Here is a 72,089-nt window from a genome sequence, read left to right as displayed (position 1 = left end):
ATGATTGGAGGGCGGATGATCAACATACCAATTTGCAGCCCTCTAGCCTCAGTAGTTTTTAAGATCTGGGGGCGGACAGAGAAAAGTGTGGACGGACAGATAAAGTCGGCACAATAGTTTTCTTTTACAGAAAACTAAAAGGGTACTTATTGAGGTACAGTTACCATAACAGAAGCGGCCTCGGAATAATGAGGAGTTCCTCGTTGATAGCTCCATCATCATAGTCACCATTATTCATCGTCGTCATCATCATTGTAATCATTCCTCGTTGATAGCATCATCATCACAATCATTATACATCGTAATCATCACTATCCATCGTCATCATCGTAATCATTCATCGGTGATAGCATCATCATCACAGTCATCATCATTGTAATCACACCTCGTTGATAGCATCATCATCACAGTCATTATCCATCGTCATCATCGTAATCATACCTCGTTGATAGCATCATCATCACAATCATTATCCATCGTCATCATCGTAGTAATCATCACTATCCATCGTCATCATCGTAACCATACCTTGGTGATAGCATCATCATCATCATCACTATCATCATCATCATCATCGTAATCATACCTCGTTGATAGTATCATCATCACAATCATTATCCATCGTCATCATCGTAACCATGCATGGTTGATAGCATCATCATCACAATCATTATACATCGTAATCATCACTATCCAATGTCATCATCGTAATCATTCCTCGGTGATAGCATCATCATCACAGTCATCATCATTGTAATCACACCTCGTTGATAGCATCATCATCACAGTCATTATCCATCGTCATCATCGTAATCATACCTCGTTGATAGCATCATCATCACAATCATTATCCATCGTCATCATATTCATCATCATTACACTCGTACTTCCCACCGCCATCAACCTCTTCGTGACAGCCTGAAAATGAAATTTCGCGCAAAACATCGATGGATAAGGGTCACGTGACTTGCGCATTTATAAAGGGACCCATCGTTAATGAAAACCGCCACCTCGCCTCTTGTTAATTGCTGCTTGTTAGGACCGGGAACAACTAAACTGCATGACACTCGAGGTTTGCAGGAATATATATATATATATATATATATATATATATATATATATATATATATATATATATATATATATATATATATATATATGTGTGTGTGTGTGTGTGTGTGTATTTATATATCATTTTTTATTTCATTTTTTATTTTATTTTTCCCCCGGATGTTTGGAAAGAAATGATAAACTTTTGTTTTGTGAATATATTTTATATCATTTTTTTTATTTCATTTATTATTTTATTTTTTCGCCCGGATGTTTGAAACGAAATGATCAACTTGTATTTTGTGAATATATTTTGTATCATTTTTTTATTTCTTTTTTTTTTCCGGATGTTTAAAAAGAAATTATAAACTTTTGTTTTGTGAATAATATAGGCTTTCATTTTATATCATTTTTTTTTTTTTTGGCCCGGATGTTTGAAAAGAAATTATAAATGTTTTGTTTGTGAACATATATCATTTTATATTACTTTTTATTTCATTTTTATTTTGCCCGAATGTTTGAAAAGAAATGAAAAAATATTTTGTTTTGTAAATATATATCATTTCATAACATTTTTTAATTATTTTATTAAACGATTTTATGTAAATATATATCATTTCATAACATTTTTTATTTCTTTTTCTTTGGCTGGGTGTTTGAAAAGAAATTATAAATATTTTGTTTTGTTATTTTCCTCTTTTTTGTCACTTGTATACATCCTGTTCTGTACAAACTTCCTCCACAAGTGTCAGATCCTATCCTCTTGTTCCCTAGGAAAGTGTACGATACACTTTGTTAATAATAAAAGTGTCTTGTATTATTGAATACTTGTCGTATTGTATAAGAAATCTCATGTTTGTCTCTACAATATCACGAATTTTATACTGTGAAAAAAACAAATCTCTTTTTCTGTTTGATTTAGGCATAACAAAATTCTTTCCGTAATGCATTCTTCCAGGATTTCAAGGTCGACGTAATATTTTACTGGAAAATTATTTGGAGAATTCTGAATCATTTCTTTATCAGTAATAGAGGATGCGAATTGTACCAGACGAATTATTTTTTGTCTACCCTACATATATTTACTTTTGCGTTTCAAGGCAATTTACGCCTGAAATGGTTCATCTGGACGTGTACAATTTAACCCAAATTGGCCCCGTCTAGTTCCACCACCTGATTTCGGTCAAAATAGGGAAAAATCCTGCTGTGTCGAGTTTGCATCGTTGTTTTCGTTCATCGTTATGTGCCAAGGACAGCTGTGGGAATGTCTGTATTGTTAACTGTGGCTATTGCTGTGGAAGCTATTGCCTTGAGAGTCCACATATTTTTGTTTTTATAAATGAATTTGTGATTGCTTACCGGCGTGACAAACCGTGTCCCCGTAGGTGGGTAGTGCCGCCAGTGCACCTCATGTGGTGTACTGTAGGCATTACTTAAGGGTCATTTATTTCTTGATAGGAATTCATTTCTCGTCATAATGGGTCTTTGTGGCGTTCCTTCGGCCCCCAGTAGGTTCTTAGCTGCAACCTCTCTTTCAAAGCTCAGTGGTCTGGTTAAACTAAGATATTCCTCTTACTGTACGTCCGTTCATATTCTCTTCCGTCTGACTTTCCACCTCTAACAGCTGTTTCATAGTGCAACTGCTTTGAGGTTTTCCTCCTGTTACACCTTTCAAACCTTCTTACTGTCAATTTCCCTTTCAGCGCTGAATAACCTCGTAGGTCCAGCGCTTTGTCTTTGGCCTAAATGTGTAGGGTCAGAGTTTTAACACGTATGTGTATGTGTATGTTTATGTGTGTCTGTGTGTGTGTAAATACAAACAAATATATGTATGTATATATATATATATATATATATATATATATATATATATATATATATATATATATATATATATATATATATATATATATATATATATATATATATATAAATATATGGTTTTGCCATCCTTGTATTTACAAATTGCTTTTACCAAAATACTGTACATTTTTGTTGCATAAACCAGAGTCAGAAGTCAGTCTGTGTAATACAGAGCTTTCAGCAGGTGACAGTAATTCAAAGGGCGGACATTTTCATAATCGTTTATTATTATTATTAAATTTGCATACATACATGTGGTTACATTATTATTATTATTATTATTATTATTATTATTATTATTATTATTATTATTATTATTAGATGAAACCTATTCACACGGAACTTGAAATTCAATCTTCCAAAGAATGTTGGTTTCAACCTCCCACCTCAGCAATAACTGATCATGATTTTTACATCGCCCTGGGGAAGACGCGAACTCGCGACATCTGAGTGGCAACCTACGACACGAACCACTAAATACCAGCTTTCACACGCACTCAGAATTGGATACATAAATGAGGAGGTCGACCGTTGGTTCCCTTACGGGCCGAAATAAAAAAAAGAGTTCTGTTCCTGCTATAGCCTAATTGGGTCACAATTCCATTAAGTGTTTGCTTATGACATAATGTTGATTTAATGGAACTCCATCACCAGCCATCATGATTGAGTTGATTAGCGAGCTCTGGGGGCGGCGCCCCCTCCTCCACCCCACCCCCCCCCCCCCATGCATAATTGACCTCTGCTCCGCCCGTTCGCTCCTGCCAAATTGCCATTCATGACGTGTTGCGACAGCTCTGTTAATGCCATCCGCGCGCTCCGCTTGATGAATATAGTTTGTGTCTTGCGCACGCCGCGTGCTAATGGAATTCTGACCCTCCCCACCCCCACCCAACCCCTTTCCTGGTTGGGCGATGTGGAGGGTAGGAGAGTGTGCGAAATCCCCGAACGGCGCGATGTGTTGTATTGTATTCCACTGTTATGCCGTATTTTAGGAGGAAGTATAGGCTGGGAGTAATTGTTTTCGGTTGGAGTTCCGTGGAATGAATACAGGAGACGGCGTCTTCCTCTTCCCGGCGCTTGGCGAGAGAATTCGTAGGGCGCGAGTGGTCCATTCCCGTCCATGGCGACTGTTAGATTACTGCTGTATTGTAACTGCAGCTGGCTTCTTCCCTATACCGAGAATAATGTCGTTTAGGAATTCGATCCTGGGTTAGCACTGCGTTCTTTTGTGTGGTGGTTGAAAGCTAATTGAATTTCCCGGAAGCCCCCTGGTCTCAGTCAAGCTGAACACTGGGCAAGAGCCTGTGCTGGCATGCGGCACGGTAAATCTACCAGCGGCAACAGTTCAAGAGCTTAAGTTGTTTAACAAAATTCATTGTTAATTAAAAGAGAGAAAGAGAGAGAGAGATTCAGCACATATCCTGCTTTGGCTAGCCGTTTATTGCTTTTTAACAGAGGTGTTAATACTGCTTTTGCGAGAGAGAGAGAGAGAGAGAGAGAGAGAGAGAGAGAGAGAGAGAGAGATTCAGTACATAACCTAGTCTGGCAAGCCGTTCATTGCTTTGTATTAGAAGCGGTAGTACGGTTTGTGAGAGAAAGAGAGAGAGAGAGAGATCCAGTACATAGCCTATAGTCAGGCTAGCCGCTCGTTGCTTAATGTGTTTTTGCTCGAACGTTCATGAACTCGTGGAACCATTTTTCGTGGCATCAATTTTGGGGGAAAAAAAGTTTGCCTTTGACATCTACCGGAAGTGTTATTTCGCCTCTCTCTCTCTCTCTCTCTCTCTCTCTCTCTCTCTCTCTCTCTCTCTCTCTCTCAAAAGTAGCATTTACGCCTCTATTAGAAAGCAATGAATGGTTAGACAGGTTATGGCATGTATTGGATCTCTCTCTCTCTCTCTCTCTCTCTCTCTCTCAAAAGCCCCTCTGTTAGAAAGCAATGATTAATTCGACAGGTTAAGGTATGTGTTGGATCTCTCTCTCTCTCTCTCTCTCTCTCTCTCTCTCTCTCTCTCTCTCTCTCTCTCTCTCTCTCTCTCAAAGGCCCTATTAAATCCTCTATTAGAAAGCAATTAATGGTTAGACAGGTTATGGTCTGTATTGGATCTCTCTCTCTCTCTCTCTCTCTCTCTCTGTTTTGTGAAATTGTGCGTGAGTGTCACGCGCACGAACCCGTATAACGATGTGTCCGGCATTTTGTCAATCCTTCCCTCTTACGTAAAATGAATTTTCCCAAAATGAAAAGGTTATAATGCTTATTAAGATATAATGGCATATGGTTTTAAAAATTTGCATGACCACCCAATTTTAAGGATTATATTTGAATATTCAGGCTTTGTTCACTTTTCTTACTCTGTAAATCTAAAAAAGTGGTGCATCTCATTTACAGAATTAATCACTATTTTATTCTTCTTGGCCTCTGATATGAAAGTTACCCACTTTCAGGATTCCCTTTTGTGTGTGTGTGTGTATGTGTGTGTGTGTGTCAAAGCAAGTGGTTTCAAAATATGCACATTTATCCTTTGACTGACTGAAGAGGAAAGGATGCGGTTATATTAATTTTCAAGAATCTCAGGAAACGTTTTCTTCATTTTCAAAGACTGAAGAATTTTAACTGCTACAGTGGGATACTCTATCCTTTCCTTTTTGCTTCCTGAATCATTTAAGATGTCTCTTTTAGTAATGCGTTTATTTGTTTGATTTTTACATTTATATCCGTCACGATCTTTTCACCAAAAAGAAGTAAAATTTTGTACTGTGAAAATATATCCGGTTGCATCTTCCTCCGAGTGACTTTTAGAAATTCATCGATAATATTTTTGCTGCATCTGGCCGACTTGTAAAGACAAAAGATGGAATTCTATCACTTAACCAGCCAAAGCACTTTCAAAGATTGAATATTTATTTCAGGTTTTTATCCGTGATCCGACTAACTCCCGTAATCCGGTTAACTCCCGTGATCCGGCCAACTCCAGCCATCCGGCGAACTCCCGTGATCCGACCAACTCCCGTGATCCGTCTAACTCCCGTGATCCGACCAACTCCCATGATCCGACCAGTTACTCCCGTGATCCGACCAACTCCCACGATCCGGCTAACTCCCGTGATCCGGCTATCTCCCGTGTACCACGTCGTGACAGGTCCAAAATGATAAATCACAAACTCAGGCAATATGACTCTGACGGTCAGGCGAGCCGGAAAAACGCTGCGTTAGGGATCACTGTCATTCCCGGACGTCAGGGATTGCGGCGAAGTCATCACTATTAGCGAGTAAAAGGGCTGCTTGCATCGTTATTCTCAGACGTCTCGATATGTTTTGTTTACCTTAGGCGTGTGACACGAAACTCACGGAATTCTCGGTGGATGCAGCTTCGCGCCTCGGCAACTGTTAGCGTCGAAACCCGGCAATATCTCTCTCTCTCTCTCTCTCTCTCTCTCTCTCTCTCTCTATTCCTGCGCTTGTTTCCTCCATGTGAGGACTTTTGTTTCCTCACCTCATTGCGTAGCAGGATATGCTCGTACGCGAGGCTGTACTTTGGAACCTGTTCATGTATGAAATTATTTTTTATTACGGATGCAATTTATTTTTCTTTTCACGTTTCCTGATTCGTGACTCGTATGACTGAACCTCTTGTCGTATAATGGTCCTTGAAAGCTTTCGTGTACATAGTACGTATGTATTTTAAGCTGAATGCACGTGGCACCTACTAGAAGAGAATAGGAAGTCAGAGAATTAAGATCGCACTTAGAAGATGAGTACACAAAGTATATTGGCTGTCTTTAATAGGTAAATTTTATTTATTACACTGGCATATCCCATTATTCCATAACACAAGGGGATAGTGACTGTGGAATTTCTCTTACTCCTCTTGTAAGGATAACGATATTTAATATATCGACCTTTAGAATTTTTTTAAGTAGTTATTGATAAACCTGCGTCAGAGCTAAATTTGGCTTCTTCTTAAAGTCCGATGGCAATATTCATTAGGTGCCTAAAAAGCTGATTTTATTAGGAAACCCCTTGTGGCATCCCTGCTATCCCTGCTGACGCCTCATTTCAAACCTACCCGTATTTTCTCGTGTTCGAGTCCCTTGGTACAGATGGATGATGACAGTAGTGATGACAGTTTAATATTACAACTTAGTATTACCGATACTTTTCCTTTATGTGGGCTTATATATCTGATACCAGTAGTTGGAAGTTAAGATTTTCAATGCCTGTCAAACCAAATTTTGAGCCATCTGAATTGAATGAAAACCATGCAACTCTTAACCTTGAAACTAAGGAAATACACCATAAGCTTCCGGTAGGAACCACATTATAAAGCAGCATGACACCAAGAATCCGGCGGAAAGAGTTACAGAAGAGATGACAAAAAAAAAAAAATCTGATATCCTTCAGACTCACAGCCAGTGCTCTGTTAATTCTATGCTCAGGTGAGCAGAGGAACGATTGGTTTAAAGGCCTCCTTACTATATCACTCCGTCCTCGTCTGGGATTCAAACCTGGTTCCTACGGGATGTGTCCTTCAGCAACGCTGACAATATTAGCAAAATTACTAGAATAATATTAACAAAATTACTAGGAATGCAAAAATATTTTTATGCTTGTTAAAGCAATCTAAAAGAATCTATGGCTTCCGTGCGGTTTCAATGTTTATGGTCGCGAAATTCTTCTAGAGGATTTTGGCATGATTGGTCAAATATTATATATACATATATATATATACATATATGTATATATATTATATAGATGTATATTATATAGATGTATATTATATATATACATACATATATATACATACACTTTAAGAGAGAGAGGGAAACGCGAGTATTAGGAGTGAAATGGTTGAATTACCATAACGTATTAAGAAAAGTATACAAAGGTTAATGATAAATTGGCTCTGGGGAGAGTGAACAGCACTATATTTGCAGCGCCTGGTATAATATAGATATAGATATTTTTACCCTTGTTATTGAGCTAACCACTGATTTTCGAACTAAACTCGTTCCGAATATATATACATACGTATATGAATATGTATATATGCATGCAAATACTCCATCAAAACTAAACATAAAATACCGCAGACTTCAATCATGGATTTTCTGTTTCATAAATTTTGTAAATACGAATTACCAAGTTAATGACCAGGTTTGTTTAGCGCTGGAATCGATGGTGACTGGATTGTGTGCAGTGCATTTTCACCGCTGTGGCTGGACCGGACCGGCAGACGAAAGAATGAAACACGAAAAGAAAATTGTCGGATTGATTTGTTGATGAATAACGTTCCAGCCCACAGACAGATATATAAAAATATGCAATGTAAGTCTGTAATGGCGTAAGTCCCGAATCAGGGCCCTTTTTATTTCGTAGTCTGGATCTACCTTCCAAGTTCCTGGTTCCTTGTACCTGGTTCCTTGTCCCTGGTTCCTGGTTCCTTGTGCCTTGTTCCTGGTTCCTTGCCTTGTACCTTATTCCTGGTTCCATGTGCCTTGTTCCTGGTTCCTTGTAGCTTATTCTTGGTTCTTTGTTCCTGGTTCCTTTTACCTTATTCTTGGTTCCTGGTTCCTTGTACCTTATTCCTGGTTTCTGCTTCTTGTACCTTATTCCTGGTTCCATGTACCTTGTTCCTGGTTCCTTGTACCTTGTTCCTGGTTCCTTGTTGTGGTTCCTTGTACCTTATTCCTGGTTCCTGGTTCCTTGTTCCTGGTTAAGCGCTCACTCCCCACACAGTTGCGGGCACACTATGCTGTCCGTGTAAAGTGCAGAGCTATTCAGTTTTGCTGACTTTTCTCTTTCGAATTGTTAATCCCTTCTCCTAAATGACACTGATTCCCTTGTTATTTACTGTTTCTCTCTTTTCAAAGTTTTTAGTTTTCTTTAATAGAAAACTAATGCGATGACTATTTGTCCGTCCGTCCGCACTTTTTCTGTCCGCCCTCAGATCTTAAAAACTACTGAGGCTAGAGGGCAGGAAACTGACACGTTGATCATCCAACTTCCAATCAAGAAACATACCAAATTGCATTCCTTTAGCCTCAGTGGTTTTTATTTTATTTAAGGTTGAAGTTAAACATGATCGTGGTTGAAAGTTTCATGGGCTCTGGCTGAGAGTTTCATGGGCTGTGGCTGAGAGTTTCATGCAGTGTTACACGCTGTACAGAAAACTCGATTGCGCCGAAAGAACTTCGGCGCATTTTTACTTGTTTTATTTTAATCGTCTGTAGCTTCACTTTCTTTAGGACTTCACTAATCTTTTCTGCAATGAATGCTTGAAATAATTCGTTGCAAGTGTATGGTTTAATGTTGTACTTTTCCACTTTCATTGATCATAATCACCTCCTTTTCTAATTACCAAGATAGTTGAATCCAATACAATCTTCTCCTATATGAAGCAGTCCAGGTTTAACGCTGATTCGTTTATTGCAGGTGCAAATGCTTATTTACCCACTTAAGTTTAAGTGGAGCGTCCGTCACGCCCATCAAAGACAGACCCAACCTTTTTTATTATTATTTCATTAGCTTATGTTTTGTCTGGTAATTTCATATCTGAAATGAGTGGTAGTTAATTTTCATCGGCTCCATAAGCGAATTTGTGTCACTGATTACTGTTGTTATTTCTGGCTGCCGACCTGTATGGGAAAACGGTCACTTCAAGTCAGAAGCCATTGGGATGTAACAGTCTTTGACTGTCTTTAGGGACTGCTATGGACCGCTTATAAGCAAGGGCCCGTGCTGGCATAAACCAGCTTAATCTAAACCGACCACCTTCAGGAAGACGTAAGCATAAGTTAGCAACCCCCCCATTTTAACTGTTGGTTTCCATCATCATTATTATTGTTAATGTTGCATTCATTTTTGTCACAGAACGTCTGAAGTTTCAATCTGCGAATGCCACTCGTCATTAAAGCTTCTAAGCGTGTAAATGTACGAGTCATTTTCTCCCTAATGGTTGCTAAAACTCGACCGGGGCCTTTCAACCTTGTCTGATAACCGGTTACCCTTCCTGCAGCCCTTTATAAATGTGGGTTTTTAGTGTTAGTTATAGCACCGTGTACACGGAAAATGTGTAGCGCATAGTCTTGTAGCACACATTTCTTACACCTTTATTTCCTGTCTGATAGCTTTATATCTGCTGTGCTGACCACGTAGCTTCTGCACTGTTGCCAATTTCTGTCCGGTGATCCTTGTGGTTCTGTCGCCGTCTACCTTTTCATCCTTTATCGGTGACCTAAATTCTTCCTTTTCTTTTATACTGATGAATTATCACTTCCTCCGCCCATCTTCCGGTGTTCGCGCCAACTCTTGAATTCCTGTTGCTTTATTCGTCGTCTCTGATTAATTTAAAAAGCTTATTTCATTTGGAACCCCGTAATTTGCTCAGCTTCATTCAGTTTTTTTTACTTTTGTTTAATTAAATGAAGTTCATTCTAGTTTTTCTGTAAGTCCTTAAGTTTAGGTTCCTCCAAGCTATCTTTTGTGGAGATCACGTGTTTATGTTGTCAATAAACACAGATTTGCTCCATTAGTCGACCTCATTGTGAATCACTGCCGCTTTGGTTGGAAAGAAACGTTTCAAAAACTATATTGTCCTTAAACCTCGTATTTAAAACGTAGCTGTCGATATTTGAGGTGAATCAATCTCTTCGCTCACCTCCTCGACAAGATTGAATCGAGGATCCAGAGAAGGACTGAATCCACAGAAATTATTCTTCCTGTGAATGAACGAGACCTTTTCTGTAGATCATTGCCTCCTCCGCCGGGGCGTCGTCTTCCTATCGCATTTTAATTGTATAATATTATTAAGAAATTTTTCGTCCTCACCTCTCAAACATGTACATGTCTGCGGTCGCTCTGTAAAGCACAGGCTACCTTATTCTCACCTTATACTGGCATACTTTGGCGTTTTCTTCTTGCCATTGTTTTCCCCTTTAAGTAGCAGATCTTATCGCATCCTTCGGTGTTTACCCAAATTGTTTTTCCTCCTACAACATTTTTCCTTCAGTCCCGCTGCAGATCAGAGCATCAGGTTGCCCCAGTTCCTCTGACCTTCAGAGAATGGAATATAAAATTTAGGCCAAAGGCCAAGTACTGGGACCTATAAGGCCATTCAGCTCTGCAAGACAAATTGAGTTTGAAAAGGTTTTACAGGCGCAACGGTAGGAAAACCTCGCAGGTGCACCATGAAACAATTGTTAGGGGAGTGTGGAAGTAAGGTGGGTGAAAGAGAATATGAGCCGAGGTGCAGTAAAATGAAAATGGTTGCAGCTAGAGACTACCCCCCTACGGGATGGCCTTTAGAGAAACCGGTTGTCGCCGGACGAAACGAAACAACTGAATGATTCCTGCGAAGGATCTGCTACAATGCTTGGGTCCTGCTTCTTCGCTTTCATAGCTCAGTGCTTCCGCGTGCTTGAAGCCGTCTTCTGGGACCATGTCCATTCGCCCAAGGTGTCCCTGTCCTTGAATAGGACTTGAAAGTTATTAGGAAAAAATTTTTTTTTTCTTAAGAATGGTAATCGACAGGATCGGATACCTTGTACAGTATTATCAGTGATTGTCCTTGGATTGGACCTGATATGTCCTATGTAAAACGCTGGTGGTATCATACGTTGTTGATCGGTTACTTGATAGTGGAAGTTTGTGGTTTCCAGGGCAAGAAATCATGACGTACACACGCACACACACACACTGACTTGCCTGGCGCAGATCAGTTCCGACTCTGCTGTCTATCACTCAAGGCCAGTCAGTCTACATACACTCATAGTAAATGTATATATATATATATATATATATATATATATATATATATATATATATATATATATATGATTATTCATAAAGATTAACGGACCTTGAATAATAAAATAATAAATTCAGTGTGGATTTCGGGTTGATTTTGTGCAGTGTGCACCACAGGCATTTATTTGTGGCGTTGATCAAGGCCGGTAACTGGTACTTTGTATCTTTTATTAAATTTGATTTTAGCAATTTTTTTAACCCTTATCAATGTTGTATTTGTTTCCTTAACTTTTATACAGATTTCAGGGAATATGTATATAGATTGTAGGTGGAATAATGGGCCTGTGTACATATATACATACATACATATGTATGTATGTATATATATATATATATATATATATATATATATATATATATATATATATATATATATATATATATAATTTAATATTCAGTAACACCACTAGCTTTCTCCTTAATTTTCACGATTTACTTTTCATAGGGTTGAAAACTGATAAACAGTAGGCGTTCAAGGGAATTGACATAGAGAAAAAGGGGGCGTTAGAAAATTCTTCCAAGATTTGATAGCTGTGGTTTAAATGCAAAGCCATTAACCGAATTGCTCGATGAGCTGTCTGTTATAAATCTGATCAGCCATGATTCAGATATAACAAAAATTCTTTCATATTGTCAGATAAAGTTGGCCTCATTTCATCGCGGCCTCTTCCTCTTCTGAACAACCCGTCAGCCATTGGGAAAAATCGTTTAGAATTTTGAAACGAAATGACAGCTGCGAGTTGGAGATTACATTACAAGCAATACTTCTTTTATTATAGAATTACTTGGTGTCAAGTTTGGTCTCTGATAATTAAACCGTCATGTATCCTGTCAGGTGTAAACTGATATTGGAAATTTAATCACTAAAGTTTTCACCAAATAATTTGTGAGCCCTTTGGGGGAAAAAAAACCCTAGCGTGAGTGGTCTCGTAACAGGTGAACTTAATTGCAATACGGTCTGGAGAACCTTACAAGAACTTAAGAAATGAGAGAAGGATAATTACGTCCACTGTTTGATAAAGAGTTTTTTTAAGTTTTACGTAGTGTTGGATTTCAAAGTCAAAACACTTGGAACAGAGTTTAAAATCCAATTACTTTAACTGCGTTGGGCGTTAATGAGGACCACTTTACGCTTTCATTTCTTTTGACGTTATAACGAGAAAGGTTTTAAAAGCCTTTTGAATTAATGACGCCTTTTTTTTTCTCTCTCTCTCTCTCTCTCTCTCTCTCTCTCTCTCTCTCTCTCTCTCTCTCTCTCTCTCTCTCTCTCTCCAACGAGGGAAGGGCATTGGTAATGATGAAATGCTTAGGTTTATGTCTGTTGTGTAAGAATACGTCTCTTGCTTTAACAGAAATACCCTTTCGTTTTTATCAATTAGGAAAAAATGTGCTATTCAAAGTGTGCTACAAACCTATAGACTAAACAAATGTGAAACATTAGGGAGGAGCAAAATAAGTAAAATCTCTTACCGATTAATCATATTACCATCAACACCACGTAGATTTTATTTTTTTATAGTATTTATATCTTACACATGTATGTACAGGTATATATGACTATGAATAGGCGATTTCTGTAGAAATTTCTTTTTTCACTGTTCTGCCTTGATTCAGAAGTTAACAGTGGCCATAGTACAGTATTTGTAGAGCCACTCCCTGTTAAAGGAAACGACTTACTCAAATCTCCACGGAATTTTGTGAAAATAAATGTATTGTCGTCGCCCCCTGTAGTGTCGTAGCATAGACAAGTGAAGCACTGCATCTTAGGGGTTTGAATGTGCGCAGACTTGGTGCTGCAGGTAAGCAATATGATACCTGATTTGTTCAAGAAGGGAAAGCTGGATGTTTTACCAGCGAGTGAGATAAAGATGAAAGGGGCAGTGTGTATTAATGGGAAAGCAAGTAGTGTGTGATTGGGGCAGCTGGAAGGTGTACAGCTAGGAAAAGTGCAGCACTTGCATCATTACAGATTCCTTAGATGAGCGAAGGGGTACAAATATGTTATTTAAAGGATTATATGGGCAAGATGTAGTGCAGCAGGAGGAAAAAAAATAATAGCGAGTGTGTATGGCCTTAAATTGAACGGAATGAAGGTGAAAAGTAGCATTTATGGGGAGTCTGAATCAATGCCCGGCTGTTTTGTAGAACATTAAAGGGTGGTTGCACTTTTGATTTAAAAGCAAATATATACAGAGAGGGCATTGTGGATATGGAGTTCCTGACATTCGCGTCTTAAGGGCACTGGAATTTTAGAAATGAATGGTATCCAAAGAAAAATGGTAGAACAAATAAAGGCTTCTTAGGCACTGTGTTAGTTCAGAGTCAATGGAAGAGCAATGTTATTATTATTATTATTATTATTATTATTATTATTATTATTATTATTATTATTATTATTATTATTATTATTATTGTATTTCAGAAGATGAACCCTATTCATATGAAACAAGCCCACCAAAAGGGCCACTGACTTGAAATCCAAGCTTCCCAAGAATATGATGTTCATTAGGAAGAAGCAAGAGGAGGTAAAGGGAAATACAGAGAGAAGAGACCTCACTTATTAGTGATGGATATAAAGGTGAGAACATGAACGCTTAGAGGTATATCTGATAATTATGTAGTTGAAGCATAAACTATAGTAGACTCAAGTTCATGTTGGATAGGAAGGGCTGGAAAATGTAATGCTAAGGATAATTAAGCGAGTTTAATAAGAATGTTTGACTGATTGATTTATAGATTTTAGGCATACATGCCAAGCACTGGGTCAACTAAGGCCATTCAGCGCTGAAACGGAATTGACGGTGTAAAGGTTTTAAAGGTGTAACAGGAGGAAAATCTCAAAGCAGTTGCACTATGAATCAATTGTTAGGAGAGGGTTGACAGTAAGGTGGAAGAAAGAGAATATGAACAAAGGTGCAGATTAAGTGAGGACAGCATGTTAGGAAAAAAATAAACCAAAAATGGGTTAGCATGAGGGAAGCTGGAAGAGTATATGAGGAGTATGTAAAATTCCAGGATGAGCTCATAGGTCAGCAGAGAGTATTTGTAATTTTAGGAGGTCTGGAAGGGAAAATAAATCTCCGAATGGTTGGATGAGGAAATAAGTTTAGTGAAGGAAAGGCAGTTTTTTTCAGGTGCAGTATAAGATAAAATGGAAGTGTGTATGTGCAGGAATACAAGAGAATGGATAAAGTGGCCAAAAGAAAGAGGAGATTGAAGACATGTAATAAATAAGGTTAAGAGAAGGGGAGCAAGGACTTCTGGGAGAATAAGTTGTTCAGTAGCCATGTATAAGCAGAGAAATGTGAATTAGCAAATGGATCTCAGATTAATCGATGCAAATGAAGAGATTCTGTCAGAAAAGAATGATGTTTTAGGTTGATAGAGTATGTTGAAGATCTGATAAATGTAGAAGGTAAAAGATAGGCAGAGTTGTATGATGGAAGCCAGTTAACTGATTGAAGAATGGAAAGATACTAAAAGTTAATAGAATTATAAATGGGATGCTGCAGTTTGATAATGGAAGTGTGACTTGAGTGGCTGACCAGTGTTTGTAAGACATAGGGATTGGTGGAATGTTCCAAATAGGCAAGAGGAATAATTGTTCCTTTGTGTAATAAGACAAAGAATTATCTGGCATAACATTATTTAGCATCCAAAGGAAGATGTGTAGATTTTGGTTGAGAAGCTAAGATAGATGACAGATGGAATCATAGGGTAGATAATGTAGTTTTAGACAAGGAAGCATTGACACAGTTATGTGATTAGTCTTTACTGTGTGCTGACTGGTTAAATGCCACTCAAGTGGCAAATGGCCAGGTTTAAAGCTTACATTTTTGTGATTCAGTTGCTCAGCCTATTTTTTTTTTATCTTATATCAGTTGTTTGTTGTGCAATAGTAATTAACACTAGTTTCTCATGATAATGAAATTTTGAAAAATAAGTCTTATTTTTGTTTCATAATACAGTAGTACTTAGAACTTAAGTTCATTTCAAGCTAGATTCCAAGGGAAACAAGTTTTTCATTGTCTTGCCTCAAAGTTAGAAAAGTAGATTGAAAACATTTAAACTACCTTTCAAACTAAAATACAGTAGATATTTTAGGAATGGAATGGAATACAAGATTTAGGCATGGCCAAGTGCTGGAACCTAAAGGTCATTCAGCGCTGAAAGGGATATTAAGAGTAAAGAGTTACCAAAAGTCTAACAGGAGTTGCACTACGAAACAATTGTTAAGAGAGTGGAAAGTAGGATAGAAGAAATTAAATATGAACGGAGGTACAGTAAAAGGAATGCCAACAGTGGACCATATGAGTTAGACTTATGTCTATTTTCCCTACAGGGGTTGATGTCTTAGTAGTTATTCTGATTTTTAGTGTGGAATGACAACAGGTTTCTGGGTAACTAACTTCCTGTATAATTCTCTTAGGATAAAATTAACAGTCTTAGGTTCATTAAATTTAGTTTCCTTACAGGTGTTTACTTTCCAAGATGCAGTAAGCCAAATATAATAAATAGATGAAGAGATACAAGGTTAATAGTTACACTGAATAAAATATTAACTAGCTTGTCCTCATTTTTAAGGTTCCTTCATTTCCAGTTTATGTAGACTTCATCTATAAAGAGACATGGAAAAACCAGACAATGTAGTTCTCTAAATTTTCATTTTCAGATGTGTTTTGGTTATTTCTCTCTCTCTCGAACTGTTTTAGGAACAGTCTATTAATTTGGGAAAAATTAGGTTGAAAGTGTTTTCTTAGCCTACACTTTTTTTTAATTAGCTAGTTTTTTTCCCTTTAGGAAACCTGGAGGTTTTGATTGTCTAAATTTTCTCTCTCCTGTCTAGATTTCCATGTTATAAATTACTTTTGAGTGTCATTTGTTAAGTAGTTTAATGAGACCACAGAGCTAATTAATTTTGCAGCCAGCTAAGGCATTGCATAGGACTTGCATAAAGTACTTGACCTGAAATAATAGTTATAAATTGGAGTCAAGTAAACGGCACAGTGCTGTAGCTGGGGGTCATTAGACATTGCAAAAACCATTTATGAAGCCACACTACAAACGATCCCATACAGAAAATTTTCCACAACTATTGACTTGAATAAGTGGTGGTGTTTTGTTATATACCTGACCACAATTCCCCTGTTGATGTTTTCAGTGCAGCAAATCCAGCTTTGTAATATGTTTTGTATTATTCATCTAATTATTCATTATTCATCTAACTTTACTTTTTTTATTCCAGTGTCCTCCCCTTGACAATAGAACCCTCAGGACAATTCCTCAACTCTAGAAATGAAACTCTGGTTTGGTTACATTACTGTAATATATCTATAAATTTTCAAATAAATCCGTCATCAAATAACATTTTGAAACCGTATTTTCTGTTAAATCTTTTCTATTTTCAATGTAAGTTTACAAAATAATTTGCCAAAAAAGGCAGTGTGCTTTGGTTATCAGTTTTTTGTTTCTTTCTCCAGAAAATTTGATCAGAAGCAACACGTACATCATGCACGGAGCTACTCCTGTGACTTGGCCTTATGTAAAACAGATAGATATAGTAAGAAGACTTTTAATTTAAATCTCTTTAGACTGGTTTCTAGAAATATGTATTTTACAATAACTTGCTTATCTAGTACCATGCCCAGTGGGTGGTGGATAGCTATGTAATATAAGTTACAATTACCAATATCCTAAGTTGAATTACCCTTTTTGGAACTTTCTCCTGTGAGTTTTACCTTTGATACCCCAAATTTGTATGCCCAAGTTTATTTTTATTATAAATATCACAAGATTAAAATTCAAATCCTTGAAATAAACTCGTATTTGAGGTAAGAAAATAAATGGAAGCTTGCAAAACCAATATAAATATAAATTTATTGTATTATGTAAACATGTAATGCTTTACATAGGAAAATAAGTGCATTACAAAAAGAATTCTGTTGTTTCAGTGAGTGAGAAAGAGCACACATATCAGCAGACCTTTACACCCAAGCATTGAATAATAAGGGCCTGCTTTCTTTCAATCCTCATGTATGTGCTGATTTCACACAGAAATTACAAAATAAAAGTAATTTTCAAATGGCAAAATGGTCATTTTATATGTACGTTTCTTTTTTTTATTACTTTAAGCTTATTGTTCAAAGATCACTGTACCTTGCATTAACATTTCACAGAGTTTATGAAGAAACCTAATTTACCAGTATACTGGGAGGCAGTAATTTTCAAATTGATGTACCACACGGGCATGCAGAATGAAAAAGTACAATAATCCTTCACTTTTAAACCAGATTTAGAATCGTTTTCCGAGTACAGTCATAACATGTAAAGGTTTGATTTGCATCTTACAAAATGGGTGATATCAGAATAAGCATTAAACAGCTTTTTCACCTACTACTGTACCAAAAGCCACAATATAATGCACAAACCACTCTCAAAACTACCTTTACTGTTCTCTAAAATAGGTAATCATGCAGTTAGTAAATACTTCACTGGTTTCTAAAATACATAAACATGCAGTTAGTAAACACCATACATCTACTTAATACTCAGAAGTTAAGCTTGCTTAGTTTGCTGTAACCTGAGAGAAATGAAAGGCTATTCAGACAAGTAACTAGCTGAGAGTTTAGTTTGTGTAAAATCAGCTATAAAGCAATACATTCCCAGCCATTTCAATATTGCAGCAAGTACTGCACATGGCCCATCACTGTTAGTGCTAATAAAATTATATAACATTATTATTCCTGGTCTGATTACACCTATGGAAACAATAAAATTTAAATATGTCATTGTCCCCAGCTGTAAAAATACATTTCCCTTTTAAAAAAAGTAGTTAAAATGATCCACCTCTTCATAGTAAAATAAATTACTGTAATTATTGCAATTCACAAGCTCTGCTCATAATCTGAAAGTATACATGCAAAACTGAATGGAAAAAATCAAAATACATTTGTTATGTTAATGTCCAAATGTTTCTCTAGTCATTCTCAAATGCCTGTTATTCGATAAATAAAAGCAAACCACTCGGACTTTTATGCAAGGCACCATTTCATTTCATGGCTTGACAAAACTCCCACTAAACACATGAAATTTTTTTGTTCTTGTTTGACAAAACTTAACTTCTCTGGCCCAAGAGACCTTTTGTGTTTAAACGTCACTAATGTTATCACAGCACAGTAATTACCTGCATTTTGATCATCACATAATTAGTATGAATGATGCACTTATACAGTAGTATTTATTGTAGTGAATTAATGTACTAGGCTACTTAAAGCTGATAAACAAAACTATGGCAGGATTATAAAAACTTAGAGCTACGTAATGTTTGCAGATGCATAAAGGAAAAAAATATGAGGGCTTTAACACGAGAAAAAAATGTCTGAAAGAAATTATTAATAAATGCCATCAATATTTCATGTAGTCTTGGCCAACCTTCAGTTAATATTCTTAATAACTTTAATGGATGATATACTTTACTGCGTCCTCTCAAGTGAGACGACAACCTGCCAAAACAGAGAACCTTCTCATCTTGATTTACCAAAATTCCTATTATTCATGAACTTCATGGCATACACACCATATTTTTTTGAATAATAAACTGTTAAGTAGAACACACCTTTACCTAATAACAAAATGATAAGCCTGTGACACAAACCATATTAATAGTCATTACACATCCACAACCAACATGTAACTTTGGTACAACATATCTCTACCTTAAAAGGTTGTTATTATTACAGCAATAGTAAGTACCTTATTCAGTAAAATATAAAGTAGGACATTTCCACAGCACCATAAATAGCCCTCTTTATCTGACAGACTAACTCAAAATTATTCCTCCTGAACAGAAAACTTTATGTTGTTGGCCTCAAGTCGATCCCTCAGAGATGTCTTAAGGAAGGCAGCACCGGGTGGATAAACGCCTCCTCTGCAAAAGAAAAATCTAGATGAAACAAGGATAGTGTAAAATCATACATACCTCTGAAACATATTGTAAAATCATACATACCTTCAAACCCAAAAATAAAAGTCTCAACAAACAAAATCACTTTCTGTATCCAGGTTCAGTATCTAGATGCACTGACGTACAAACCCTGACCCAGCTCTAAAACAGCAGGCCCCTGGTTATCACCTACTTAATATTTTTAAAAACTTTATTGATAATCTCCACATCTGGTACTGAATCAATACCACTAATGAAGAATCAAGTTGTCAAGTGGAAAAATAAGTAGCGGTGGTATTACAAAGAAATATCACTGCACTGCAACACAAATTACATTTGAAATATGAGTGGAAGTTAGGTGGAAGAATGAAATGGAATATATAATTTAGGCCAAACGCTGAGATCTATGAGGTTATTCAGTGCTGAAAGGGAAACTGAGAGTAAAACCTTGTAGCTGCACTATGAAATGAATGTTATGGAAAGTAAGATGGCAGAAAGAGAACATGAATGAAGGAGGCTGCATCTAGGGGCCAAAGGGAAACTGCAAAGAACCTTAAGTAATGCCTACAATGCACTGCATGAGGCACACCGACAGCACCACCTTGCTACAGGGAGTTAGGTGAAAGAAAACAAGTTCAGTAATACGACAACTGGTAAATACATAAAAAGAAGGATAAAATAATGGATGCTGTACATGAAACGTACTGCATGCAGTCAAACTAGTAAAGTGGAAGAGCACAATGATAGAGAAGTTGGAAAAGTATTTTGTGAAGCTTGAAAATCTGTATCAATGTATCGTATGACTAAAATTAGAAGTGTTTCTACCTGAACATTTTATTTATAAAATCTTTCTTTTGAACTTTGAAGCCACTACTGAAAAAACATACACCACACTGATCAAGCTGTACTCAAAATAGAGACTTTAGCATAATTGGTGTTGGACAGCTATATTTGTCAATTCAGGTTATATACCATGAACTTAATATGAATTACTTGGGCTTGCCGTAATTATTTTTCTTATAATGGCTTCCAATTTACAAGATGCCTCTCAAAGGGCATAAGTAATATGACCCTTAAAGGAAGTTGAATGAGTAATTCAGCCATCAGACAGTCCACAGGGGGAAAAGCAACACTAAAGCCATCAGTACACCATTCCTGAAAACTCTCCAATTACTGTACACATGATCATGCTTGTACTATGAACATTTATTGAGTGCATCAGTGTTAAATGTTTGTCTAAGATATAATTACTCAATCACCGTTTTTCTACCAAAGAGTTGGTTCATCAAATGGCAGAAATACCAACAATCCTTCATGAACATTAGTCTCATGTGACAAATAACATTTAAAAAAAAAAATTTTATACCATTTGCATTTGCTATCTTCCTCTTTCCATTCATGAGTTTATTTTTAATTGGCCAACCTTCAAGTGTGCCTGGTCTTGGGGTTTTGTTAATGTGTATCTAGCCTGGCCTGTAAGGGTTAATAAACTTTCATTGCTACAGTAGTGTAAATAGGAAAATAGTCATGAAAATGTTTTCAATTCCTATGTTCACAATATGTCCAGGTTAGGCTGCATGCACAGGGAGTCTAAAATATTGCCTGATACCATATGCAACTTCCAGCAACGTGAAAAACAGTATTCACAAATAACAAAGCTATTTCCATTAATTATTTTCCCAGGTGATGTGCAGTTCCAGTCCACAGTGCTCCATCTTGCACAAAACTTCCCAGTTTCTTGGCCCAGACAGAGAACTTCAACTGCCAGAACAGTAAAATTTAAGCGCAGGCTTAATTTGTTATTGTCTGATGTTACTAATAAATTCATTTTGAATTACTTTGCTTTGTTATGCTTTAGTCCTTTCCTGGGGTGTGCATTTTCTTGTATTGCATCCAACAAAATTGGTTAGATTCCCATTTCATGTAAACATTTACATTTCATGTGTTGGGGCACCTAGTGTAGTAACTGTATTGATCTGTATTGTCAGTCTCTTGCTCCTTTTCAATCTGTGTTAGGTCAATGAAGGTAACATTCCTGAATAAACTGTCATGAACACAGTAATTTTATATTACTAAATTACACTACATGAGAATATTCTCAATTCATTTGTTCATAGCATGTTGGATGAATTTTACATGAATAATCATACTGAATTTCTGAGTCATTATCTCTCAGCTGCATTACTGCTACTTTCAACTAAGGATAACATTCCTTATTAAACTGTTATTAATATTGTATCCATGAATCAGTCAAGCATTTGTGAAAATATTCTTATATTACTTTATATAGGCAGTGAAAACTATCCTAAGAAAATTACAGAGCTGCACAAGGCTTCAGTATTTTGGTGGGAAATGGGGGTTGGGGGTGGGGGAGCTGTCATGCTGGCTGTAGGGTTTCTGGTGTTGAAACATGCATCATGGGTTGTCTTTAGTGGGTGGGTTAAATGAGAAAGTGTGTTGTGGATATTTTGTAGTACTCATTATTTAATCTTGTATGAAATTATTTCTTTTAAAGGATGGACTTGCCTAGTACAGTTGGAGACTGTGCAAGTTATTTATTTGGTTAAATGAAAAAGATTCCCCACATGTAAAGAACTGTTTGTATGTTAGGATTTTTACTTTTAAAAATGCAATTTTCCCAAGTGTCATACTTATAGCAGTTATATGTCTGATAAGTTCTTCATTGGAGGGGTGGGTAGAGCTTTCTGCTAGCACACTATTGGCCCAGCGTTCGACTCTCCGACCAGCCAATGAAGAATTAGAGGAATTTATTTCTAGTGATAGAAATTCATTTCTCGTCATAATGTGGTTCGGATTCCACAATAAGCTGTAGGTCAAGTTGCTAGGTAACCAGGTAGTAGTTCTTAGCCATGTAAAATAAATCTAATCATTCGGGCCAGCCCTAGGAGAGCTGTTGATCAGCTCACTGGTCAGGTTAAACTAAGATATACTTAACTTATATGTCTGATAAAATATGTTTTTAATATCCCTTGTTTATTTTACAGTTCATATTTTTGTCATTTCTTTGCATTCTACAGGTTTTATCTAAATAATGGGTTGACAAACAGGCAAACCCTAGGCAAAAGTTTCATTTATGGTTTTAGGGTAGTTTAACATAGGTTAGATATATTTACATTTCATTTGTAACCATATCACAGAATACTGCAACCCACTTAATCTATATATAGTATGAATTATTTTATTATCTACTTCAACAAACACTATCATACTTACTTGACAGGAAGTCTATCCTTCTCCTCAAGAATTGTAAAAGCAGCCTGAGTTACCACAATAGCACATGCAGTATAACCTGGATCAGGACCCACAACCTGTAAAAGATCATATTTCAGTTATTTATGTTGATAATGATTTGAAATGTGATCAAAACTAAACAATACCTGTATTGACAGGCTGAATACAACAGGCTCAAACAATTTCTTTAAAGGAATCAAAACCATCAACACTCTTGCTATATAACGTTACAAGTGTAGTTTAAACAGATCACTTTTGTTAAATTTCTGGGCATAAAACTGAACCAAAGAATTCTCATTCTTCACTGTGGGGTTTAAAAAGAAAAAGGCAAAGTTGTACAACATTGTATGAAGAGCACTGAAGGAAGCCAACATTGAGCTAATTCCATACAGCAATCTGAAGTCAAGTCTCTACCAAGGATCAGCTCTGGCCTTTATAATGCATCATATTACAGTACATGTACATGTACTGCAAGGAACTACAAAGGACAGGAAAGGAGGCCCCACAGATCTAGATTCAACCTGCTAGGAGATTCAATAGGACTAGGTATAAACAATGTTATGGAAGAGTGGAAATCATCCATGAAAAAAAGAGGGAGTCCATAAAGTAAATGTAAGAATTAGTCATTTTTGTGAAAAAGGTTTTTTTTTAATATCTTCCTCATGAGTCCCATTTCAACACAGGTGGAAACTTTTTCTGAAAGGTAGCCTTTCCTTTCAACTTCTAAAATTCTGCTTGCAAAATAGTAGTGATATCTTCAGCACAAATTCACCCTTTGACATCTTTAGCAGAAATTTTCCCTTCGACATCATTACCAAAAACTAAATCTTAATCTTTACTAAATATCCTTCACAACGGTCCAGACTTTTGTAGCTGTGAGAGAACATGCAAAAGTAAAACAAAATGTTTTTCCCCACTTTCTCATATTGGATACTTCATTCTTGAATATTCTAGCCTCATCACAGGCACTCTTGGATTGGGAAGATTTGTCAGCACTGCTATTATTAGCCTTTGGGCCAGAGTCACCAAAAACTTCACACAAAGCAACAAAAAAATGTGATACTAGAAGTGAGCATCAGTGTGTGTGTACATTGTCAATGATAGCACATCAATCCTATACTCTAAAGATGAAAGAGAGATGAGCAGAAGAGTAAACTACAGAAGAATAAACATACAAGAGATGAATCACGTCCAAAACGACACCCAGGCACACAAACTTCAAAGTCATACATTTCTCATTTCTATGGATAAATATTCTTTATTCTACCATGACTACATATTAAATTCACACACAATGCAGAACTATTGTACTCACTTCAAAAATAGTTTTTTGCATGCCCTATCAAAACGAGACAAAAACCCAAATCTTTACCGTTACTGTCTTTGTGGTGTTGGGAGGTTCTGTGTGTTGTTCAGCAGGATCCTCCAGCTTGGAGTCCCATCCCTTCCCAGTAAGAGTGATGCGGAATTTTAGGCCTTTCAATGTTGATCGTTCAGGTCCTTGTCTTGAAAAAATACCGAAGGTGAAGATTTCTGGATACTGAAAAAAAAATGATGTTGTATACTATATAATATTTAATGAAATATGCTATCAAACTGTTAACCTGTCAAATTTTCCATTTGTTGAACTGTACTTTAAATAAATTATTAAAAACTATAATCCTCACAGCAATGTCAATGTAAAGTAAGTAGTACTGTACTTATTTGAGGTTTGGTCTCAAGGAATGTATGTTTCTACTTTTCAATCACATATTTTGCATTTGATTTGAGAAAGTTACAGTTTAATGTTACCACCAAATTACTGTAATGACTGTAAATACAGTTAAACCAAATTTTTGGGGTTTGCATATCTGATTACTCAGATTTTTCATCCATAATTAAATGGAATATTTTTTTGGAGCTTAGCAGCCAATCATGTAAACCCACTGATAATCCACATGGGTAGAAATGTACAAGAAAACTAAAAAATTTTTAGGCCTTAAATACATAAAATGTATATAAGTCTACTTTACCATTAAAATACGGTAATGTACAAATAATCCTCTACATTCAAAATGTCAACTTAAAACTTTCACAAAGATACAAACTTGTGTGTCTGCATATGTGGGAAATACACTTTTTTTTGGACTGTATTTCATTACCACTTTTTCAAGGAAAGATTAAACTATTTTCACAGAAAGCTTTATTACTGTACAGTTATACAGCCGTAGGCTGATTATGATTGTTGGAATCATAAAAATAAACTGTACAAGTGAGTTCTTGTAACAGAACTGGGTTTGTGTGAGATTACCCATAAACACAAATTTATAAAAATAAAAAAAAAAAAAAAAGTCATATTCACATGCTTAGAAACTGCAGACAGCATCACCCAAAGTTAACAAAAGTGTAAAGAAAGCTTTAGACAATGCACATGGGATGGAAATACACGAATACTTACAGAAAATTCACATCCTATGGCCATTCATTTAAACTCACCTTCAGCAACAGGGTTCTGGTATACGAGAAAGATGCCATGGCATAGAAGAAAATTCCAAAAAGGATCCCTCCTATAGCTGTCAAGAGAGAAGACATTCCAAAGTAGGCACTGAACTGTGCAGGTCTCATTTTTTCTAGTTCATAGTTGAGACGCTGTGTTCGCAACACTACAGAGCGGTCTGATGCCATGTTTGGCAAACACCAACGCTGAGCTTCTTCACTGAAGAACAAGTTACCTCTGAAAGTATATAAAAAAATAGAATTATTATAATAAAATTATTCGATACTTTACTGTTAGAGTTAGCTTATATCTTTGTACCATTTGGTGTGATTGGCATTCAAAAAAATAAATAACACTTGACTAACCCAACAAGACTCTGTAAACAACCGTTTCTCACCACGTGGCACTGGAATGCTTACGTTCTTGTCAAAATTATTCGTGGGGAGGCTGGCTGGGTTTCTGCTTTAACAGTAGATAAGTATCCAAACAATTTTATCATAAAAATTTTTATTACTTGGAATGAATCTTACCTACTGTTAAAGTTAGCTGACTACCACACTGAATGAGGACGAAGGGTTAGTGCAGCCAGAGAAACGACTGTTCAGCAAAGCAAACAAAACTTTTTAATGGGGGGGGGATTTTCTCAACATTCCTACCTGTTGTGTAATCCTTACTGGTAAGTACTTTTGCCAGATGGTAGAACCACAGCAGGTTGTAAGGCCCTTGTAGCGAGGCCTGTCAGAGGACCCTTACAGGGAATAAGGACTATCGTGTAGCGACTCCTGTGCCTGAGTCAAAAGCCCATAAACAATAGTCCAAAACTAAAGAGAACTACCACTTTCAGATATGAAGGTATGCTTCTATATACCAATGTGTATAAACATGCTCTCAATTTCAATAACGGAATTTCCTAATAAATAATGATAAGAGAAAGCAAGATTCTTCTCATATTTGGTTCAGGAGAAAAGCGTCCACACCACAATGACAGGACCAAGGACTTTACACATCTCCTCTAAATTTGAACATTTCACAAATGTGAGGCAAAAACAGAGTTACATCAAGCACTGAGCTGTGTTGACAATCTCCTCTAGTGAAAGGTTTTGAAAGTAAAAAAAAAAAAAAGATGTGCTTACAGCATGGATGCCATGACATTTTAATTTCAGACAGTAAAAGCTCAGAAATCAACTCAGGGTGCATTGACTTAAGCACTCTTGGACATAAGAGTGTCTGGCTTCCTAATACTACACTATAAATTTTTAACTCCTCTTAAGGAATTACGTCTATCCAGGAAAGCCCTTAGAGTTCTAATTGGACATAAAGCCACTTCATTGCCTACCAAAGCAATCGGTTTCCACAAACTCTTTCCTATACAGCCTAATGCTTTCATCTCTGCTTGCTGCAGATGACATCTGTAATGCAAGAACACAAAACAAGCAGAACACTGCGCTGGAGAAATTCAGCCAGAAACAGTCAAAATTATAACAACGCTGAATCACACTATCTGCACAAGGACACTGCATATTGAAATCTGATTATAACACAAACAGTCCAATGCCACCTGGCAGGAAACAGATGATTACAATCACATTCCTAGCAGGTTAGTAAAGTATAGTAAAGTATTTTTTTTATTTTAAATGTTGACAGCACATAATGGTGTGAAGATATAAGTTAACTTTAACAATAGGCAACACTCATCCCAAATAATTAAAATTATGATATAACAAACGTAACACATTAAAGAGCAGTAATTACTCAGACAGTACTATGAAGTGAAGTCACTTGACTGATAACTCTACCATGCTTTAACTGGAGTACGTGTGTCATGTGCCAGTCTAATCAACTGGCAAGTTATTGTTTTATTAATTGTACTTCAAAATGGACGATACATTGCAACTATAAAATGAACTACAAAACACATCATTTCTGTAGACTCATGCTTCACACAATGTATACTTAGAAACAAGATAAACTGTGATTATTGTTTCCTATATATTGCCTCTATAAGGACTGGCACACTGAATATGGGGTGTGATTTTTGGGTCAGAAAAATAAAAATTTCATTATGGAACATCAGAATACAGTCCAGTACATTAAAGTCTGTTCATTTTTATCCCTCAGAACAAATTTTATTTTTATTAATCATACTCTTGTTATGCAATATTTGTAATATTTGTATAAAAATTAAAAGCTTGAAAAGTTCTTGTTTACACAAACAGTTACTGAATTTACTTGAGCATATTAAAGGTAAAAAATACAAGTCATGCTCTCAAAGCAAAAAAAACCATGCTTGCATTTTACTGACTCATTTTTAACTTATACTTTATGATACAAGCAGATTAACAAAGAACCAAATTTGACAATGCTTTGTATCACTACTACAGGTTTTTGGAATTTGAACACCCCTAAATTTCTGTAATATCCACCTTACTGGTTTTTCCATTTTTTTGTTTGTCTTGTTCTATTGATTATTTAAAAAGTCCTTTTCTTAACATCATCCTTTATCAGTAGCCAATAAGCCTTAAAAATTCATAATTTCACTCCTTATGGACTTCCAACATAAAGTTACCATTTCCAGTGTTCACTCATCCCCAAAGATTTAAAAACTTTTTGCCTCTGCAATATGAATGACTAACTGCTTTGCACGATCTCCAGATTAAGGTCAGCACCAACACCTTTTTGAGTGTGATCAAATTCTCACCAATGTTCGAGACCTTCAAGACACCAAATTTCACTCTAGTCAAGAGGCCACAGCAGTGAGAAAGTCATGAGAGCTAAACTGCTGTTTTACATCAGCTAGAAGTCCTGTTATTTGGGAGAGCTCCTGTATTAATCAATATACTTACATATATCAAGGAGAAACTTATGAGACTAACCCACTCTCATTAACTCACCTTGGTTTGGGTCGGAAAGACGGTTTAGGAAGTGGCGTTGGGAACAACTCTTTACGGATATCCTTGAGTTCCTTGCTGTGTGCTAGTCCGAGAACAGCACATTCCATGGTGGTGAAATTTATACTGGAACTTCCCTGAAATGTATAGATTTTGATAAACTTACAGCAAAGGAAAAGCCACATTTCACTTAATTTGAATATTTACCAAAAATTATGCAAACATAAGTTTTTCTAGGATATAGGATTTTGGCCAAAGGCCAATCACTGGGACCTGAGGTCATTCAGCACTGAAATGGAAATTGACAGTAAAGTAAAAAGGTTTGAAAGGTGTAACAGGAGGAAAACCTCACAGTTGCACGATGAATCAATTGTTAGGAGAGGGTGGAAAGTGAGATGGAAGAAAGAATATGAAATGAGGTAGAGTACATGGAATGAAAGGGGTTGCAGCTAGGGGCCAAAAGCATGCTGCAAAGAACCTTCAGTAATGCCTACAGAGCACCACAAGAGGTGCACTGATGGCACTAACCCCTTACGGATTAAGTTTTTCTAGTATTGCACAGGTATATTAAATACCATAAAGATATTGTATCCACAAAAATCTTACTTTTACAAAGCCTGTGTCTGCATAAATAATCACATAAAAAATTTCAGAAGGGGATTTTCAAATTTCATACACTACTGCACAATGTCTTTAAACAATTTAACCTGTGCAACTTCTGGGTTTTCTATAATCAAGTTGTTCATCTCTGACCATTTTACCAATTTTTTTCTTCAGCCTACTGAGGATGACCATAAGAAGTTCATCACAGCCAATAGAAGCGCAATAGTATCTTTATTGTTACCACCCTCATTCAGGTCAGCTTTCTTTGCCATGATTGAAAATTCTTAATCATCAGGATTTGTTTTAGTCTACAGTTTTCATAACAGTCTAGTTAGTATGTGAAGTTTCATTTCATTTTCAACAGATTCCATCCCCATTCTGCTAAAAAATATAGTAAAATTACCTGTACTAGTTTTCTTATTTATGTACTGGAAGACCTGACAAAATTAATATGTAATTCAGATATTTAAAAATTTCAATACCTAAGGGCCATCATTTTAGCAGAACTAACTCCCAACCAGTTGATGAACAGGTCAATAAGATCAAGAACTATTACTGTTTTAACAACTTTAAACCCTGTAGGGGGTTACTGCTTACAGGGTGCCTTGCAGGGCACAATGCAGATGGCACTCAAGGTTCACTGCAGCAACCCTTTGGCTCCTAGCTGTATTGCTTTCCACTTTTACTTCTGGTCATCCATTCCAATTTTGCCATGTCTAATTTCAGTTTCTTCAAGAACAAATGCTTCAAGAGAGCCCTCAAGAATTTTGACTCTGTAGTCTCAACTACTTTATACACTAAACAAGAAATAATTTATGGCATGTCAGTCTCTTCTAGTTTTAGGAATTATGTTCCCCTCTGGAGAATTAAAACAACCCATACATAAATCTAATTGGGGAAGGGTAAATCACTAATACTAAGATTAGTTTAAACCAATGAAATCTAGTGCTACAGGATGTTATGTTCTTGGAGAATTACCCTTACAAACATCTCAAGGATGTGTTTACAAACATACTCACAACAGAGGTGTCATCAAATCCAACAACCATTTCAACGGAATTTAAGTCTCCTGTAAAAATAAAAAATGAAATTGGGACTGTACGCCAACAACTCGATCAGTGTTTACAGAATTCATAAAATTTCCAACCTACTAACAATCATCAAATAACTTTCCCATCAACACCACTAAAACTGCAAATACTTAAAATTTACATTCAAGGCATATGCCAATCTCTCTATGCTGTTCTTATTACTTGGTATCCACAATGCTTTTTAAGTACTGACAACAAAGATTGTAACTGGAAGATTCACTGCGATCACATGGTATGATAAACTGTTGTGTACTCTCGGTGGGGGAATATTTCACTCAATACATGACTGTTGTATACTGTCAGCGGGTGAATATTTCACTCAGTACAGGAGTATAGGTCTCTTTGACTTAAATTACGTTAGATTAAGTGAGGCTGCTCTTGAGTACAGCATTTTTAGTGTACAAAAAAGTGAGTGCTATTATTTTAGTGAAACAATTAGGAACAAATGTTATTTTTCTTAAAACTGTATCTTTGAATTCAGGTTTTTAATATAATTACTGGAGATCTATATATATATATACAGACTAAAAGAACTATGCTTGAAAGAGTTGCATAATTCATAAACATGAACTACTAAACATTCTTTAAGCTGTTTGCAATCATTTTGCTTCAACAGTAATAGAGTCAAATGATCAAGTTGACAAGAGAGATGCTTATACACTATTAAAATATAACATTCTAAGCTATAATTTTCAGCAAGTACAGGAACTGCCCTACCAATTGTGATGAAAATCTACAAGAAAACAAAAGGTAAACAACACTGGAGCCTCTCAGCCACGTAGCTGTTTGGTGACCAAACAAAGATGTTTAAAAATGCCAAGAGCAAATCTTTACAATTACAAACACGTAACATGACTTAGTAGAAAACTTTTGTGTAGAGAGAATTTATCATACAAGATTTAAGCACACCAGTACTTTAAGAGAATTCATTTTATAAATACATCACACACTGAAATATCATACCTGGGAATTGTTCTTGCAAGAACAAGGTCCCCAAATCAGCAGGTATAGAATCGAAGCCACATGCACCAACAATGTACAGGTTCTTCTCTGCCGCCTCTTCATTGTATTTCAGCTGCATTGTTTCCAAATACTGGGGTTCTCCACTGATGTCCACATGATTTGCTCCACCCTTAAGACAAGCAGTAACTACTTTCTCGCCATAATAGCGGTACTGTAAAGAAAAAAAAAGTTTTTAACAATCATAACATAAAAATCAATACACAATATACCATTCAAAACAGTGAGGGTTGAAATAAAAACTTGAGTTAAGCCTTAGCAATATTTAGCGGCAACTTAAAAATATGTACCATATACTTGTAACTTAGCTTTAAAATGTGATAAACAGCGATCACTACCAAAGTTAAATTAAAAAAAAGGCCCATTCTACTTGCATATTGCAATCCAAAACAAAGAAAACTTTACTTCAAAGCAATATTATTATTACAAACCAAACTGCAAACTTGGGTGAAAAGCACAACTAAAAGCCCGAGGGCCCTAACAAGACAAGCAATTCAGTTAAGAGGAGGAAACTCTAAGCTATAAATGAGTGAGAACAATAAAAATCAAATTAGGTAAATAAAAAAATAGGTAACAGTGGTAAATAAAACTAAGAGGTGAGACTCAACAATAAAGCATTTGCACCAAGTTAGAAGTTCCAACAATTCAACTACAGAATTAAGAAGATTATTCCAATATTTGGTCACAAACAAGGGAACAATGTTCAAAACATGGAAAATTATTAGACTTAAAACACGTCCTCGGAAACCATGTCCCCAGAAATCTTTTGACTTCATCATCACCAATTTTTTGTGTATTGATAAATAGATAGAGGCTAAATATACTTCCCAAAAGTAAATCTGCAATCATGAATAACACCTAGAATTGTATGAGTTGCATGAGAGCTGACAATCATACCTTGAGTTTCATTATGGTAACTTCCTCACCTGTAATCTGCACCATGCATTCAATGCATCAATTTTAGCTTATCTATTGTGTGTGTTGTGTGTGATTCAGCAACCAAGGGTCAATATTCAAGAGATGTGACCAATGCAAAGAACAGCATCACCTGCATAAGCAATAAAACTTTTCAAAGCCACACCACATATTGCACATATAAATAAAAAGTAACGGACCAAGAGCAATACCCTGGAGAACACCGGAGATTAAATTCCTTTAGTTACTACAGTGCCATTCAACCACTTTTTGTAATCAATCATAAGTCCAATAATGCTATTAAGAAAAGGCCTCACGATTAACAATCAAAAACTCCATTAAAATCAAGACCACTCATTGATAATTCATAACCAGAATCTAGAACATCACAAGCACCCAGGCCATTGGGAAAGCTATTTTGCAGACTACACAGATATTGCTCCAGCACAAGCATTCAGACATTTACCAATTGACATAAAAAAAACTTTAGACACATGGGTTATAAAAATTAGGCAGTAAACTGACAAGACTAGAAGTACCCCAACCACTTTTACCTAACGGAAATTAGGCGGTAACTGACAAGACTAGAAGTACTCCAGCCACTTTTACCTAATGGAGTAACATTACAGATTCCCAAATAAGTACAAAAATGATGACTTGCGTAACTAACAAATAACTTGGGAGTCTCACACAACAAGGGAAAATGCCATTTAGGTCTACACCTCCACAAACATCAAGGTTGAGTAAAAGATTCTTTATTTCACAGAGCTGAGGTATAGTTTTTATGCTCTGCCTACTGTCAAAGACATCAGTTGAAAGGTTGTCTATTCCTTAAGCCAGTGAGTGACAGAGCCATCTGGTTTAAGCAAAGGAAAAACCATTGAGTCTACACCAAAAAGTGCCGATTTAAGAGTAACCGATTTATGTTCCCGAGTTGTACCAAAAAGGGCTTCTTTTATGGTCCAATTTTATCATTTTCTGCTGAAGCACAATTCTCTGAGACACAACTCTAGTTAGATATATGTATTCCATGTCAAAAAATCTCTATTCCTGTTCCTATGTGCTTGTGCATAATAAAATACTACAACAAAGATGGCATCTGCCTAATTTATTATGCTGACAAAAATACCATTTAAAGGAATAATAGGAATAGGCTCTACTTCCTTATACAATTGTGACCAATTCAGAGGTGAAAAGTTATTAAAATTACCATTCCTTTATGCCTGAGACAAATCCATATTTTACAAAAATACAATACATCAGGGACAATTTTCTGGTTATTACATCTGAAGAATTTGTGAATCCTAGATCCAAGCAATTATCATTATTTATGATTTACTTACACCTACTTTCAGAAATAAAAGCCCAAAGCTCTTAGGCCTTGGCAATTTGTAGGAGAAACAGAATTCAACCATTCCCTAAGGTGAACACTGAATTCCCTTATAAACACAAAAAAAAAGGTGTAAGTCTAGACTGCAATAGATGAAACACGAGTCATTATGCCTGCCACAAACTTTTACAACTTGGACCTCATTGCACCAACATTTACAGAAAGTCTTACAGGAAGCTGGGTATTTATTCCCATTTGACAATGCCATATCCCTGCCCTACGAATGGCACTGCATTTATTAGGAATGGTATCTTGAGAAACTAAGTTTTGATGAATAACACATGTCTCAGGACAACCACAAGGCCACTAATATTACCATGTCATCTACAAATACTGCAATACATCAAACAGATCCTGGATTTTGCTAAACATCTCCACCCAGTGTAAGAAAACCAGTAAAATTGTTATGCTTCAAAACAAACAATAACAGTACTATTATGAACACATGCATAAAAATGGTTATCAGAATTAATGCAAAGGACAATGTTGGAAAAAAACCGGTAAACATGGTGGAGCTAACACACCATGCATGGCAAGGCGTGTCCTCTGGTACTGCCGGTTCAACTGAAGGGAAGGACATTAGTGACGGTTATAAAACGAACTTCAGGTAACGAGAATATAAAGTAACCTCTTGATAAACCATTAGGCTTCCTTGGTCCTTCTTTTAAGCCCGAATACACACAATTTGAAATCACAAGGAAGAGAAAATTCACCAAAGAGTTTGCCTGAGAGTATCTTCAAGCAAGAAAACTCTAATCCATGAGAGGGCCATGATACTGAGACTTTGGCATCATCAAAGGCTTGAGAACAAAATGTTGGGAGTCTGGAGTGCCCTTTTCTTAGAAGAGCTGCTCGCCATAGCTAAGGGGTCTCATCTTCCTTAAATAAAAGAATGAAAGGTATAGAATCATTCTTGTCAGACATGAAGACAGAAGAGAATAAGTAAAAACAGGCCAGACTATTCAGTGTTTGAGTAGCTAAGGAATAGGATTCTACTTAAGAGAGGGAACAACAGATTATTGGTTGTTTCTTAGCCTACCTAATGCCCACAAATTTCAGTTACACAACCAAGTATGAGGTATAAAGATCCGAGTTTTTCCATTTACGTTGCCTTTTGAAAGCTTAGGTATCTGAATTACATTGGACTGGAATATGAAACTTAGACCAAAAGTTAATCACTAGGACCTATGAGGTCATTGAGGACTGAAAGGGAAATTGAGAGTAAAAAGGTTGTAAAGGTTTGACAGGAGAAAAACCTAAAAGTTGCACTATAAAACAAAAGTGGAAAGGAAAGTGAAAGAAAGATATATGAAATGAGGTACAGTAAAAGGAATGAAAGACTGTTACAACTAGGGGCCATAGGGATGCTGCAAAGAACCTTAAGTAATGTCTACAGTGCACTACAAGAGGTGCACTGACAGCACTACCAACCTTACAAGATCTGAATTATACTGAACAAATACCTTCATGGTTTCTCTTTCCTTTGTGCATGTGTCTCAAAAGGAAATGAATTCTTATAATTATCATTACTTTCCTGAAAGCAGCAAGGCAAAAACAAAGGTAGTTTTTAGCTCTGGAATACTGCGACGGCTGGAAACTGACAAACCTATAGGCAACCAAGAATGCCTTTTTACTAGTCTCTATCATTTAAAAAAAATTAAATACCAAAAAATAATCTTTTTTTTTATTATGATACTGTTTTCTTATTTTTACCTTACATCAAACCACATTTTACCAATATAACTCAGTGGTTTTGTTAAATTAACTAATGATGACTGATCAAATGAGCTTTTAACATTTTCATTTTATGGGTAAAATGAATATAGTACTAATTATCGAAACTTCTAAACCACAAGCTTTATGGCAGAGAGAAAATCAAGTTTGACTTTGAACTACAGTACTATTATTTTTTCAACATTCTAGACTACACAAATCCTGCATCTGGGTCAACAGAAACATTAAATGAACTTACTGGTCCAACACAATTAATGACAATCCTTGCTTGCTTTGCCATGCTCACTAGACTTTCCTCATCGTTGGCATCTGCGATAATTATGCCTGCATCAACGTCCAAGCCAGTGTTGGATTTTACCATTTCCACAGTCTTGTCAAGTTTGTCTTTGCTCCGGCCGGCAAAGGCGTATTTCAGCCCAGTATTCTTCTCGGCTGCTTTCACCACCTAAAACAAGAACACGACATTGAAGTTTGAGCAATGTATATCACCCTGCATGTAACCAGTTCATTTTAAAATTTGCAGCACCTTAACTAATGTGCTGTTGCATTCTGTTTGCATACAAACATATTCCATAACTTTGTGTCCACAAACAAAATAGATACCATTCGTGGCTTGCAAACATTTCTGTTGAAAACAAGGAACATAGATGGTTACAGATTATATAGAGAAAAGCAACATACTACAACAATTCTCTTTACTCATACCTATAATTAAAGTCAGAACAATATTTAGAAGCAAAATATATAAACTTCTTACCTCTTCTGCCACAAACTGCCCTGTAAAGCCAGTCGCTCCATACACCACAACATCATACTCGTTATCTCCCATGTTTGTAGCGTAAATGAAATCTGAAATTAAAGTACACATGTAATCAAGCACACTCCATAATCTACCAGGAAAAAATCTGCAGCACCAAAGGACATCAAGGACATAGATGCCGAGGTTGATATATCTGCAAAATATGCATAAACTCAGTATTGAACTGAATGAAAAACAAGATATGAAATCAGTGTGAACAATCTCTGTACTAAATATCTAATGTAACATGGTAATGTTAGGTTTAAAGAGATGCAAAATATGAAAATGAAACAGAATTTTTACTCCCAATTTCCTCTGTCACGTCATTTCTGTCAAGACAAATGGCTAAAAAAATTCTAGGATCAGTCAATTTGTCAAATATGATTGGTTTCCCTCTTTCTCTAGTCTAATTGGCCATGCAATAGATGAAATTATGTTGACTGTTCCACTTTTCCTGCCAGGATTACTGCTTCAGTGCTATGAAACTGATTAATACGATTAAAGTTAATTTTCTGTGCTTTACTTGTTTGCCTAACTAAAGACAATGAATGCTCTTTAGGTTTCATCATGGGATTTAACACATCCCAGCCAAATTTTACAAGCTACCAATCACTGAAATCACCATTGAAATATAGCAAATTTTTAAAGTAATTTGCATTTTTCCTAACATACAAACCATAAGATCTTTACATAGGATTTAGCATGCAGAGGCAAGCTAGAAAGGCCGTTTAACTTTCAGACAAGGTCATTAACTACTGACAATAAGGGGGCCAAAAGCAAAGTGGAGTGCAGACCAACGAGTGGGCAGGGCTCCCCCCTACCGTCAGTACTTGATGACCTTGTCTGAAAGTTAAATGGCCATTCCAGCTGGCGTCCTCATGCTAAATCCTAATTAAGTTGGAAGGTCCGTATTTATGTGTAGGAACAAATGGTCTTTCTAATAGGTTCTGATTTGTTTCGTCATATTTTAACCATTTTCATTGGAAATACTTCAATAATGGACTACTGCTCTGCATCTAACAATTTCCACCTGTAACTGTGGCAAATACTAAACTGGCCTTAGCAATTATAGGTTTTTTCAAAGGGGACTTCCAGGCTAGGTAAGGATGTACCCCTACAAATAATACTGTCACACACAGTATTACCAAAGGTTAAGAGGGGAGAACATCATCCAGGTAGGACCCAGCAAAAGTTATGTGAGGTTGGGTTGAGCTGTATCGCTGTAAAAACCACTATCATATATTTTACCATAAGTTAAGGGGTGTTGCCCCCACCAGGAAGGACCCAGTGCCCTTTGATAGGCTGGTTTTAGATTACTTGTAACCTACACAGTAATACAATACAGTAGAAACAGCATTATCAGTGTGTATTTTTACAGAATTTTATTTAAAATAAAATCATCACAAATTATTAGAGAGTTTGCAATTTTGGTTTGTTTTATAGCATTTCTACTTTGGAAGTAGAAACATGCCATATTTTAAATTGCTTTTCTCCAACACCATGTTGTCATTCTAAAGGATAATTATACACGCTTACTGTAACATTCGCAGACCTGACCAACCAATGTGGATATTGGGTTTTCAGGGATCCTTCCAGGTCTTAAGCTGCCAAGGTCATGATTTCACATCTTTTTAAAACTTCCTTTCAGAATAATTTGCAAAAGATATTGCACCATCTTTTTAAAACTTCCTTTAAGAATACAGTAATTAGAATAATTTGTAAAAAAAAATATTGCACAATCATTTTAAAACTTCCTTTTAGAATAATTTGCAAAAAATATGGCACCATATTTTTAAACATTCCTATCAGAATAATTTGCAAAAAATATTGCACCATCTTTTTAAAACTTCCTTTCAGAATACTGTAATTTGCAAAAAATACTGCACCATCTTTTAAAACTTCCCTTCAGAATTTGCAAAAAATATTGCACCATCTTTTAAAACTTCCTTTCAGAATAATTTGCAGAAAATATTGCACCCTCTCTTTAAAACTTCCTTTCAGAATAATCAGCAAAAAATATTGCACCATCTTTTTAAACTTCCTTTCAGAATAATTTGCAAAAAATATTGCACCATCTCTTTAAAACTTCCTTTCAGAATAATTTGCAAAAATAATGGTTTTAAAACTGTATCATATATTCAAGTTGGTGCAATTCACTCACTTTTGGGTTCCAACCCTTCCAAATCACCCTGATTTCCCACTTGAGTCTCCTATTAATCATTATTTGAAAGGGAAAGTGTTTTCACAAAAACATGACATTTTTATGATAAAATGATGTTTCATTAAAAAACAGGCATTTATCTCTTTAAAATCGACACGTATAAATGTTCAAACTTTGTTTGGAACGCTGAAGAATTGGCGGACGCGCGAGATGCGCTCCAATACGCCCGAGAATGAAACTGACCTGCCTTTATGGTTGTCTCTGACGCTAGTCCGTGGGGTTGGGTCCAGTATCAGCGTTTAAAGTTTGAACATTTATATCTCGCCTTTTAAAGAGATAAAAGCTTTTACAGTGTTTTGGTAAGTCATAATGAAAAGGCATTTTGCTTGACTCACCACAGCCTGGTTCCTGATGGTCATTTTTGTTGTTGTTCAAGTTTACGGTATTTATCATCGTTTGCTCACATTTTTACGTTCATCCCCATGGGGCTGATACTAAATATGGTGCTTATTTGGTATGTAAACTGGTAGTCACCAAAACCACATTTCAGTACTGAAGTTAACTGTAAAAAAACCTGTAACATTTCACGGTAAAACTTGAAAATATACCACACCCTTCTAAGTTTGGCAACTTCCAATTCACGTGCAAAATGGGTGTCGTGTTTCGTAAAAGCCCCCTGGGTAGAACGTAAACCATAAAACAATGGCAGTAAATACGATAAACATAAAGATGTAATGACGGTAAATACCATAATCATACAGAAAAACAAGGACAAAAGGTGGTAAACCAGGTCTCAGTAGTAGTTTCAAATCTTACCCGTTTCACAATGCATTGCTTGCGGTATTAAGCTATGCTATGTTAATTTACTCTAGGTCTATTCTGTGTCCCAAAAACCACAGTTCCAGGACTACAGTTTATCATTACTGATAAATGCACGGGTAGACGAAATATTAAATTGAGTGGCTTGCCCACAAAACAATAAAAGTTATTTCTAATTACCATCTTTGTTTATTCTGTATTCGCGGAACCGTTTCACACAGTCCGTGCAGAGCTAAGTACGGACTGGATGAAACAGTTCCGTGAACACGAAAGTCATTCGGGACCATATGTTCACAAAGGGATTGGCTAAGGAAATCTATTATAAAAGGAACCACACTAACTTAACATACCCTAACCTAACCTAGTAGGCCGTGTTACTTAGCCGGGGGGGCAAACCCCCCGGTAAAGAAAACCATTTTTTACCAAAAATTCCCCTGGAACACTGCGCATGCATGATAGCATTCCAGTGTGGCCAGCATCCAAAAACACAATCGCTCTCAGGTTAATTACAGGTTAATTACAGGCGACCGACAAAAAATAACTGTAAATTCTTGATACTCAACCAAAATACTACAGGATGGGTCAATTCTAAAGGAAATACCCGACGCAGAGATAACGCTTAGTTCGACCCAATAAAAATGCATAGCACAGGATACAATATAAGACGGCCTGGGCAACTGGGGAAAATATGCCGAGCCTGTTGCATAAAGGTAGCTTAGCCAAAAACCTAACCTGACCTAAATTTGTGCCATAATTCAGGCCTGGTCAATAAATATGCGTTACGTCCAATAACTGAATTAGCTTAATGTTGGCCGAGTGGGCCTGGCCTAGGCTATCCTAACGTTGTGGAATCTACTGAGATAGATAGATAATTATGTACTATCGGTTAAACACGATTGTTTTAACCTTCTAATAAAGGAACGGTGTCCGAAACGGCATCAGTCTCATCCTATCAATTGAATCTAACTAAGGTAGAATACATTAATAAATATCGGTTTAATATATTGCCTTAAACGAAACGACGCCATAAAACGACGGAAGTTTCATCCTATCAATGCCTACGTATGCCTTAATGGAAGCCCTAGCTTTGTGGAATCTACTAAGGTAGAATATATTGATAAATATCGGTTTAATATGATTGATTTAACCTTCTGATAACGAAACGACGGCAGTTTCATCCTATCAATGAATAGGCATACGCATTACGCCTCAACGGAAGCCCAGTATGCCTACCCGCCCTGCGTTGCGGAATCCACCAAGAAAGGTAAAAAATGAATAAATATCGCTTCAATATGACTGACTTAACCTTCTGATGACGGAACGGCGCCCTAAAACCCCGGCAGTTTCACGAGAGCGAAAAGAAACGTCAGCATAGCAACAAGAAGCGCCCTTAACCCCGCCGCCATGACCGAAGGCTTCGTTCCTCGTCGGTTTGATTCGCGTTTATCTCGAAAGAACGTGAATGACAGCCGACATAAGCCGTTATTTTACGTCTCTTACCTCCCGGACTGTAGTTTTCCCGGCAAGTCCTCCGAAATTAATGACGGCCACGCCCTTCAAACGCCCGTAAATACGACACCCAAGTGCTCTTGACAGTCAGCTGAGCCGGCACCACCCTTACACGTATACAACGATGGCGAAGATGTACAATGTCGGCGGAAGTGGGGAACCGAAAATGCGACTTTGAACGATAATATAATGTAATAATTATTATAATCTCCTTTATTGCAGCTCAGGGAATATACACATACAAAATATACATAATCTAGATACATACGATGACGTGATAAAAATAGTTCTCGGCCGTATCCACAGGCTTCCGCACAGTTGCTGGAGAAGTAGAAAAAATGGAATTCATAAAACCGAAGCAACGGGCGCATTACGATGGATGATTCTCCTATGATTTTGATTAGGGGTTTTCGAATCTTTTAATTTAGTCGTATTAATTGGCTAGCTTAACATCATCTTGGAATAACCTTGGTCTTAATTCGTATTTCTTTCGGTGAAACGCCCGCGACATTCCATTCGCCTGCCGGAAGTGGGGAACCAGAAATGCCACTCTGAATTATTAATAGTAAATTTAATAATAATAAAAATAATAATAATATCCTTTATTGCAGCTCATGGCAATATACATGGAATATATAAATACAATACACACAATCTAGATACATATGATATCTAGATAAAAATAATATTCGGCAGTATCCAAGCAGTTGCTGAAGAAGTAGAAAAAATGGAATTCATAAAACCGAACAAACGGGCGCGTCACGATGGATGATTCTCCGATTCTCGTATGATTTTTATTAGTGATTTTCTAATCTTTTAACTTAGTCGTATTAATTTGCTAGCTTAACAAAACTTGGAATAATCTTAATTCGTATTTCTTTTGTTGAAACGCCCGCGACATTTCATTCCGTATCAGGTAGGAAATATTTAAATCAAAGGCATTTTTATAATATTTTTTTTCAATTTATATATTCCTGCAGGCTAATGTTGCAGTTATACAGTAAAAATGATACATTCTTAATAAAAATCGTGTTGCTAAAACAGGTTTTAATCTGTATGCACATTCGCAAGCGTGTGTTTGTGCGCGCGCGCACTTGATGAGTCAAAACCTGTCGTTACGTAAGGGTGGTAACGGTATTGGGCCTGGCGAATAAAATGACAAGCAAATGCTTTTGCTTGGAATTTAAAGCAATTGCTTCGCTTCCAATGAATAAAACAAAGCAAATGCTTTTGCCAGTAGCAAATGCTGAGAGCTGATACATAAGTTCAAGCAAATGCTTAGAAATTATTAGCAACGGCTTCATTTAGAATTAATAAAACCTGGCAATTGCTTGTGCTTCGAAGCAATTGCTTTAAATAGTTTAAGGCAGCTCACACGTGCTTGAAACTCCAGTGATGGCAGATTTTCTTAAAATTCGTAAAATTTGCAACATAATGTTTATATATATATACTTTATATATATATATATATATATATATATATATATATATATATATATATATATATATATGTGTGTGTGTGTGTGTGTGTATGAAAATAATAGTCTCTCTGACACGTGACATACATATCTCTCATTACAACTAGGAATATTGAAGACTGACTGTGAATCTCGACCGGTTTTAGCTTTATTTCTAAGCCATTATCGTATTACTTCGATAATGGCTTAGAAATAAGGTCGAAAGCCCGTCAGGATTAATTCCCAGTCTATAATTTTCCCAGTGGTAATAATGACACACATGTATATATATATGTGTGTGTATACATATGTATGTATATATATACATATACTTCTTCTTCTTCTTCGCCTTTAACGTGCATTTTTCCCATTATTATATACATATGTTTGATATATATACATACATATAGCAGCGAGAACTCACAGTACTATAAGTATTTTGTTTATGTGTGTATTAGTCTGTACCATTTCCATCACTACTATAAGTATTACGTATACTCCTACCATTTCCCTTTGCTGTTATAATTGTAAAGTAATATTGGAAGTTTTGTTATCATGTAATTAGTCAGCTCATGTCTTTTTTAAAATAACATATGATAAGTATTCACATCCTCTAGTAGAATGTAAAAAGAGCAAAAATGCAAAAAAAAAAAAACATAACATTCTTGGGATTTTTATTTTCTGTAAAAGAAAGCTATTAATGAGATGGCTTTTTGTCTGTCTCTCCGCCCTAAAATCTTAAAAACTACTGAAGATAGAGGGCTGCAAATTGGTATATTGATCATCCAGCTCCAATCATCAACATACCAAATTGCAGCCCTCCAGCCTCAATAGTTTTTATTTTATTTAATATTAAAGTTAGCCATGATCGTGCGTATGGCACCGCTGTAGGTGCCAACAACACAGGCCACCACCAGGCCGTGGCTGAGACGTTCATACAGCATTATATGCTGTACAGAAAACTCGACTGCACCGAAGAAACTTCGGCGCATTTTTTACTTGTTTTGAAAACACGACTCGCTTCGGAATTAAGGATACCCAAGAAGCATTTGTCCCGTAGCTCATTCGTAACTGTCTTGTTCCATGTTGCATTCAGACCAAACACCATCTGCCTGAAACGAAAGGTACTCAAAGCCATACTAACTGGGAAACTCAAATGAGCTTCTACGTATAAATACCGGCGAGTTGGACCCATTGGAATGTCTACAACGCATAAGTTGCACATGCCTGGATTCCAAGCAAAAGCTCGGAATACTTTAAGCAACAGGTATTAGATGCTGATAATCTTTATTCGTGAGGTTTTAAGCAATTATTTTTCCTAAGAGTTTGCTACCTCTTGCTTCCTGGTCTTTTGTTTTTTCTTACAAGCTTTAGTTTTAAGCAAATGTTTGTTTTTTTTTATCCATCAGGCTCATTTTGTTTCGTACTGATTTTATAGATATTTTCAGCTTTCAAAGCAAAGTGTTATATTTTCTAGTTACGTCAGAAATTTGAAAGAAAGGACGTAATTATAAATCTGTTTGTTCATAAGAAATGAGAGCTTTTTATTTTCTGTAAAACTGCTAGTAATTGAAAAGAGGGCATTTACCATTATTTTGTAAGGAGGGAATGAAAGATCTAAGTTTTCACTTGAAATTCTTGCAAAGACTTCATGCAAAGCCTTTATTTTGTCAATTTCTTTTTATGTAACTAAATGATCTGCTATTGACAAATATTGGTCCAATATTAGTCAAATTTTATATAATATTATCCAATTAAATTATTATTTCTGACAAAAAGGGCATTTTGGCTATGAAAAAGAAAAAGGGACGGGGCTCAAGAACCGCCCCCCGCCCCCTACCTTGTGAACGCCCCTGCTATCAATGTTTCTTTCCTACAGCATTCTGCTAATAATATGGATTACCTCTGGCAATATGGGCTTGACTCATCACCATCTATGTTTAGCAGTGAATTATCTCTATTTTTTTCTCTAGCTGTAACTGTGAATATTTTGAGTGAAATAATATTTTTATTGTTGTTATTGATCTGAGCTTCATACGTAACTTTTTTTTTAACCAAGGGTTGTTCTTTATGAAACTCTTGGTAGCACCCTAAATTTCTGCCGTACTTCAATTAACTTTTTAGTTTTACACATTTAGTTTTAAAGAAATATATTATTAGTAAAATATTAACATCATAAAACTTTATATCTATGGTACTGACCGTTAATTTTTTAAAAAAATTAATCATCCAAACAATACTCAACGCTGCAAACGGTAACAGTACACATTGGAGTTTGAAAATCCTTAATGGCGGGAAAGAGATGTAGTCGATACATCTTCCCATTATTATATATCGAACAATGAGTGAGACATTTTGTGTGCAATGGATTTCCAAAGCTTTCTGACGGCCGTAGGCGACAAGAAGCGGTGTGAAGGCGAAGAACTTGTTCCAGGAAGGAAGTTTGGAGTCAAGTATCCCTCGGTTCGAAGGAGATCCCCGACGGTAGGCAGAGGCCTGTATGCTACGTGGTTCTATTATCTTCAGGGTAAAAGTTCGAACTCCAGTTCCACATGAGAGCTAGTACTAAACAGTGATTTATCTAAACTGTTCCGCCGCGTTTAGTACTAGTTCCGCCGCATTAGACTTTGAGGGTCAAATGTATTTTGCCGTGTTTAGTCCTAGACCAGGGGGTCAAATGTATTTTTGCTGTGTTTAGTACTAGCCTGTGTTTCAAATGTATTAGACTGTTGAGGGTCAAATGTATTTTGCCGTGTTTAGTACTAGCCTGTGGGGTGTCACCGGTTTAGGCCTGGGGGGTCAAATGTATTTTGCCTGTTTAGTGTTTCAAAAGTATTTTGCCAGTACTAGCCTGTTTAGGTGGGTCAAATGTATTTCGCCGTGTTTAAGACTAGCCTGTGGTGGGTCAAATGTATTTCGCCATGTTTAGGACTAGCCTGTGGTTGTCAAATGTATTTTGCCGTGTTTAGTACTAGCCTGTGGGGTGTGAAAAATATTTTGCCATGTTTAGTACTAGCCCGTGGGGTGTCAAATGTATTTTGCTGTGTTTAGTACTAGCCTGTGGGTGTCAAATTTTGCCATGTTTAGTACTGCCCATGTGTTTAAATGTACTGTGTTTAGGACTAGCCTGTGGGTGTCAAATGTATTTTGCTGTGTTTAGTACTAGCCTGTGGGGGTCAAATGTATTTTGCAAACTGTATTTTCGCTGTGTTTAGTACTAGCCTGTGGGGGGTCAAATGTATTTTGCCATGTTTAGTACTAGCCCCTTGGGGACCAAATGTCCCTAAGTGCATTTTGCAAAATTGAAACTTAGAAAAAACTCATTAATTATTTACATATATTTTATTCTGGTAAATATTAGTGTGCAAGAATTATGTATATAGAATATTCTTCCCATTTCTTTATGAAGATTCAAAATATATAATAAAATATCGAGTATCCTAGTCTAGGGGTGTTCAGACTGGAAACGAAAATCATCCACCTTCAGGCCTAGGATAGCCTAGTCTAGATATGATTAGCCCATTGCCATAGAGTAAGCTAATGAATTCCCCCGATTATCCTGTACGATTAAGATAACATATCCGTTGGTAACTGGAATTAGAGTATTTTAGTCTACGCTTAATTTTCTTAATTCACATTCATTAGGTTTACGCCTAAGTGAGCTGGCTGTCAAATGAATGAAATTAAAAAAGTTAATTGTGGCCTAGACTAGGCTATGTGGTATTATTTTAGAAGTTGCCAATACACGATATGAAATTGTAACCTACATTTTTGAAAAGAGCTCTTCATTCTTGTTATTTTGAACCCCATAAGCACTATGGGCAAATGATAAATAAATTAATCAAATTATGACTTATAAGGTAAGACAATACCGCCCCACCCCCTCCATAGCTAATATGGCAAAATTTGAACCAGTAAACACCCCCAGGTTACGTTGGTTTGGTATTTTTAGGTTCTTTTAGTGCCCTGTCATTTCCTAGCCATTTTTGCATGAAAAACCCAAAATGATTTTTCATGCAAAAATGGTTGGCTGGAGTCTTATTGGCAACTTATAAAATTTTACTGAATTTTATTGCTGGAGGCTAAATTAAATGTTTAAAAGTTTTTACTTTCATCCCCCAAGGGGTTGGTACTAAACGCAGTGCCCATTTTGCACTTGAACTGGTAGTTACTGAATGAGAAGGGTCTATAATTTTACAAGACCTTTCTCCCCATCTTTGTTTGATATAGGGGATAGGGAATCAGCCTAATGTGGATTAACTAATTATCAGTAAAAACAAGTTTGGAATATCTAAAAATAACATATTAAAAGATTTAAAACTGTATTTATTACCTGAATAAATAGTTTTATTGTAAATATTTACCAAATTTCCTCCACCCCCTTGTTTTCCTCTAAACACCTGTTTCTAGATGGACAGGCGTTTGAAGGGCCGTAGACCACTGGGGAAACAGAGATTTTAGGGTGAGAATAATGAATGAATAACTTAGTGCTAGGATAAGCATAGTTCACTATCCTATTGCTGTCAGGTAGTGAAATAGGCCTACACGAGTCAAACAAGAGCATCAGTTCAAAAAATGTGGTCCACATTTGTAGGCTACCCTGATCATGAAAAATCCTCAAGGGTAAGTTCACTACCGGTAGGCTAAAAATGAGGATGTCATATCATTGGTAATTATAAGATAGGCTTCATCCCAGCAGGAAGTAAGATGCATAATCCAATGTGACTTGGGGACTTTGTTGGGTAGTACCATCAGTGCACCTCATGTGGTGCACTGCAGGCATTACTTAAGGTTCTTGTAGCATCCCTTTGGCCCATAGCTGCAACCCCTTTTATTCATTTTATTGTACCTTCATTCCTATTCTCTTTCTTCCATCTTACTTTCCACCTTCTCCTAAACAAGTGATTTCATAGTGCATTTGCAAGATTTTCCTCCTGTTACACCTTTCAAACCTTTATGCTGTCAATTTCTGTTTCATCACTGAATGACCCCATAGGTCCCAGCTCTTGACCTTTGGCCTAAATTTTATATTCTGCTATTCTGTTCTCAATCACTACCAGAAGGGTCTTTTGGTCTTGGAAGTTTGGGGTATCAGATTAATTAAGCAGCCTTGAGCATGAGGTATGCTATATCTTGTAGTATCCTCCATTCTCTGGTAGTAGAAGATATATACTCTCAAAAATGCTGATTCTAAGTTCCCTTAGGAAGTAATGTAAACTTTTGAAATCTTTCCACAGGTGCCTGATTGTTTTAGTATGTGTACATGTGTGGGGAACCTAAAAGTTCTTATAAATGCTATTGTGGAAAAGCCACATGAATAAAATTTCACATCCTGAAAACCTTCACTGAATGATTACAAGCCACTAGTTGACCCGAGTGTGCATTTTGAGACAGCAAAAGCGACTAAATGCACATGGTTTGAGAAAGCTATAGCTTTTGCATTTTTTTTTTATCAAGAATAATGTCACTTCTTGATTAGAGGTGGTTACCCAGTAAACAGCAACTCATTAAAAAAAAAAAAGGCTGTGCCATTGGTAGCTTTATTGAAAAAAGAAATTTGTGGTAAACAGGATTGAGAAATTTATGTTCTCAGTCAAGTAATGCCCTTCAAAAGTAGATTCATTGGTTTCCCAAAGCTGAAACCTAGAGAATAAATATCATATACTGTATACACTGTATAGAAACTGGCTCTTTGTATGGAATTACTTTTTCATAACCAGTATGCTTGGTCTTGTATACTTAAATTTGTGATTGGAAGTGAGTGAATTGTATTTACTGCTGATAGGAACTGGTCACAGTTTCTCGAACACTGAAATACTGAACACTTGAAATGTTTCTTTATTACTGTCTCTGTTCCAAAGTATTGTCCTTCTATTTCTAGGATTATGTAGTTGGTGATGGAAATGATAGTCTTTTATCTCAAGATTTTAATTGGGAGGAACATAAACCACCAGTTGTGCCTGAAACAGAGAACCACGATTCTTCTTGCAACAATCTTGTTGATGATTTCAAGGTGCCCAAAGGGAGAATCCCCATCAGTAATTTTAAAAGCAGGTAATATTGGTAAAATTGTTTTATTACTAAATTGTTTTAGAATAGTAATTTGCTAGTACAATATGTTTATTTGTATCTACATGTATAAACTGGTTAATTTTTACACATACAAACTGTTTTTTGTTGCTAAGGAAGTACAAACCATCCACTGAACTTGGTAGCAAGGTGGTTACCTGGTTAAGATGGGTGAGTGGTGGAGTACCCCTTGTCACACAGTATGTGGAGAGAAGGCCCTGTGGTAGTAGTGGCCTGTGGCTTTAAAAAGTGGTATGATTACAACACTTTCTAAAAGATAAAATATAGAATTTATTAAAAAACCAAAACACGATGCCTTCACTTGGGCCTGGTGTAGCTCATAGATGTGGCTTGCCCCAATTTAACAGTGGGTCTTTCTAACTGTAACACTGTGTTCTCTTTTCTGCTTGAGACAGTAGTTGGGAAACATTGTAACTAGCACGCTTCAAAGCATAAAAATCAGGAAAATTTCACTATGTAAATACTGTAAATGTATGTTGTTTCAAAATAAACCTATGTATGAGTTTAACATATGCATTGTCACTGCTTCTGGAACATAAGAGAAAATTCAAGAATATTTTTCTCATTATTGCAACAGAAAATGGTGTTGGGGAAACCATACGAAAGAAAAATGATAATCTCATAACTTGTATTTTGACACCTTTCTCACCTTACATCGCACCTCACTTTTTCTTTTGACTGTTGAGAAGAGCAGTTGTGCTGCACTGATACACTTCTTGTCGCTTGGTCATTGATTATGGATGAGTAGTCTGTTCCTTTGTTTTTGGCCTATTAATCTTTTGCCTGCTTTGTTCTTGTGTTTTGTTTGAGTGTGGAGAAAAAAACAGAACCAACACTGTTGCGAAAGGCATGGGTGTCCTTTTGGGTGTTTCGTGTCTCCCACAATAGTTGACCTCCAAAGGTTTTGTTCCTTTTGTACAGGGAAGGCATGTACTCATGCATTCCCCTGCAAGGAGTGTGCTGCTGGTCTTCCTGGGAGAAGTTTTGTAAGTGCAGAAAGAATGATACAAGGTGTTTGCTGCTTCATGAGGAGTGAGAATATGCCTCCAACTCCTAGTTCTTATCTTTCTCCCTCTTCCATTCCTATCCCCCTGCCTATTAGTAGTGCTGTCCCTCCTTGGAGTTTGACAGCTTTTGGCAGTGGTGCCCCATCATGTCACCTGATTTTGACATTCAAGATACAATACCAACTTCAGTCGAGTCATTAAGACATGAGGCATTTTGATGTTAAAACAGTTCTTGTTGAATATTAAGTGAGAAATTTACCATTATTAACTTCTGGTTTTTCTTTACATTGTTTAATTATTGTACATAAATTTATTGTAATATAAAGACAGCAAAATATTTTACTATTAAACAACTTGCTGTACAGTGTATGTGTATGATTGACATTGTAGGGTTGCTTACAGGAGTTTATAGGGTGTCTAGATCATTTTTTGAAGGGCTTATTCAGCCTAGATCATTTTTGACTCAAGTCTTGTGTCTTGAAACCAGTTAAGACATCATCTGTGGAGTACTTGTGAAAGATCTTGCACTTAACATCCTTAGTCCCTGTAGGGGGCTAGTGTCGTTGGTGTACCTCATGTGGTGGACTGTAGGCATTAATTAAGATTCTTTTGCAGCATCCCTTCGGTCCCTAGCTGCAACACCTTTCATTCCTTTTACTGTACCTTCATTCATATTCTCTTTCTTCCATTTTACTTTGCACCCTCTCCTAACAATTGATTGACAGTGCAACTGCGAGGTTTTCCTCCTGTTGCACCTTTCAAGCCTTTTTACTGTCAATTTCAGTTTCAGTCCTGAATTACCTTCAGCCAAAACTATATTCCATTCCAACATCCTTGGTAGCCTTGGTGGTCCATCTTTCACAGCACTTCTGGACACCTTGACAGAAGAGAAAAAGGAGCTATCACTGATACCTTCCTTTCTGTGGTGTCTGCTGCTGTCTGTGGCTGCTGCTCATAGGGAGGATCCTCCTGTTGCAGAACCTCTGGTTGGTACTACAGTCTTCTTTAGTTCTGGCCTTGACCTTCCCATCAGTGTGTAAAATTGGCAAGATTCAGGAGAGGAAAGGGAAGAAATGCTGTAGGCATTCTTCTTCTTTGTCCTCCTTCCCATCCCTGGACTCTCTTCCACCAGTTGAAAAAGAAGGGGAAGTGTTAGGCCACTCACAAGAAGTCCAGTCAGACTCATCACGTGTGCTTGTCCTTCTCAGAGAGAGGGGCTTGTGGTCACAAACACTTGACCATCATGCCTCTGGCAAGGCAACTGCTGCTGCACATATCAGCTGATTTTATTTTATTTATTTTACACTTGTAATTTACAATTTATTTAACTATATAAACTTCACTTCCTTTGTTTCAAGGAAGTAAATATTCAGGAAAATATTGTCATTGTTTTGATGAGGTGTCTAATTTTTGTATGTATGCAGTAATTATTTTATTCTGTAAATTATATGAAATGTAAGTTGTAGCTTTATTTTCTATTATGGCCATCTAAAACAGTGATCCTTAACGTTAGTCATTTTAATATTACAGGCTTGAGATTCAAGGACTTATGCATCCTGATGACTGGATGAATAAGAGCAAAAAGAGGAGAAAAGCAAAGGAGACCAAAGGGGTCACTAGCAAAGGTAACTTGTGAAATGATTTAGTTGGTTCTTGTAAGAGTGTACTGTTATTAAGATAATACTAAATGTCTGAAGTACAGTATTTGTGAAAACACAAACCTTTGGTTTACAAAAGCCTTTAGTTGTCTTTGAATCATTCCTAAACTAGTCAGCATTGTTCATATGTAAACTTAATTTCTTGTTGGTAAGTCTTATGTGGCATTTTCAAAGAAGTAGTAGATCAGTGATGATTGATGATGATAAGCTGCAGATAAAGTTGTCTGCTCTCATTATATGATACAAATTTTAATACTGCACAAATGGATGCCTGGTTCAGCCAGACAATGTGTCCACTTTCATGTCTGCATTATATGGCGGTATTAGGAAGGTATATTGTTGGAGTGCAGTTTTTAGGGGCCCTTCACATGAAGCAACTAGTTGCCATGTCTGCGACTACTTTCTCAGTTGTTGCTTCAACAGCAATGTCTCCTGTTCCAGCCTTGGTCACCCTACAAGATCAGAGACAGCCAGGGCGCAGAGACAAGGTGTGTTTTCCTCTTGTTGGATGAATCCAGCTTGTGCCCTTGGGATCTTATGAGTCCTGATGGCCTCATTCCTTCTATAACTATGGAAGTTAAGTAGCAAGCCTTTGTAAAGTGAGCACATGAGAAATGGTGAACAGAGCAAGCTTTTGTGAAGTGAGCACATGAGAAATTGTGAACAGAGCTGTTTACAGCACTAGTTTCATGGAGAGCAAATGACACATAATGGGTGAGACTGCCTTCTATTGTCTGGCAGTCAAAAAATTGGTGCACCTGGGAACATTTGGGACAGGAATATATTTGCATACAAATGAGGAATAGGGTTGTGATGAAACAAATAGTGTTTTCAATTTTTTCCCATAAACTCATTACTGTATGTGCAATGCTCTTAATGGGAGTTCCTTCCCACCTCTGCTGTTTCTCACAGCTCATGGGTCAGAGAGTAGGGATATTAACTGCAATTGCATTTTGGAACCTGAGGATTCACTGGCTAATGCATGGTGATGACTGCTATCTTGTTCCTTTATTTCAGAGAGTGTGTAGCAACGAGACACATTTGTGATCATGAAAATGGTTAATTGTAAGTATTGTAATGGGTTTGTATGAAAAAGTAAGTTTTTAGAATAAATACTTTGCTCAACTAAGAAGTTCTTGAGTTAAGAATGTAAGGACAGTGATCAGTTACTGATATTTTGTTACGAACAGGTGAACCACATGACATTGCAACTCTCATAAAGAATAAGCACCAGTTGATGTATGGGGATGACTTCCAGCCATCACAGGCATTAGAACCAAACCAGAATTCCCAACACCTGCCAGCATTGAACTCAGTCGATTATGGAGCAGGTGTGGCCAGAGACAGTCTTACGGTGAATGGGACAGACATGAATACTACTTCAAACTTGACCAGGTTTAATGAGACTCCTTTTATGAATCTTTCTCATAATTATTCTTCTAGACCGTTAATGGCTCTCCCTTTGAATTTGGGTTACAATTCAAGCGGTCCCTCTATGTATCCATGTTTTCCAGTGAGTATTTCTTTAATATGTTTTATTTATATTTGATGATTGAGAATTTACAGTGAATTGAAAGATGATTAGTCATTTCAGCATGTCATCTGTACCAAAAGAAATATCTGAAGGGAAGTTGTCATTCATGAACCAAGTATGAACATGATATAAAGTACTCTCATTTTTATAATGATAAAAAAGAATGTTGTTGTTTTAAAAGATAAAAGTAAACTTAGTGGAACCTTTCAAGTTATTTTAAACTAAGTGCTTTTATGAAAACAAATTATTTTGTACCTAAAAGTATGATTTGTTGTGAAAATAGTAAAGCTGACTGTTATTAGGCAATTGAATGAGCCTATTGTCAGCTGGAAATCCTGTACTTTATGTAATTTTGCTTATTTTCCATTACAAATCACTTCTGTTCACTGGGTATCATGTCCTAACGAAATAGCTTTTACTATATGAAACCATTGATGTTAGGGATGACATTGTATTCATTACTGAAATTAGTAAAAAGTATTAAAATAACTGTTTTAATTAGCTCATAAAAATAAAGATTGTTAGAGATATTAAATTGCCAAGTTGCTGATGTTGCTGGTAACCTCATGTCAGTAACCTGAGCTGTTGGGATAGTATCTCATATTTTGCATTACAGTAACTGTTTGATTTTATTACTGTGTATACAGCACTCTTTTATAGCTGATATGTTCAATTTCTGCTCAACAGAGTATTACCTCAGGGCTCTCAGAAGGAACTATGGAAGTGCTACACTCCACTGAATGGAAGGCAAAAAACGATTCGACTGTCTTCGGGTCTTTGATTAGTAATGACTATTATACACCAGATGGTGGTCCTAGAAGTAGCTTTGTTTGCCAGAGAAATGAAGTCTCTGGTGCATTTATTCCCTTAAATTTAGATGGACTTGAGGATTTTCCTAGTAATGGTAGTCACAGCTGCCATCCAGACACCTTCCAGCATTTAAGTGGTGTTCATGGATCCTTTAACAATAGAGGTTTGGTGTCATTAGATGACTGTGACCAGATTTTTAAGAATGATTCTTCAATTGCAAATAACCTCTCAGCATGGGGAGACCAAGAAAGAATGCAGAACCCTCTCGAGGATATCACTAATTATGATGACAGAGAGCTTGACAAGGCTGGTCTAGAACCACTGCATAATGGTAGACAGGATTGGACAAACTCAAAAAACCATTGCCAAACAAGTTTTATGCCGGGTTCATATTCTCCAGTGCTTGGATCATCGATCCATTTAACTAAAAGAAAACGTTATTCAAGATCAGTCAAATCAGCTTTAAATGCTATGAAGGAAAATATAGTCAGCTATTGTAATGACAATTCATCACATATTCATGGAGAAAGTAATTCCTTGTCAAGAACTCTTAATCCTTCATCTAGTAGGTGCTTTGCAAAATCTCCCATTCAGCTTGAAAACACATTAAGGAAAGTTTCTTTCAATGATGATCATGAAGTTGAATCTTATTTACAAAAGAATGGAGACGCGAAGGATTCATGTAACTATTTTCCAGCAACTTTTGATGAGCAACAGACATGCCGTTCACCTGATCTCTTTGCTTCTCAGGACCCTCTGTTTTATAACTATGAGAGGGACATCTTTGTGAAGGATGATGCAAATGAGTTGTTCTCTAACAGCCATTCAGGAAATACACACACTACCAGAGTGCATCAGACGACACGTGCGACGAGTGTTTTCCTGGCAATCAGGCAGCTCTCCAAGGAAGTAATGTAGATAACAAAATTGCTGATGACTGTAAGACAACTGACAAAAACAATGTGAAGCTTGATGAAAAAATTAACCTGGCTGATGGTAATACCCCTCCGGATTCAGCCACAGAATTTTCGCCAAAATTCTCTGTTGTGCGTACGGAGGTAAGACTGATGAAGGGTTATCTTGTTGAAGTGTCTTTAGACTTTATTTAACTGATGTATTATGAGTATAAAGTTCAAAAAAGAATTGAAATTGTTTCCAAGGAGTTGCTGAGCATTTTTTCTTAAACAATAATTTTTATTCAGTTACTGATCATCCTATTCTTTGGGTTATTATAATGATGATGCTTAATCAGACCAATGAGGTGCATTAATTAAAAACATAACCTTGAAATGGAATTTTTTCCTTTACTCATTATTAATAAGTAATTTAACCAGACCTCACCCCTTTTTATTTACCTCTCACAGGGCTGGCCCAAAGGATTTGTCTTGATTAATGATAAGGTTAACTTTATTGGTTGAATTACAGCTCTTTTAGAATCCTTTGGTCAAACAAGAATGACCAAGCTTGTTATGTGTCAGAATTATTTTTGCGCATCAGTGCCTTTGATGTGATGAATTCAGTATTCTGACATCAGGCTGGATTTGTTTTAATTATTCTGTCATGTTCATTGTTCTTTATGTTCTGCCATTAATGATTATAATAGGTTTTAGAGATGTTATATAATCACTGATAGAAGTATCCCTGTGTGAGTTTGTCCTAGTAGTTGCAGCTTTAGGCCTCTTGATTGGCCTTTTTTATTTCCTTATATATGTCTACATGCGCAGCAATTTAACATACAGTATTTCTATATTTTTACCATCTTTGTATAATATGTGAAGTGAAATCTTTATTTGTTTTGCAAGGGTATTCTTTTGGATTATGATTTTTAAAAATTTCCATAGCACTTCTAGAATTGCTAAAACATACAAATTTCTGTTGTATACCTTCAGTAATTTTAGTGACAGATCCTGTTGCACAATGCTGCTGTGAAAACAGAAACAATGTTGGGTATATTTTGCTGTTTTTCTGACTTCGTTAGGTGATCAAGCAGGCCCTTGCCTCTTTTGAAGAGGTCAGCCTCCCTTCTCGCCTGAGAGCACAGGAATTCGGGTATGGGGCCATCCTTTTCTTTTCAGAAGTTTTCAGAATTTCAGATAATGAGCGCAGGGATGTGTGTGAGTTAGAAGAGTATCTCAAGCAAGTACTTAAGCCTAGTGTAAGTGTAGAGTGACTGGACTGTTTCCCTGCTATCACTTTTCAAGAGCTGTGTATGAGCTGGAATTTAATTACACACCAAGCATCCAATCTTAGTTGTAGTTACTAGGAAGGGGGGGGATAAATGATGTAGAGCTTATTCTGAACCCATTTCTTGGTAATAGCCAGAATTAGCTTTCCAATATGAATTTTATTTCAGGAGATGTTATGGTTTTCCACATATCTTTCCTCACATGAGCACCCTCTCATAGTAGATGGGTACTCTGTCCCAGGGCCCTACCACTCTGGTCAACCTATTTCAAAGGACTGGTAGGAAGTTACATGAGTCATGACATCCTCTGCTTGCAAGACAACCAGGAGCATGGCAATTCTGTGGTGTTTTCAACTCCAGTCTGTTGCAGGAACTACCCATCACTTAAGGGATGAGTCTTCTTCAGAAAATGCAAATTTTTGTATTTCAGAAGAAACAAATAAATTTTATGAGTAATTTGTGTTTTCCAAGGTATCTGAGGTATTCAAACCAGAGTAGTAAGATGTTCTTGGGTTCAATAATTTTTATAAATAAAAAATGTGAACCATAGCTTTTACTTTCCATGGACAATTTCGAACTGCTAAATGTGATTGTGATTAATTCTCTTATGTAAGAAATTTACAGTGATGAAATGATTTCAGGATGCTTACCATTCTCAGAAAGGTGTAGTACGAGTCAGTACGCTAGAAGGCGAAATGATCATTAATCCAGAACATTGGAGATTGGCTCACAAGTTTACTGGTTTATTTGGTCGAAAGGTAAGGTTTTCTCAGTATCTTATTTGGTTTGTTTACATAGGAAATCCTTTAGAAGACAAGTAATATTCATAATTACCCATTTCTTCAAAAGTTTAGCACCCCACATAAAAATAACTTTCCTCATTATATGCCTAATCCTTAATCTCTGAGATTGCCGTCTCTTTTCTGTCTTTGAACACCACATCTCCCAGCAAGTAGTTTGTAATATGATCTTCCCAGTTCACATCAGAAGTGAATCGTATTATTTTAAAATCGTAGCTTCAGAATCACATCTATATTCTTTTGTAAGTCTCTGTTGCATGGAGTAGCAGAAGCCCTCTATGAGTTTGTATACTTTTGTACTGTTTATCTTGAAATATGTATGTACCCCTTAACATCATTTAGTGCACAGTACTGTGTTCACCCCCAGGGGTATTGTATTAGAAAAAATAAGAAATTAGGTATTTGCATGCAGGAAGGGAATGAATTACCACTTTCATTTAGTCTGGGTGAGCAGCATTTATCTATAAGGCTAACTAGTTTAGCTGTTACTGTGTTCATATTTTTTGTAGGTTTTGAGGAATTATAATTGTATGGTAATATTAGCTAAATTATACTTTGTTTAGATTACTTATGTTTTAGAGGTGAATTTATAAGTTGTTTTCTTTACCAGTAAAAGATGGATGTTATATAAGGAAGGTAACTCAACATTTCAAATTTCTGCTTTTTTCATAAATATGCCCAATAAGTAACTGCTACTTGGATTTTCATAAGGCAATTTTTTTTTATAAATGAAAACTAAATTTTTGCTTCCTAATAAGTGTTGTATCACCAATAAGTCATTGTTACTTGGATTTTCATAAGGCATTTTTTCTGTAAGTGAAAACTAGTTACTGCTTCAAAAGTATTTCTACCAGATTTTAACGGATATAAACATAGTCATGAATGTCTTATTTACACCCCCAGGCTGAACTTCTCTCTCAGAACATCATTATAACCCCAGGAAATAATGAACTTGATAAGCCTCGCAGGTTGACAACAACAGAAGAGCTTCTGGAGCTTTACACAAGCTCTTGATTATCATACAGTACTTCTCAAGAAATTTAGTCCTTACTAGGGTAATTATTTATTTATTTATGCGTTTATGAGGCTATGTGTAATTTATGAGTTTTCATTTGTTTCCTTATTAGGAAATACTACCATTCAGGCTTACTAGACTATATTCATTGGATACTTAAAATTTATTCATATTCAGACAATTTTGCCTAAAAAATATTGGGTCATATTCAATTTGCTTCCAGACTTTACACAGTGGAGAGGATAATGACAAGGGCAGTGTTTTAAGTAGCAGCACACTTTGAAACTTGTGGCTTAGGACTACTTCCAAAAAAAAATGTCTAAGAAGGAAGGCTGAGTTTACCTACTTTTGCATGAAAACATTTGAGTCAGGCAGTTTGGATTTAGTCATTTTAACAGAGAGGTTATACTGTCTGACTTGACAGAATGTAATTGATCTTTATACCTGCTGTTTAATTAGTGTTTATTTGAATACATTTTGTCATGAAAATGTATGGAAAAAAGGTAGCAGTGTTGGAACTTGTAGTAGCATGCAATTTTTCTTGTTGGGAATTTGATAAATTGAATGTAATATTTTGAAAACTGTAAATTGCTCGGTATTTTGAAAACTAAGTTGCTTGGTAATGCGATAGGATACATATTACTCAGGCTTACTACCTTATCTTGATTATGTTACTGATTTTATTTTGTTTTTTTATTAATGCTTAATGTTTTCCGATCTGGGCATTGTTTTGCAGTTTGCTTATATATATGTTTTGTGTTTTATGAGTTTTCTGTTTCTTGTGACCTGATATGCATATTTGCTGTAAATCAAGTCAGTATTCTGCTGTAAATCCAGTTATTATTTACATAGTGTATAAATTTTTATGAAGTCCATCTAGTTTATTTCATTTATTAAGCCTTTTTGGACCTCTAAGATTTTTTAGGCTTTTTTAAATCTGCATTTATTGAGGCTTGGTATAACCCCCTGTCTGAACAGAATTAGATTTAGGATGCAAATCATCATTAAATATGGTCTTATAAAGTGTGTATATTCACATCAGTATTTCAGCATATATGCAGCACTGATGATCACTGTTAGAAAGAGTTCAAGTATATAAAACTAGGTGACAAAATAAACAAAATATGTTAGTGCAATTGTTTTGAAATTGGAAGAATGTTCAGTTTTACCAACTTTAATTCTCATTAAAAATAGATACAGAAATTTTCATTTCTCTTTTCCTCACATTCTTTTCCATTACAAAACAGTGCTGTCAAGAGCCCCCCGCCCCGCCCCTGCTGATCTTCAGGTATTACTGTTCAGGTTTTCTAAGTTATCCTCCAGGATAACACAAATCAGATTCTTAATGGCTAACAAAGGCATAGAGGAAATATAAATTCATGAAGGGATTTTGCCACATAATGTTTTGAAAAACTGCACAGTAACTAACTACAGTATTTATTGTATATAGAAATACTTTACAATGCCTCTTTTCATAAGAAATCTTCGTACAGGCAACTGCAAAAAGCTCTAAAACTTAAATAACTACTTCAATGAGTACTTACTTGATCCTCATTTGCCCTTGTCTGTACACAAGGCTGGTGATAAGCCTGATGAGGTCACATTTAAAGCCACATACTCTGGATGGCTTTCTGCTTTCACCCTCTGCTTGTCAGCCAAGTCATCCAGGGTCATTCTGGAAAACTAGTTGCCTTCAAAATCTCTGATTTCATTCACACACTGCAATCGTGCTGAAAGAAAGGGATTACTTAAGCTATTAAACATATTCAATACATAGACTCTGTTCCTCCTCCAATTTTTAATGACAGTTTTGATTGCTTGCTTCATGGTAAAGCTTTCTTCTTTCTTTCTTTTTTGGAAAACCACAACAATGACAATCAAAGAATTAAATATAAAAAGAATACCATATAATTTTAGTAGATTCACTGTACATAACTTTGGCAATTCGTGAAAGTTCCAGAACCATTAAGAGAAGATATGTAACACTATGGAAACTTTTTGAGAGGGCAGATATACACAAGTGGTACCTCCCTCTTAAGTTATTAAAACAAGCTTGCAGCACAAGGAATTTATAAAGGAAAAGTACAACTTTACACACTGTATGAACGCAAAAGAAAGTGCAGTGAAATGAAGAGAGTTATTATATTACATGTGCTCTTATACCCTGAATGGCAAAACCCCAGAATTTTCATGATTTTGGTGAAAGTTGTTTCAATGTGTATTTTCAAACTAGAGTATAACTACCAATTACAGACAGTCCTCAATGGTAAAAGTATTAAATAATTATTTTCTTCTGGGAGTTAAACGGAATATCACAGTCACTAAATATTTTCAAAGTAAATAAACATCTCTAGCTTACCAAGAGTTGTATGGATGAACATTCAACAAAACAAAGCTTGTGTAGACACTCCAAGGTTATTTGAAGAAGGTAAGCATTCTTCTGTCCATTTACTTATCCCACCATTTATACCACCACATAAATTCCATATTACATCTGAGTCCAGTTTACTCCTGCAAGATATGACAAAGCTTCTTTCAAAAGACATGATTGCTGATCCAAAATAATTTGAACAGGACTATTTGTTTAATTTACTGTTCCATTTCCTACATATCACACTAATATTTCAGCTGTTAGCTCTCAGTATGGTATAGTTGATTATTGTTCAAAGATTTCTTTCATGATTTTATACTGAATCCCCTCCAATTCCTTCATTTTGCTTTCCTTTATTCTTCCCCCAGATTTCTACTTTAGTACTACTCTGATATCCTTTGTAATTCACCATTTCTTCTTCATCTTTTCGCTTGCTTCTTCTCTTTGTCTCTTATTTCCCATGACTGGTACCCTTGACTTCTTTGGCTATGTGAAGGCCAAATTGTTTCAAGGTTTTCGCTTTAATAACTTCTATTCTGCTACCAGAGAACATAATGTCCTCTACTTATATTATTTCTTCTATTTCCACGTCTTCCCTGAGTCTGGCGTTCCTTTTGCTCATTGTGTTTGCCTTGCCAGTGACTGCTGAGCACAGCTTAGATCCAAATCTTTTGCCTAGCTTGATTTCTCCCTGTAATTTCGGGTTCTTTTTCCCTACTGCTGCCATTTCTCTCCTGTTTATTTCTCATATATACATAGATCCCCCAAATACGTGTTTTTATCAATTATAACATTAAGAGTAATCAAATTATGTGATGCGGCTCTTCCAGCAGACAAGAAATTTCAATCAATTTTCCGCATGTCCAGTTATGCGGTAGAAATATTAAGCGGTTTTCAGTGTTTTGGTGTTACTGTAAAAATCATACAAAAGCAATGCTCATTGTGGCCAAGTTCCTCGTTTCCATAAACGAATCACAATGTTCTCCTAATATTTTCATTTTTTATATGGCATCGTTCAATTCTGACATCACATTCCCATATTTTATCATCTCTTCGTTCTCCAAAGATATCCAACTAAACTTTCCTAAGCGTGGGCAGAATTATTTTTCTCATTTATCTTATTTATTTTGATTTAAGGAAACTCTTTTCATTATCTCGGTTCCTTCTTCGCCAGCGTAAAATATAAAAAAAGTGGATATTGATATCCTTGTAGTTTAATCGTTTTGATACCCTGTATGGCGTATAGATTTTATCTTATCTTCTGTGGTCTTTTTATTTATTTTATCGTCAGGCTATTTAGCCTAACTGACCCTAGAGTAAGGCTGACCTTATTTAAATGGCTTCAGATAACATAATGACCTCTTATTGGACCCCAGTACTCACAAATGGTAGATTGGTATTCCATTGCCGGGCCGTGGCGTTCCCTGACTGATATAGGCTTTTCCTAGGGTTGGCAAACAGTTAACAGGTTAGGAGCTGCTGTAGATGGGGTAGGGGTCATGTAAGGGGTTGCCAGGTCAGATGACTTGACCCCACCTTTAAAAACAAAAGGTTGCTATTGGGGGTTACAGCCTACTTTGGGGGGTGCAAGGATAGTGGGGGAAAGCCCCCTCAGCCAGGTAAAGGCACGGCATCATAGGTTATTAGAGGTAAAACAGGTTAGGTACTTTTTGAAACCACATGATCCCTTTCTTTATATTGCAGGAGTCACGACTTTGGCTAATTTTACAGGTCTGTGGGGTTAGAGACCCCCTCCCTTTTTGGTAAGCTGCATGGCATCCCAGGTTGTGCTAAGCCAGGTGCGGTTAGGTCATATTCCATCTGGAATGCCTGCTACAGTTTAGGGGCAATCTGGGCCATAGTTTGTGAGATGAAAGCGCAGGCTAGGCTACTAATTCCCACGATTGCCGACTGAGATATTTACCGTCTTTTGTCAATTGTTTTTTGGTATTATTGGACTATCATTTTGATACCGGAGTTTTTATACTGCGATCTTAGTCTCCTTAATATTATTGATACCGAACTCGCTCTCAAATCTATCACAAACTTACCGTTACCGAGATATTTAGAGTCCTGCTGTCTATTGTTCAAGTTTCGCCATTCATTCCAGTGGGGCTGGTGCTGGACACGGCACTCTTATTGGTGTTGGTATTAAAGTAAAACTTTACCTTTTTTTATATTTGTTTTATTTTAAATTTATGATATTTACCATCTTTTTTTATGTTTATATGTCTATTTTTTATGTTCATGATATTAACCATCTTTCGTTCATGTTTTGATGTTCTCCACAAGGGTCTGGTACTAAGAACGGCTCCCATTTTGGGCGTAAATGGGTAGTTACCAAAGTATCAGGCCACAGTAGGCTAGTAGCCTGCAAATTTTACCTCATATTGGATCCCCAGACCTCATGATCGACCAATAAATGCCGTACCACTGAGCCATGTTGTTCCCTGACCAAAGTAGGGAGCCTGTGTAGACAGCAGACTCACTTGGGCTGGCCTAGGTAGTATCCTTTTCAGATACATCAGGACCTAATTTGACCTAACGTAGGATACGATGCCCTGACTTGTGATAAATACCCTCATGTTCCTTCTCTGTTGGGTGGAGGGGTAAGGGCCTAAGCTAGACATTGGTCAGTTTTAAGTGTCTGAGCTTATATGTCTGAGCCATTTTTGTATCTTGGGCAATCAGTGAATGTTTCAGTGTGAGGACACTGGAGGTCTGGTAAGGTTTCTGATGTGAATTATGGAATAATGAGGCATTTTTTATTCATTTAATGAATATTTTCCTACTAAAGATTACAATTGCTTTTGAAAACGGTTGTATTATATGAACATCCTAAATTGTTACAATTTTTTGAGATATTGGAGAAGGAGCCATCTTTGCAACGATTACATATCTAAGCTATAGGCGTATGGGAAGATGACTACTAGTAAGATAGTGTCAGCTGTATGCTAATGGATGCATTTGGTTTTCAGGTCCAGATGGCGAGAAAGAAAGAGAGAGTGGTCCTGGAGAGGGCCTGGTATATTGGGAACGACGTCTGGTCCTTTTTATACCCACAGTGCACCAGGACATCCTCAACGCAATGGAAAAGCAAGCGCTGAGGAAGCATATGGAATGGAGACGCAGGATGCCAAATTGATGACGTTTGGACTGACAACTGTGATGAATGTGACATGGAAAGATTGTAGCAGGTAATTCCCAATTCGATGATGGTCTGAGACCCTGTCGAAGAGTCTTTTCATTTGTATGTTCGTCTGAACGATAATGCAAAAAGGTGACGTTTGTTTGTCTGACAATAAAAAATTGCAGTCCAGTCCATATTTTACTAGTCAAAAATATCTTTTCATTTATGTTTTTCTGAATAATTTTTATGTTTTTTTGTTACACTGCAATACAAATTGGAATCCCTATTTTACCCCTGTCTTTGGGGTTTGTGCCATCAGTGCACCTTACACAGTGCACTGTAGGCATTTGCAGCGTCCCTTTGGCCCCTAGTTGCTGCACCCACTTTTTAGCCATTTACTTGACCTCCACTCCCACTTCCTTTCTCCCCTCTTCCTGTACAGTCACTCCAACTCCCTCTTTTTGGTGTGTGAGGCCCTGAATGGTCAAAAGTACCCCAATGTTTGGCGTTATATCCAAATGTTTATATGTCAAATCAAACTAAAGTCATCACTTATAAAAGCAATTGAAATGTGGAAATAGAAGCAATTGAAATATGGAATTGACGATTTGACTAATGTGTTTTGATTGCTTCAAAGAATGGCAGGTCAATCAAACGGTGGGATGCCTCAATGTTCTCTGCTACCTCGACCCCAGACAGTTTTACCATGGCTAATCTCGTTTTTCAGCCTCTTCTGTCATTTCAGTGTGCAAAGTCCATAGACCACTTGAAATTCTGAGTTCTCAAAGAATTTATAATCTTGACAACATGCCCATGTAGCTTCTCTAGGGTTTAATGGTTGAAATTCCTGCAGTACCCTCATCCTAAATGCTGGCGTTTACCCTTCATCCTAGAAAAACCTGCACATCTTGCTTCCAAGAAGAGTAACGCTTGGTCCCTTCTAATCATCTTCTCATTTCTCTAGCTTATTTTGAGTCTGAAACTAGAAAGCTTTCATCTTCGAAGATACTGGAGCCTTGCAACTTAGTATGGAATCTTCCCTTTGTCATCAGTCTAGTCTTTAAACTGTTGCTGCTTTCTAGATTCTGTAATAGAATTCTTTCCCAATCTTAACTGATTTGACAAAGGTGTTACGGCATTTGTGAAATGCTTTTGGCTTCAAATTTGGTGGAGTGGAGACTGAGATGTATCATAACTGGTTTTATTTTTAATTGATTCGCATAGTTTTTGAAGTCAGAAGTGATATCAAGGTTCGGGCACATTAGGTTCCGTGGATTGCTTTCCAGTTTTGATTGTTTAGACCAGCATTCATATCTGTATTGATTATAGATTTTATATCAATACTTACTGATAATGAACTCTTGTAATCTTTGAAGTCAAAAGTTACAGTCAGGCTTTTAAGCATATGTTGAGTATCGTGCTGCAATTTCAGCTGATTATACTCAACATTAGTTTCCTTTAATTAACTTATCTAGTCAGAGAACCTGTTATAAGAGAAGCGAGTCTATTTTTTTATCTAGGCTTCCAGCACCAGATACTAGGTTGACAAATGTTTTCTCATAGCATCGTAAACCCTAGATGTAAACTTATCAATTATTGGAAGTCACAGCTCCAGCCAGAGTAACTGACTTGAAAAGATCAGAGGGTGAAAGTATTGGAAAGCATGGTTCACTCTTAGTGGCAACATTAACAGCATTAGAAAATTTTTGAAAAATGAGGTGATGATGATGATGACGACTGTTTTTTAGCAAACAGTTTTCGAGAGTCAAGAGCTGTTCTTCAAGAAAATAGTTTTGAAGAAAGTGTCTCTTCACCAAAATAAGTTGATTGTAGATTGGCCTATTTTGATTGCCTGCAGTTTTGTGGGACCTCTGCTAAACCAGATTTGGGAACTGCACTCTGGGACGGGTTTCTTTTCAGACATCGGCAGAATTTAGACGATTGTATGTTGTCTTAACCTGGTTATCAGTTGGATAGATCTTTGTAAATCCACAGATAATGATCACAGCCGGGCTGACTTGCATGGTGTGTCATGAACAAGCTTCTTTATGCACAGGCATTCAGAATTGACTGATCTCCTTGGAAATTAGCATAGAGCCACAAACTCATTTTAGTTTCCATTGCAGTGAGAAATCCTCTGAAATAGTCCTGGAATGAGTGCGCACTTGCATTATTTGAGTTTTAACCGGAAAAATGCGTTGGTATAGGCTACGAGTTTTGATGTTTGTGTAAGTTTCACCAGTAGCTGGAGAAACTAAAGTACCTAAATTATATGTGGCCTTGTGGGAACTTCCTGGATGGTGACCCCCAAAGGTTTTCGGGGGTCATTATCTAGGACTGATATTTCTTGGGGGTCATTATCTTTATGATATTTACAGTCCTTTGCTTATGTTTTTAAGGTCATCCCCAACAGGGTAAGGTGGATAACATACCGGGTTAAAACCCTTTTTGGGGGAGGCGCTATCTAGGAAAGATCTTGCATTGTTCTTGCATTTCTTAGCCAGTCTGCGTCTGTGAAATTTAGATCAGCAATGAGGGGAAACTATCTGTTGAAACTGTTTGTTTTCCTCACTGTACTGACAGCCAAGGTACAGGAAAACCTTAAGAAAAGTCAATGATTTGTTGAGCGTATGTCTGATTATTATCGTGTGGATGTTCCTTGAATGTGAAATGTTCTGCACTACATCCCTTCATCACATAGTCAGCTGAAGTAAACCATGATAAATCCTGACATATTGGGTATTAACAGAGATTTTAGAAATTATGATGGAAATGACACAGGCTACCCTTCTATTCGAATTTGTCAATTCGTTCAGGTTCTGGAACTAAATAAATTCAAGATCATGCTTCACATCAGTAATAATTATTGTCCAGTGTCATGGTGAAACATTGAGAGCCAATAATGAGGTCATTCTTGAGAAGAGCTTAGTTCCTATAATATAGCAAACTGCAGTGATGTATTCATCCTTGAATATTATTTGTATCCAGCCATTTCCTGTAATAAGTATATAATACAGAAAATTTTTGTTACAGATGATGAGTCGCTTCAAGTTCTTCAGCCATTTCGATCCAAGTTTCAGTACACTCATGAAGACAGTTCAGATACAGCTCAAGGCCTTTCAACAGTTCGGTCAAGTAAAACAGAAAAAAAAGTACTTCCTTGATATTATGCCACGTGTAACAAAGCACTTCTCTTTATTTCCAGAACCATAAATTCATCTAAAGCCTTTGATAAAGTAAACCCTGTCCTTTGATAGAGAAAGAGCTGAGAAATGCCCTCAGTAAAGCAGAATTGGCTATATGGTCTATTACTGCAAACATATTTTGAAATGATGAGTCTTAGGAGACATTCAGCTCTGGAATAGTCAATTCGTATCGTGAAATCAGTACTATATCAATTATAGCCCCAGAAGTTTTGATTTGACAAATCAACACGGTACAGGTTAAGCTATTATTATATTAGAATCCCCAAATCATTATGATCAACGAAAATAATAGCAAAATCAAAAAGTAATGAAACAGGGAATTAATAAGTAGGAATTGATTTTTCGTCTGGTTTGTAAAGCGTACTTGATACCTGAATGATGTCAAGTCTGATTTAGTTGGGGATAAATTTGTGGGTAGGTGCTGGATGAGTGTCAATAAATATAATGCAAATGTGATGATTTTGATAAAAGAAAATCTTAAAAATTTAAAGAAATCCGTTTTAGTCCCAAAATTGTCTGTGTGGAAACGAACTGGGCTGTATCAGATGGACTTCATGGATGTACTGAAATGACTTTGAGGAGTGGGAGGAACCAGGAACCTCTGGAGTAACTGGGAAAACTGATGTTAAGGTGGAGAGCAAAGCAGCCTTCAGGAGAAGGCAGGAGTCAGTCACTGCAATTGGTAAGAGTATTCATATGGAACAAACCCACCAAAGGGGCCATTAACTTGAAATTCTTTAAGCTCCAAAGAATATTAAGGTGTTCATTAGAAAGAAGTAAGAGGAGGTACAGTAAAGGGAAATACAGGAAGACGAGCCCTCACATTCTTGAACATTATAAGGTCTATGTTATGTTGATGCTATATAAAGGACTCACATAGTACTGTAATGTAATATACAATCATTATTTCAATCTTTATACCATAATGTACTTTTATTGATATGTTTTAATCATTCATGTAATGTATACAGTATTACATACAGGTAGGCACTGAGGAAATCACCTTGCTACTGGTAGTTCTTTGTAGGGGTTTTCTGTTGCACCTGTAAAAGGTTCCAAGAATTCCTTTGGGACAGCTGCTGCTGATGCTCATTGGTACCTTCCGCTCTCCCATCTTACTGGCTAGTGGCTCCCTCCTGGTTACAGTCTTTACACATCTGTCAGTAAAGTTCAATTATGTATTAATGAAACTGCTTCTTGAATTAATCCTTCCTGCTTTGCACATGTCATACACTGTATGTATAGTCCATACCTGACCCTTCCACTATATCTGCATTTAGGGTTGCAATCCTAAAACATGAAGGATTGAGACGCACTTTTCTTATATCATTTGTCAAGATAATTAACTTCCAGATACTACACTAGGTCTAATCCCTCTGCTGTGATTCAAGTTAGGTTTAACTAAAACCAGACTAACGACTAATTTCTTGTCTCTCAGGTTCTCTGGGCTTTGCGAACAACTGATCTCGTCAGAGCCATGACAAGGCATCTTCAAGATTCGATTTTCCTACAACAACAATGTCAAGAGGCCACTTACTCCCTATTGGTAAGGAATGTGTACATCCCTTTTTTGACCTGATCAAAGATTAGGAAGCATATGGTTCAGTACAGTAATGGATTCCCATGTCTCATCAGAATAAAATCCCGTAGGGTGGGAGTGCCATCATTGCACCTCATGCGGTGCACTGTAGGCATTACTTCATAGTCTTTGCAGCGTCCCTTCGGCCCCTAGCCGCAACTCCTTTCGCTCCTTTTACTGTACCTCCTCTCATATTCTCTTTCTTCCATCTTACTTTCCTCAACCCTCTCCTAACAATTGATTCATAGTGTTTCTTCAACTGCTTTGAGGTTTTCCTCCTGTTACACCTTTCAGAACTTTTTACTGTCAATTTCCATTTCAGCCCTGAATGACCTCATAGGTCCCAATGCTTGGCCTTTGGCCTAAATTCTGTATTCAATTCAATTCATCATAATAAACACTGATATGTTGCAAGAATCCTCAAAGCTTTTTGGCAGAGCTGAAGAAATAGTGTGTCATTTTAGTGTCCAATATTTCAGCCAAATGTTGGTTTTCTCAAAAGATGTCTTGATGAAATAAACAGTCAAATATTGGATCAATCTAAAGTGGTATTGTTCTCATGATTTATGGGTCTAATTATTCCCGGGAAGGGAATTATTGCAATAAATTTATTAGTTTGGAACTTACAAGGTGCATGTTAGTCATGTACAGTTCGTAAGAATCTGACTTGTTTCAAAGCTTTCTCAAGCAACCCACTGACATTCAAAGTCACAAGTTTTTGCCTAACAGCTGCAGTACAATAATTGTATTATGAATTAAACCTTTTGATAAGTGTGACGTCATCTGACTTCATGTTTGACAATGCTGTACTCAAAAGGCCTCCTGCATAGCAAGAATGCTGTGTTTTAAGAGAGTTGGTTTTCAAGGGGTCTGCTTAGCAGGGCCTGAGGAGTTCTTGTGCATGGCCACCTCATTTCTGAGAATAAGATAGAATGAATTGCTGAAAACACACTTCGTTTTATTCTAGACTGCGTATATTTGATCTCGTACAAGATCAGACAGAGGAAGTTTGATCTTGTCTGAGATGCAGGAAATGATTAGATTAACACACTCGTTGAAAGAATTGCTGCAATAGGAAAAAAGATAATATGGCTGTTCTTGTATGAAGTTATGATAAGCTGTGAGGTCTGGGTACTTGCAAAAGCTGCTGTGACTTGTAAGAACTCAGGTTAGGTGTAATTGTGATCTAGTAGGACTAGTATTTAAAGTAAATAACAACTTGCAGATATTTTGCACAGCTTAAAGAAGCCATCTGCTTGAGTTGTACGCCTTTAAAGATATGTAATATCAATGAAAAATGATATTGAGGCTTCATAAATGAGTTTACAGCACAATTGACGGTATCTTTGGAAAGTTTTATCAATTTTCTTGCAGCTTATGTATTGGGAAGCCTTGACCCAAAAGCTTTAGATGTCGATTGAAAAATGCAAGGACATTATCAGTATCTGATTAAATGTTTTCATTTCAGGCTGACAACTTCAGAGAACGGGCCACAATAAGGACATGAAGGGCGAGGAGGCTTGTACATAGTATACTAGAGTGGACTAAGCCCAGTTCGTCAGCTGGATCTATGACCTGTAAGGGTAAGACACTGGTAAGATTAGAAATGCTTCATTGTACTGCCTTTGACTGACTACAGAGTTGAAATCTCGTGCATTATATAGCACTTTTTTTTTTCCAGGAACACCAGTTGAAAATTTCAGTGATTGTTTTGCATAATAGACCATACTATCAAAAATCATTTATGGGTTTTTCGAAGTATTTGGAACCTGTTGATGTTCCGTAGGCTGCAGTAAAGTGAGCTGGTAAAGCATTTTGGTAAACCATTTGTCAGAACTTGTACAGTATCAAGAAATAAATGGATTTGGAATGGAAATAATGACGTGTAGAGTAAGGTGGAGAAAATGGTGTTAATAGACCAGGTGTAAATGTGAAGTAACATTTTGCACAAGGGAGTCCAACTGAAGAAGAATCCCAGAAGTCTTGTTGAGCTCTGTGGAGGAGACTGTGGTGAACTGATTCTGTGGTATACCATTGATATAGGAGTGGAATGTGATTTTATTGAAAAACTTAACTCTGTACTAGAATGTCCATCGAAAATGTTTACAACATTACAAAAGTTGAGCACCTCAGTGTAACTGAAACAGTTTTCTTGTAAAGTTTTAATAACCATCACTAAATTTTGTGAGAATTTGTGCCAATTTTAAGATGGCGTATGAAGTTACTGCTCAGTACTTACTAGGTTTTTATTTTTTCAACAATTTTTCTTTCTGTTTAATGTCCAATGGACTAGATACCGTAGTTATACATGAATATCCAGTTCGCAACCCAGGTAGCTTGAGACACAACTGATGAATTACTTTCCTGTACTGGGTAGAATTTTGAACCTTACTCTCAAAACTGCAAGCTTGCTAGAAAAAAGAAATTCTCTTACTTTTTTTCTCTTTTAGCAAATAACGGAAGCAACTGTGAACTCTGACAATGTAAAACTGGATGGAAGGCTGTGTGTCCCGACCTAAAAAATATCCCAAGTGGGTCATAGTCACAGTGCTAAATACGAAAATTCCAAAAATGATGAAGTATAAAATCCCACGACTGAAAAAAAGAAAAAAATTGATTGTTTAAAAGATGTTCTGGGGGGATAATTGGTCTGTCTTTTAAGATTCCCAAGCATAAATCTGGGAAATAAATTAAAACTTTGTTTGCTTGGCTGTGGTTTCTCCAGTATTAAAGGTTTCATGACACCCAGTAAACACTATCGCGAAGGATTTGTGGAATTTTTACCATAGAATTTTGTTTCCTGCCTTTTACCTCTGTGAGACTTCATTTCACATTTCCCTGCATTGTCAGAGAACTGAAGGACAGGCCTCTATCGTTCCTGAACTGCTTTTAATGTCCAGGGCGATTGTACAGGTTCAAGAGACTGGCCCACATTATTCTTGCACAATGAAGAGTATCTTATCTAGACCGCCTTACGTCCAGTGTGTTTTTACTGAAGGAGCCGAGACTACAGTCTTGCTGTTAGGCATTAGTATAAAACTCATTTCCAGTATCTTTTGACTGAATTAGGGAGTTAGGACAACATTGTAACTACCTTGAATGTTTTGTACTGAAGTGTTAAGAATTTCAATACAGTGTTGTTGGTTGGTATTCAGGGGGTGTTTTTCTAAATGTTGAGACACGGCTGATTTATTACTCTATTTGTTGTATTAAAAGGAATTTTATTGAGAAAATAAGCAGAATTACATCTTTGATATTCAGGGTAATAGCGTTTCATTGGTAAACTTGATGTTTATGTCAAATTTGTAAGTTTTTTTAATTGTATTAGGAGTTTTTCAACTTGATGCAATGGGCAACCACATTTTTTCACTGTTATTGATATCTGGGCAGAATATTTCGATAACAAAGGGCGCATTGACATTGCTGGTATGCAATTCTCCTCGCTTTAAAATACTCCGTGATCGAATTATGTAAATCTGATTTTAGGACCGTTGCTCAGAAAACAAGAGTGATGCACTATACGAGGTAAAAACGAAGGTTTGTGGTGAGTAATATAACATTCAAATCTTACACTTTTGGGGAAATACTTTTCATCATATGCTATCAATTATGAAGGACTCCATTTAATTTTAGATATTCGCAACTTTTACATAATATATCTTGGTACTTAACTAAAACCATTTGACAGTGCACTATATTACCAAAAATTAGCGGGAGGGGTCTTGTACACTGTGTCAAAGTACCATTTCGATCAAATAATTAGTTTGAAAGAGATTTTAGAAAAACGATGACTCGCAGTTCCTGAAATGGAGAGTTGTTTAAATTTTCTCTGCTGTTCTCAAGTGGTTATGGGTCAATTTTAGGGTCTTTTTTTATGAAATGATTTGGTTTTTATGAGTACCTTGAGATGTGTAGTTGGTGAGAGCAGTAACTGACTCTTTTTCTGACAGTAACTGAGACAACCAGGGAAGTGTTTGGATGATTTAGGACAAACTAGAGAGAGGTGGGACAATGTTAGTACTGAAAAATCTTTCCAGATTTCGGGAAAATGTTGAAATGGTTTTATAAATGTTATAGCCAGGCTCAGGTAATAATAATAATAATAATAATAATAATAATAATAATGATGATGCAGGTAAAAAGAATATTTTACTATGATTTGCTAATAGAAACTTAGGCTAAGAAGCCTCCCACGTTTGCATTGCAATTCAGTTTTGAATTAATATTCACAGTAGCTGTGAAAAGATGGAATTTAACTTCATTAAGACGTCCTTCATAAAATACTACAGACGCTCATTACTGGTCTGAAAAAAGCCCTGCCCCATCTGTGCCCCTTCTAGTAAAAGGGACCTAGGTATAGGATGCTTGGGGCCTGGCTATAACGAATTATCTTTTATTACTTTGTAAGCCAAAAGATCTCAGAGTGATATTTTGTCATTAACTTTTCATCAGCCACAATCGATGGGGCATTTGAAAGGCATAAATGGAACAAGTCGATTGACTGACTCCTCTGAATTCCATACCTACTATGGACGAAGAACTGTGACCTCAAGAAAGGCCTGCATTTAGTTTTAACAAATTAATAGAATAGTAGTGCTTCACCTGTGTCAACAGTTGCCTGTGGCCAGATGAAGTGGAAAAAATGGGTCCCACCAAATGTAAATCTTGGGAAGAGTCAAGCATGATTAGACTGTAATCTCTCTGCTGGCCGTTAAAACTAAGAACTGTTAAGTTTGTAGTCAAGAAAGGCCTTATCATTTAGATTTGTCCCTATTGACTCAAAGTCGAGTAGAGTTCAGCTTTTCTTCTTGTAATTTTTAAGTAGGAACTGTGAGAGTCTTTATCATATGAGGTAGTTCGCTGTGATTCAGGAGATAAGTTTTATTGCTGAAACCTGCTACATACTGGGTTAATATTTCAGAATAAATG

General features: G+C 36.5%; 2 protein-coding genes and 1 long non-coding RNA gene across 9 annotated transcripts; 2 read left to right on the top strand and 1 right to left on the bottom strand.

Annotated features, from left to right (window-relative positions):
• Window positions 1-17,570: 17,570 nt before the first annotated feature.
• LOC136847277 (saccharopine dehydrogenase-like oxidoreductase) lies at window positions 17,571-40,857 on the bottom strand. 3 transcript variants are annotated; one of them, XM_067118808.1, is made up of 10 exons: window positions 40,310-40,857; window positions 35,788-35,879; window positions 35,269-35,475; window positions 30,935-31,145; window positions 29,900-29,949; window positions 28,281-28,414; window positions 25,389-25,626; window positions 24,286-24,453; window positions 22,896-22,990; window positions 17,571-19,646 (listed from the first exon to the last, which is right to left on the bottom strand). In XM_067118808.1, the coding sequence occupies exons 2-10, from the start codon at window positions 35,857-35,859 to the stop codon at window positions 19,550-19,552; spliced, it is 1,272 nt and encodes a 423-aa protein (XP_066974909.1). In that variant the 5' UTR covers window positions 35,860-35,879; window positions 40,310-40,857; the 3' UTR covers window positions 17,571-19,549. The 3 variants fall into 3 exon arrangements, with proteins under 3 accessions (XP_066974909.1, XP_066974908.1, XP_066974910.1); XM_067118807.1 differs by having other exon boundaries at window positions 40,587-40,704; XM_067118809.1 differs by having other exon boundaries at window positions 40,116-40,319.
• Window positions 40,858-44,035: 3,178 nt separating this feature from the next.
• LOC136847275 (uncharacterized) lies at window positions 44,036-58,081 on the top strand. 5 transcript variants are annotated; one of them, XM_067118802.1, is made up of 8 exons: window positions 44,036-44,259; window positions 47,657-47,829; window positions 50,403-50,497; window positions 51,721-52,043; window positions 52,752-53,932; window positions 55,701-55,817; window positions 56,763-56,914; window positions 57,098-58,081. In XM_067118802.1, exons 1-5 carry the CDS (start codon window positions 44,140-44,142, stop codon window positions 53,790-53,792), a joined length of 1,752 nt encoding a protein of 583 aa, XP_066974903.1. In that variant the 5' UTR covers window positions 44,036-44,139; the 3' UTR covers window positions 53,793-53,932; window positions 55,701-55,817; window positions 56,763-56,914; window positions 57,098-58,081. The 5 variants fall into 5 exon arrangements, with proteins under 5 accessions (XP_066974903.1, XP_066974904.1, XP_066974906.1 ...); XM_067118805.1 differs by having other exon boundaries at window positions 44,166-44,302; XM_067118803.1 differs by having other exon boundaries at window positions 55,719-55,817; window positions 56,763-58,081.
• Window positions 58,082-60,529: 2,448 nt separating this feature from the next.
• LOC136847274 (uncharacterized) lies at window positions 60,530-70,379 on the top strand. Its single transcript, XR_010855688.1, has 4 exons — window positions 60,530-62,442; window positions 65,409-66,263; window positions 67,020-67,127; window positions 68,629-70,379. It is a non-coding gene; the product is annotated as an uncharacterized lncRNA (long non-coding RNA).
• Window positions 70,380-72,089: the final 1,710 nt, after the last annotated feature.

Source organism: Macrobrachium rosenbergii, chromosome 16 (genome assembly GCF_040412425.1).
Source record: "Macrobrachium rosenbergii isolate ZJJX-2024 chromosome 16, ASM4041242v1, whole genome shotgun sequence".
In the NCBI taxonomy this organism is placed as follows: domain Eukaryota; kingdom Metazoa; phylum Arthropoda; class Malacostraca; order Decapoda; family Palaemonidae; genus Macrobrachium; species Macrobrachium rosenbergii.
The sequence above is the reverse complement of the archived record's forward strand: the minus strand, read 5'-3'. Positions and strand labels throughout refer to the sequence as shown.

What these genes read in the sequence shown, in the direction of transcription:
- LOC136847277 (XM_067118807.1), bottom strand. Translation starts at nt 40,689, where the DNA reads ATGCGCCCGTTGCTTCGGTTTTATGAATTCCATTTTTTCTACTTCTCC. An exon ending in GATTTGATGACACCTCTGTT is followed by an intron (nt 28,415 to 29,899) that starts GTGAGTATGTTT and finishes TATACATTTCAG; the next exon opens with GGAAGTTCCAGTATAAATTT. An exon ending in AAGGATAGACTTCCTGTCAA is followed by an intron (nt 19,647 to 22,895) that starts GTAAGTATGATA and finishes TTTCTTTTGCAG; the next exon opens with AGGAGGCGTTTATCCACCCG.
- LOC136847275 (XM_067118803.1), top strand. Translation starts at nt 44,140, where the DNA reads ATGGATTTCCAAAGCTTTCTGACGGCCGTAGGCGACAAGAAGCGGTGT. An exon ending in CAAAGGGGTCACTAGCAAAG is followed by an intron (nt 50,498 to 51,720) that starts GTAACTTGTGAA and finishes TGTTACGAACAG; the next exon opens with GTGAACCACATGACATTGCA. An exon ending in CTATGTATCCATGTTTTCCA is followed by an intron (nt 52,044 to 52,751) that starts GTGAGTATTTCT and finishes TCTGCTCAACAG; the next exon opens with AGTATTACCTCAGGGCTCTC.